The sequence below is a fragment of the Ceratotherium simum genome, chromosome 7 (genome assembly GCF_057802395.1).
Source record: "Ceratotherium simum simum isolate JZ-2026a chromosome 7, ASM5780239v1, whole genome shotgun sequence".
In the NCBI taxonomy this organism is placed as follows: domain Eukaryota; kingdom Metazoa; phylum Chordata; class Mammalia; order Perissodactyla; family Rhinocerotidae; genus Ceratotherium; species Ceratotherium simum.
In genome coordinates, this window is record NC_141906.1 from 25,749,773 (window position 1) to 25,821,861 (window position 72,089).

General features: G+C 37.7%; 4 protein-coding genes across 4 annotated transcripts; all 4 read right to left on the bottom strand.

The window, feature by feature from the left end:
- Positions 1–12,658: 12,658 nt before the first annotated feature.
- On the bottom strand, positions 12,659–13,612 carry LOC101395566 (olfactory receptor 51J1-like). Its single transcript, XM_004443744.2, has one exon. The coding sequence runs from the start codon at positions 13,610–13,612 to the stop codon at positions 12,659–12,661; it is 954 nt and encodes a 317-aa protein (XP_004443801.2).
- An 11,310-nt stretch (positions 13,613–24,922) lies between these two features.
- LOC101395825 (olfactory receptor 51I1-like) lies at positions 24,923–25,860 on the bottom strand. The gene is given in 2 exon segments (XM_004443745.2): positions 24,923–25,689; positions 25,692–25,860. Coding segments are annotated over 2 exon segments (936 nt in total).
- A 9,587-nt stretch (positions 25,861–35,447) lies between these two features.
- LOC147916604 (olfactory receptor 51L1-like) lies at positions 35,448–41,655 on the bottom strand. The gene is given in 2 exon segments (XM_087434069.1): positions 35,448–35,534; positions 40,747–41,655. Coding segments are annotated over 2 exon segments (996 nt in total).
- Positions 41,656–55,576: 13,921 nt separating this feature from the next.
- On the bottom strand, positions 55,577–56,678 carry LOC147916605 (olfactory receptor 51M1-like). The gene is given in 1 exon segment (XM_087433997.1): positions 55,577–56,678. A coding segment is annotated over 1 exon segment (993 nt). The 5' UTR covers positions 56,570–56,678.
- Positions 56,679–72,089: the final 15,411 nt, after the last annotated feature.

Genomic DNA, 72,089 nt, shown 5'->3' on the forward strand with positions numbered 1-72,089 from the left:
AGCATTATGATGATGCCTAGGTGTCTTACTCAAGCAACTATGTGGACTGTAGTGACAATTACTTTTATCTGGAGTATTATTAGAAGGAGACTCTGGGGGAATGATCACAGGTTTGGTTTGTGCATGTTGAGTTTGATATTCAAAGGAGCTATCCAAGAGAAAAGACAACTAAGTAAATGGATATGAAACCCAAGAGGACAGAGAATAAGCCTGGTAGGAGTTTTGGGTGTCGTGGCATATTGATGGTAGCTGAGAACTCTGGAGTTGATGTGATAACATAGGTGAGAATTTAGGGTGAGAAAGGAAGTAGACTGTGGACAGATCTGTAACAAAATGCAAACTTTGGCAGCTGGGTAGATGTGGAAGTAAAAGCAAAGAAAATTGTGAAAGATTGCTCAGAGAAGTGGGTGAAAAACAAGGGAAATGGGAGTCACAAAGGCCAGGAAGGTAAAGGGCATGGTCATCACAGTATAGTGCTTGCAGATGCTCAGTAAAACGAGTACTGGAAAGCATCTATTTAATTTAAGGATGTAAATGTCAGTAGTAACCTTTTGGAAAGACATTTCAGCAGAATGATAGGAGAAGAAGTCAAATTAAAATGGTTTAAGTAGTGAATTAATTTGAAGGAATGGAGACAGTTTCTGTAGATTGTGTATTCTAAAGGGGGAGTTGTACTGCCCCCTACGGGTGAATGCAGACTTTCATTCTTTAAAACAAGAACATAACTTGAATAATGAATGACTATTAATTTTTGGAGTGTTCTGAGAACGAAAGAGTGAACCTTATTGTCTGAAATACACAAAACATTTAATGGGTTTCTGGAATTCATGGAGGTTAACCGTAGTCCCCCTAAAGTTTTATAAATGCCAAAGTACAAATTCCTGCAAAATCAACTCAATAATTTAGAAAAGAATACAACATAAATTTAGGGGAAATAGGAAAAAGGAGATGAAATAAAGATAAATGTTTTAATTAAAAAAAACGATCAAATGGATTCAAAAATTATTTTTTAAAAGAATCAATGTAATTTGAAACTCTCTACCAAATTTGATCAAGAAAAAGAAATATAGGCAAATATGTAGAAATAAAATGTAATGAGAGAGCAAAGACTGAGAGAAATTATAGAGGCCAATGAGAGGTCACCAATAAAATAGTAAATAATAGGAATTTGAACGTTATTTAGTACTTAAACTATAAACCAAAAGGCAAGACGCCAGAGCAAAGGTTTTTACAACTTCCTAACACTGAGTCCTAATGGACTTGAATAATAGGTCTGAGGCATTAAAAACTTCTAAAGTATTATTAATAAAGATCATGCTAATCGGAGAGATGTTTGGTCATTTGTAGAAGCATAAAGGATGAAAATCCTAGAGACATAGGTGCCCATCCAAGCACTGTGTAGGGGGCAGGTCCTATTCATGTCACAAGAAATGGCGACTATGTGATGGCCACATGAGGCCACCTAGCTCGACACTATTCGACATTTAATAGTTGCCTGCATTCTTTCTCTGATGCAGCACTCTTGACCGTAATTTGGGTCCCTACATCATTTTTTTTTTTTTTTTTTGGATATTAGGCAGAAAAATTTTTTCACGCATGTGGTACTTCTCTTTGATTCTGTATCTCAGTTTCCTTTAGCTTGGTTAATGTGAATACTAATAGGGAGATATATTTGATTTTGACAGGATCATATTTATGAACTAACAAAGCTAAGGCAAAAAAGAATTACTCCAAAAAAAACTTACTAAGAGTTAAATAATGCCATATTCAGAAGATTATTAAGAGCCAAGACATCACGCTTTCTGTGGGACATGCAAATATTCTTTCAAACTTCAATATTTCAAACTTCAGTATGTTCTCTACAAGTCATATGTCTCAGCGCTGTGGTTGAATACAACAGATAATCCATGTGATATGCTTATTGCTGTGGATGGCAGAGAGTAGGGGACAGCAGCAGTGACAGTAGTGGAAAGGTTCACAGAGAACTTACTATGTGTCAGATACTCTTCTTAGAGCTTTACTTGTTTTAATTCACATTATAATTGCATAATTGAGGTCTATCACTTTAAATAATGAGGCACATGTGGTACTGATGAATGAGTAATTTTTTATCTTTGAAAAGCCAGGGAAGTCTTAATGGAGGAAGTGGTTTATCATTTGTTTTGTAGTTTGAATAGAAACTCAAAAAGGGGTGGAGAGTGGGGTAAGACGGGAGATAAGAGTATTTCAAACAAAGCAAATGATGATAGCACCTGACATATGCAAGAAATGATGTCCTCTAGTCCTCTGTAGGCTCTGAGTGTGGGCCCAATTGCAGAGGTGGTTGAAACTGTGTCAGAAAGATGGTGAGAACAGAGAAAGCTCTTGAGAGGATGATATTGGGGTGATCAAAGGCTTCAAGGCAGGGAAGGACATCATCATATTTTTAGTTGAGAGAGGGGATGTGGGAAGATACAAAACAAGACAGATTTAGGGGGAAATTATACTTTTCTGAATATAAGCAGGTGATAAATATATGAGTGATACATATATGATAAATATGTATTCATCATAAATATATGATAAATGTATGTGTCTGTGAGTATGTGTGAGTGTGTGAGTGTTTATGGGCATATGTGTTGGGGGGAGTGGACAAGAAAGAAGACATGATGGATGCATCATTCCAAAGTGTGTTACAGAGTAGATAATTTAAGGACATATACTTGGCCTCTTTGATCCCAGGACAGACCTAAAGCCAATGGGTATGTGTTAAAAAAAAAGTCAAAGCTTAACATCAGAAAAAGTTGATAGGGCCGGCCCTGTGGCTTGGTGGTTGAGTGCGCGCGCCGCAATGCTGGTGGCCCGGGTTCGGATCCCGGGTGCGCATCGAGGCACCACTTCTCCGTCCATCCTGAGGCCGAGTCCCACATACAGCAAATAGAAGGATGTTCAGCTATGACATACAACTATCTACTGGGGCTTTGGGGGGAATAAATAAAATCTTTAAAAAAAAAAAAAAAAAGAAAAAGTTGATAATAATTTTCTTCTACTAGAAGGCAGTTATTTCTAGTCTCTTAAGTAACCCTAACTCTCCAGGTATGTAAAATCCTTAGGGACTCTCTACCAGGTGCAGATGGTGTGGACTCCTGCATTAGGTGTGGGGGGAGTTTATTGATATCTTTAGGTTTCTTCCAGCCCTGCTTCTTTGCTTCTATGACTTATTCTTGTGTGTTAAGACATGGGTTCAGTAACTGGCAAGTACTGAGAAAATGATTTCTTTGCCTTCACATTGGCTTCTAAACTCACAAGCCCTTACTTGAGCGCAGTGTAATCCATGAGTCCCTGGCTGGTTCATGCTGGCTTCTGTTCATTCTTCATTCATATGCTTTCATGCTTCCCTTGAAACCACCGCTTTCTAAGATATTCGTTGAGCCATTTGCTGGGCAGAGAGGAGGACAAGCAAAAATAGGAACAGAGGGGAAACCACTCAGAAAAAGCCAATTCTCTGGGCAGGATTTGTTGAGAGATGATCCCTTAACAGTTAGTGACGTGCACTGAAAACTCTTCAACTTCAACAACCACAAGTTTGGTATAAGAGAATAATGGCAGCAGGGCTACTTTTTGAACTCATTTGGAGGACAACGGTAATTCTCCCAATGAACTACTTCATTTCATGTTCCCTACCTGTCACATCCCCTCTCCCAGTCCCACCTTCTGTCAATATGTCTCTGAAATGGGTTGGCTTCACTCTTGTCCTTGTCACTATGGAGTAGCTCCTGTTATCACCCTCCAGGGCATCCCCCTCTTCTTATTACTGCTCATCCATGGAGCAATCCAGCCTCACCTTTGTGCTTTCTTGTTCCTTCTATGCTCTCTGTGGCTTCTATTCTCTGCTCTGTGGCAGAGTGTCGTTATATGCTCCTCAAGAGCCCAGGTTGGAATGCAGGAGGTGGGTGGGGAATCCTCTGGAAGGATGTTATAGGAATATGAAGATTGTGCTTTGAGACCTGAGGCCCCTTGGGACAGAACCAGGAAAAATAATGGTAATAACAATAGCAGCTAACGTTTACTGAGTGCTAAACATGTACCAATAATTGAGCTAGCTGACTCATGGAAATGTGAAGATTTTGTTAGGTGACATGAAAAAGACATAGCCTGTATTCTGGCAGATATTTTCTCAGCGATCATTAGTTCTCTTCTGCTTTTTACAGTAGCTTATACGGCTTTGAGAGGGACTATTATATTGGAAAAGAGTTGCCATTTGATGTTGTCATCTTGACTATGACCAAACTCAGATTTGATATGGCTTGAAGATTTGGGGGAAGTTATCCCAGATCTCTTGATAGACTTAAAAGTCAGAAAGGCAAAATGGGATTTCCTCTCACCAGTAAAGTGGGATCTCCTCTTACCAGTAAAATGGGATTTCATCTTCCAGTGTCTTACAGATATTAGCCTCAACATACATTGTGCTTTACTTCATCCCTAGGAATCTGGACCTCTACTCAGGCAAAAAGGGGCTGTGATGAGTGTCATCTACATACAATTGGCCTAGGATCTTATATGTGACTTTATTTAGATTATAATTCTCTCTAGACGGTGGATATCTGCAGCTGTTTAGGTGTTCACCCTGAATGTCTCTTTGTTTTCTACCACCAAAGTCACAGAGTGTTTCTTGAAAATATGGCTCGTCTTTGTGATTTCGCCTGTTGTCTTGCCTACTAGGCTTTTGTATCTATTTTGACTGCAAGGAAGACCCATCTATACGCGATTCCCATTGCTTCAAAAGTGAGATTATGGTTATGGAGCAGAATATAAAGTTATAAACCCTGAAAATGTAGAAATTAAATAAAAAACAGTTTGGTTGGGAAAGAATTTGGGATGTAGTATTAAGTATACGATTACTCCACCTTTAGCAGTCAAGGCTCAAAAGACAATTTAAAATTGAAAAATAGGGGCCAGCCTAGTGGCGCAAGCGGTTAAGTGTGCGTGCTCCGCTGCAGCAGCCCAGGTTCGCCGGTTCGGATCCCAGGCGCACACCGACGCACTGCTTGGCAAGCCATGCTGTGGCGGCATCCCATAGAAAGTGGAGGAAGATGGGCACAGATGTTAGCCCAGGGCCAGTCTTCCTCAGCAAAAAAAGAAGAGGATTGGCAGATGTTAGCACAGGGCTGATCTCTTCACACACACACAAAAAAATTGAAACATAAAGTATTAAACTAAATATTATATTTATCAGTATAAAGGTAAAATTATCAAAATTGGCATAATATTTATAGTATTGATAATTCTGAAGTTGAATTTGAATGAAGAGTACATGTGAGTTCCTTATAATATTTTCTCTCTTTTTATCTATATTTGAACATTTCCCTAATAAAATGTTTTAAAAAATGAACTAGTAGGTAGAAGACGGTGGTGGACTGGGAAGTCTATTAATTTTATTATTGTTTATAGTAAGGGATAATAGATATTGCCTAAAGAAATAGAATATTAAATGTGCATGTTTTAATATGGCTCACAAGATTTGTTTTTACATTATTAAATGAATGAAAAAAAACAAAAAGCAATGATATTTTGTGACACATGAAAATTGTATTAAATTCAAAATTTAGTGTCCATATATAAAGTTTTATTGCAATACTCTCATGCTTATTTATTTATGAATTGTCTATGGCTGCCTTCATGCAACAATGGCAGAGTTGAGTATTTTTGAAAGAAGCTGTATGGCCCACAAAGCCTAAAGTATTTACTATCTGACCCTTTGCAGAAAAAATTTGCCAACCTCTGACCTAATAGGAAATGGACATAAAAGATAAGCAAATGTCAAAGAAATGGAGATAGAAATATTTTCTGATCATATAAAAAGATGTTCACTCGCACTTAGAAAGTAATTGAAATCAAATTGAGATCTTTTTCAATCATTATACTAGCAAAATCCAAATATATTAAAACACTCTGGTTGTCAGGGGTATAATGAAAGAAGCTCTTTCACAATTGCTGATGGGACAGTTAATAAGTACAACTTATATGGAGGGAAATGACAATACTGTTACTGTTATCTACCAAAATTATAAATACAGAAAATCCTTTACTTAGCAATTCGACTTCTAAAAATTTAGCTTACAAATGCATTTACATATGTGCAAATTGACATATACACAAGATTATTCACTGCAATATTATTTATAAGAGTACATAAAAGGAAAGCAAAGTAGATATTCATCAACTGGGAGATGATAAATAAGTTCTGATAACATACAATGTACCAGAATCAACACAATGAAATATTATGTCGATGTAAAAACAAATGGTGATGCTCTTCATGTACTGGTTATAAATTATCTCAAAGATATATGTGTGTTTTAAGAATCAAGTACAGGACAGTGTAAAGTTTTCACTGGGAAAAGTATAAATGTGCATAATTTCTTATTTATATATAAATACATTTCTAAAAAGAAATACAACAAACTGGAAATATTTGTTGACTTTGGGGAGGGAAATCAGAATGATTGAAATAGATACATAACGTGATATTTTCTATATATATATATATATACATCATAATAGGAAAATTCAACTGTGTGAATGTTTAACACTGTCAACAATATTTACAAAAAAAATATCCTTTTTTTGTTGTTGTTGTTTTGCTGAGGGAGATTTGCCCTGAGCTAATATCTGTTGCCAATCTTTCTCTATTTTGTATGTGAGCCACCACCACAGCATGGCCACTGACAGACGAGTGGTGTAGGTCTGCTCCCAGGAACCGAAACCAGGCCACTGGAGAGGAGCACACTGAACTTAACCACTAGGCCACTAGGGCTGGCTCTAAAATGCACATTTAATGAACTTTAAATTCTGTGAATGTCTAACATTGTCAATAATACTTACATTAAAATGTGTACAAAATTAATCATTATTGATATGAAAAATGGAATAGAAGGAATTAAATGGTAACAAAGCATGCTAAATTCTTCATTTATTTGAAGATGAAAGACATTTTGAGTAACTTTTGACTTTGTAAACTATGTGTGTTTAACTTTACCCATAAGAATAAAAATACAGTATATAACTCCAAAACAAATAGGGAAAATAATAAAAAAAATAAATCTGGTAGAAGACAGAAAAGAAAAAAAATATATGTAAATCAAAAGATAGAAACCAGATAGTTGAACACATTCAACTATATATAAATTTCAGGTATTAATAATAATACAAGTATAAACTCATAGTGATAAATATAATGAATGAAAAAACAATAACATGTGAGAAAGTTCTAAGAAATGAAAGCATAGAGATGAGTGGTAACTGATTTTGCAGAGCAAGGAGATATGGAACCTAATTGGCTACAGAGGAACAAGTGAACAAGAAGCCACACAACTCTGGTAACTCAGAAACTTATATGAACTTGAGGCATTTGGAACTTAGGATGGCAGGGAGTATAGACCTCAAAACTGGATGATCTTGTGACAATCAATGTGAGGATGAGTTAGATACAAAGATTCACTCCTCACCACACAGACAGATGATTACTACACTCTAAAAATGTCAGATTGCATTTTTATACACAGTTTTATTGGGATATAATATTCAAAGGTAAAAGTACCCACTTTATAATTGTATAGCTCAATAATTATTACATAATGAATAGATCCTGTGTCCTCAATTCAGACCAAGAAATAAAATATTACTATGCCCAAATAATCAATTTTGGTAGGTGTCCCATACGCAGTTGAAAAGAATGTGTAGTATGTAGTTGTTGATTTCTTCTTCTTTCATTCTTAATTAGATCAAGGTTTTATCTTATGTTTTTCAAGTCTTTTAAATCCATTTGATTTTTACCGTTTGGACTACTTATTATGCCAGCTATTATGAAAGGTATAATAAAATCTACAACTATGACTGTGGATTTATCTACTTTTTTTGGTGTTCTGACAACTTTTACTCTATATATTTTGTTTTCTATTTAAAATTTAGAAAGCTTTTTTTCCTATCTTGCATATTTTTATTATGTAATGTCCCTCTTTATTGATAGTAATGCTTATGCCTTGAAGCTTACTTTATCTGATTTTAGCGTAGCTATTCCTGGTTTCTTTTAGTTGGTGATTACATGGAATATCTTTTTAAACATCTTTACTTAAAATGATTCTGTGTCCTTATATTTTAAATAATTTTTAAAAGAAGCTCATATATTTTTAGTTCTATATGACAATATTTGTTTTTGTTTTTGTTTTGGTGAGAAATATTGGCCCTGAGCTGACATCTGTGCCAATCTTCCTCTATTTTGTATGTGGCACGCTACCAAATCATGCCTTGATGAGCAATGTGTAGGTCCACGCCCGGGATCCGAACCCGTGTTCCCCGGGCTGCCAAAGCAGAGCATGCAAACTTAACCACTATGCCACCATGCTGGCCCCGACAATATTTGGCTTTTAATTGGAGTATTATCCATTGATTTTTAATAAATTAAATTATTTGAATGCATTTAAATTTAGCATCTTACTATTTTAAAAAATTTTTTATACTCTTATCTCATATCCGGCTTTGTTTTAGATTATTTATTATGTTTTATCATTATATTTTTCTTTATATAAGATTTTGGTTAAATAATATTTTGCTATTCTTTTATTAATCATCATAGAGATTAAAATATGCATCTTTCACTTACCAAGTATGTGGACTGAATGTTTGTGTCCCCAAATTCGCATGTTGAAGCTCTAACCCCCAAGGCGATGGTATTTGGAAGTGGGTCTTTTGGGAGGTAACTTGAATTAGATGAAGTCATGAGGGTAAGACCCCTGTTTTCCAGTTACTGTCCTTTTGAAAAGAGGAAGAGGAATCAGACTTCTCTCTCCACTATGTGAGCACACAGCTAGAAGGTGTCTATCTGGAAGCCTTTTGGTGATAAGTATTTTATTTTTGGTAATTTAAGAATACAAAATATTATATTTCTTTTATACTGTCGATCTTTATTTATATTTACCCAAGTATTGTTCTTTATTGCTTCTTGCCATCCCATACTCTATTGAATGATTGCCCTTTAAATTTCCATTGGTGATGGATTCTGTGTTTATTTTGCCTCTATTATTGAATGATATAATTTCTGTATATAGAATACTTGCTGACATTTATTTTCTTTCAGAAGTTTGGTGACATCACTCCCTTGTCTTTTTTATTTCCATTGTTTCTTGTTAGCACATCAGAAAGAGAGTCATTATTCTTTTTACTGAAAAATTGATGGATAGATGGCAATATCTTCTCTTTTCCTCTAATTTTAACATGTTCTCTTTAATTTTTTCTTTCCGCTATATGATTTTGAACTTCCTTGGTGTGTTTTGTTTTTTGCTTTGTATTTATCCTTCTCAGATAAATCTTGAATCTTTGGCTTATGTTTTATTACATTTGGAAAATATTTATGTTATTACATTCAAATATTGCTTTTTGCTCCATGATACTCTCCTTCTGTGGCTCCAATTACACATATATTTGATCTTTCCAGCAAATATCAAATGTTCTTTAAGATATTTATTTATTTATTTATTTATTATGCTTTAGCCTTTCACCTCTCTAGAGATGAAAAGGTGAAAATTATCTACAGTCTGGATATAGCCAAAGTTATTTTTCAAATATTTTGAGTCTTTCTTCAGTTGTGTCGAATATGATTAAACCTATCCATTTAGTCTTTAATTTCAGTAATTTTTCAGTATTTCCATTTTTTTTAATAGTTTCAAATTTGTTGCTTAAATTTTATACTTCGAAATTTAAGTTCTTGGCTATATTAATCAAAATTATTTTAATGTCTGTGCATGCTAACCCCAATAGCTTGATCTTCTTTAAATATAATCCTTTTTCCTCTTTTCCTTTTTTTCTTGGTTTTTGTTCACTTCTTGTATTTTCCATTCCTGGTTAGATTTTAATGAAGGTCTTGATAAATTGTAAGGATAATTTGAGATCTTGGCTAATATCATCCTGCTGAGATGATCTCATTTTACTTCTTATTAGAGTGACCAGCCATCCTAATTTGTGGCTAAGGGGTTTCCCAGGATGGGTATTTTCTGAGATAGAGCTAAGAAAGTCCTGGAAAAACTGGGATGGTGGTCACCCTAATTCTTACAGACAGAGTAGTAAAATTAAGTAATGAGTTGATTTAAAAAACCTACGTTAGGCTAGCCTATTTCTAATCTTCCCTACCTCCAATATGTAAATTTTCTGGAATCCAAATTTATGCCTAGATATTTCCAGACCCCCTCATCTATGGGGATCCTTGTGTTTCAAGTTTTGTCCCTCCATACTCCAGCCCTTTGAGACTGCTCTAAGCTCTTCTTATTTTGTCAGCTATTACTTTTGAAGTGACAAATTTCTTAAGGGGAAAAATGGTACCAAACATCAGGCTCACTTGTCTGTGTTTTCTTTGTCTTAGGAGTCTTGGCCTTTACATCCTCATTGCATTGGATGCTGTCTGAAGTCATTTACAAAATATATCTCTAACTTTTCTAATTGTTCTTAGAAGGAGGATTGGTCTGAAGCAAACTAATATTCCTTTGACAAATGTGGAAATGCTTATAACATTTCATGCATTTTTCTCAAGTGTTCTAATTCATAATTTAGCTTCATGCCTATCTGAATATAATGATATATCATTTTGTCCTTTTGAGGACATAAAAGATCAAGATAGTTTCAAAAGGTCTAAATTTTAAGTTAGAATATTAAATATAATGGCAGAAAACAATGGAGCCAAATTTGATATTTTCCCATAGAGTCACACTGGATTCTGCTTATTGTTCAATTTCGTAGACACTCAGAGACTTCGTTTCACTGTGTGATTTTCTCGAATTTTGTCTGATCTTGAGGTTATCTCTGAGATAGGACTTCTGGAAATTAGAGTGATAAAGATTGGAAAGAATGAAGCTAGACGGTACATTATGTATGGAGTCCTTTCTAGAATGGAGCTAATAGGTATCCATTAAATAAACCACGATCTGACAAACAATACATTTATAATCTCAATGTCTTGATGGTCTTAAGTTTAGGAGTAAACATATTTAAGAAGCCTGAGGATTCATCACGCAATCTTAGAGATAAAAGAAAAGTTGGTGCCTAAGATTCTAGTTTTATGTCAAGCCACCTGACAACCTGGTAAGATTTCTTCCTGTACCTCTGTATCTATAGGATATCTTTCTCCAGACATTCTAAAGATATCCTCTCTTCTCTTTTCCTCCCAGGGAATTAACACTGTCTCATTTCCCTGGTCGACTATGGGATGGCCCTTCCTGTGGGTTTACCTACTTGGTTTCACCTGATATTTCGAAGTTATAGTTCTCTGCTGAGTTCTATCAGCTCTCATTGGGCTATAAATGCAGGGTACAATTATAGGCAACTTAAGATCCCTGGGTCAGACTCTATGGAAACTGGGTATCTGGAAACCTGGAGGTAGAGTCACAGAATTAACTTTTATAAAAATCTTTGACCACTTTGTCATCTCTGCAATGCACAATGCAAGCAAACCATTTAAAATTCACATTAAAAAGCTATATTTGCATGTGAGAGTTTCAGAAGGTTTATTTTAAAGTGGTTCTCAGCATCATTCCAGGAGGTACAAAGTAGAGTAGAGACAAAGGTAGAAAAAAAACCTGTTTTTAAGCTCCTTGAGGGAAGAGATCTTGTCTCTTTTGTAACCACTTTATCTCTAGGGCCTAGATTTGTGCCTGACCCATTGATTGTGCTCAATTAATGCTATTTGACTGACTACTTAGAGAATCCAAGGAGCTGAAGTTCTCGCTTAGTTGACAGTACAGTTTAGAGGTTAATAGCTTAGACTTTGGAGTTTGACCCAACTGGATTGCAATGCTAGCTCTTGGGTATATAGGTTTGAATAATATGTTTACTATATCTAAGCCCCAGTTTTTTATCTGAAAAAATATAATAATTGCATTAATCCTACTTCATTCATAAGTTGTGGGAAGTGATTGAAATGAGAAATATAAAGTGCCTAGAATACATTTGGATCTCAAAAGTCTTAGTTTTTTTCCCTGGAAATATAAATGTAAAATTTTTACATTATTTTAAATGTCTGCAAAGGAATATCCAATCAGTCAGAAAATATTAATGTCCACAAAGGGAATGCTTGCCTTTTCGAAAGATTCTGCATCTTGGGTGGAAGACCTTCAGAATTTTGCATAATGAACAATATTTTTAATCTTTGGATCTCCCAATGTGGAGTCTTGATGAAGTTGAGTGAATGCCACATCAGAGCTGGTACTGGAAGCCTCTTGGGAGCCAGCTAGTATGTCCTCCTGCTATTGAGGTACCAAGAACTCAAGAGAATGTAATTCATTTTAATTCCACTTCCCCTAGAACAGAAGGCTCAATAGATTTCCCAGGACACCTTTCAACTCCTGATTACGTTTACCTATGGGGAGTGCTATGTTTTCATAAACAATTCTTCCAGCTATGTAAAGTAATGGAAAACCTCATGTCACACAACATATTTTAAAATAACTTCAATTCTTTATAGTGTTCTGTCACACATAATCCATCCCCACTTGCACCCCCACTCCAGTTCACTGCTAGATTATAGAGAACTTCCTTTTAGATAACATAATTTAAGGTAACATCATTTGCATAACAGACAAGCAAGGACCACTTGTGATTACAGAACAAAGTCCTTTCCTACTTTGTCCTTTGTCTAAATTGCGGCTCTCTTCTCTGATAGCATTCGGACAATGCCATGACGGATCTCCTTGGTCTTAATGCTGTAGACAATGGGGTTGACAACAGGTGAAAAGAAGAGGTAAGCACTGGCCATCATAGCATGCAGCAAAGGGGACACATGGAGTCCAAAGCGGTACACTATAGATAAGCCAATCATAGGCACATAGTAAGCGAGCACAGCACAGATATGTGAGCCACATGTGTTGAATGCCTTCCTTTGCCCCTTCTCAGTGGCGATACACAGCACAGTGTGGAGTGTGAACCCATAGGACACCACAATGAGTAATGAATCTAGCCCAAAAGTGGAGATAACAATGAAAAGCCCATAGATATTGTTGAATGAAATGTCCCCACAAGGTAGATGGATAAGATTGGGGTGGAGGCAATAAGAATGTGAGAGGGTATTATGGCCACAGAAGGGCAGGCGCCTTAAGAGCATGGGCAATGGGGCCATGAGCATAATGCTTTTCAACCCAATGAAAGCCCCTGTGCGAAAGATACGGGGCAAGGTTAGGATGGCTGTGTAGTGCAATGGGCTGTGGATGGCTACAAATCGGTCCACAGACATAGCCAGCAACACAGCTGATTCCATAATGGAGAAAGAATGGATGAAGAACATCTGAAGAAGACATGCATCAAAACTAATCTCAGTGGTGCCAAAAAGAAAGATGCCTAGTACTGTAGGCAGAGTGGATGCAGAGACACCAACCTCAACCAGTGCCAACATAGCAAGAAAGAGGTACATGGGCTGGTGTAGGGCAGCGTCTGTTCTGATGACATGAAGAATGCTGCCATTCCCAAGGAAGATGATAATGTACATCAAGCAGAAAGGGATTGATATCCAGATGTGCTCTGCCTCCAGCCCTGGGATGCCAACCAGAATGAACGTTGTAGGTAAGAATTCCAAAGAGCTATTGGAGTTCTTCATGTTGAAACCTCATCCCGTGGAATCAGTGCTCCCTTGAAAGTTAGAAACAATCTAGTGAGATGTCATCACAATGGAAAAAGATCCCTGGACACTGAGGAAGAGGAAGAGGAAAACAAAGCTCACAGATTTAGATAGCCAAAGTCTCATGCCTGAAAATTGACAAATGACCACCATCAGGAAATTCCTGGTATTAAGGGAGTTACAGTCTCCATCAGAGGAAATTTCAAGGCTGATAGAAAATTATCACTGTAAACTGAAGTTCACCTTGGATCTGCTAAGGAAGAAATGGCTGCCTTTACTTGGTGTGGAGATGCCTGGCCCTAGAAAGCTGCTGGGGAGACAGGCATGTGTAGGCAATGTCAGCATAAGATATGAACTAAGGTCAGAAATGGGTGAGAGATAATATTGGTAAATATATGGATATAAGGCAAATAGCACACTAAATAAAAACAGCTAAATATACCTGATGAATGAGTATAGCTATATGGATAATTGAGGTCCAAAGCAAGGCTGAGAAGTGAGAGTGACCAGACCCTGGAGCAAGTGACTGGAAAATTAAACTAGAAAAGAATGTAGTTTGGACCCACACTGGGTTTAGCTGTTCTGGGCTTTGAAAAGACTAGGAAGCAACTGGAAAGATTATGTGTGAATGACAGAATGAGGCAGGAACCAAGGCTGGTGGATTTGTACGCAGACTTTAAGGCTCATGAAAATATTCTGTGATGGTGATATTTACAACCTCTTGACTCACAGTCCCAAAGACAACCTACCTGATCCACTGGGACTTCTTTCTGGCTCAGACACACCTCTGAATACACTGCAACAACAACACTGGGACCCTAAACAGACTTTCAAGGAAGGTTCTCCTGGACAGAAGAGGAAGGCAACAGAGAGGAGGAGAAAACCACGTCCATAAATTGGGTATGTTTTAAGCTGAGCACTGATTCGGCCAGCACAAGAATAACAATAAAATCTTGGACTGACAGAGTAGGAAGGACCTCTGAAGGTATTTTTCAACTCATTCACTCACACACACACACACACACACACACAAACATATGCTCATGTACTTGCACATGCACGTATTTCCTCACTTGCTGATGTCTTGTCAGCATCTTCTCTGATGAGAACTCTCAACTCAGCCAGTGCTCAACTTACAGGGGCCTCACTACCACATGCTGGTTATTATTAAGTTCTTTGCAGGTTAAGGAGATACTCATTCAATGATTCAACTCATTCAATGATTCAACTCATTCATGATTAGAAATTAACACATCAATGGTTGATTCACAATTTCGTTAGCTTACCAAGATGGTGGAGTTAACTACTACAAGCACACTAGTTATATAGTATTTTGTGGGAGAAGGACATACAGACATAGTTAAGTTTGTACAGATCCCATTAGACAACTGGATTTACAATAAATTTTTTAAATAAGAAATGGACAAAGCTAGCTTTCTTTTCAGAATCAAAAAGTAGAACAAATGGGAAAATTATGGTATTTAACCTTCGCAAGTTTGAGCCTCCACAAAGAAGGCAACCAAGTTTTACATTTTTAACAGCCTTTTTACATAAACTCTATCTTCTCTTAGTTCCAAGTTTTATCTTCATTCCCAATTATTCCAATTCTATCGTTATTTGAAAAGAAAAGCCTTCCTAGTTATTATCAGAAACTACTATTTGGCTTACCCCTCCACTACTCAGCAAACAACAGAGAGGATGCACATCTGTAACCAATCCGCCCTTCTTTATGCCGTGCACCATACACGACCCTGGCCCTACTCAGAAAATCTCTTCAATTTTCACCCACAGGTCAAAGAACACATCTACAAATATTCAAATACAGTCATCACACACCCTGGAGTCTTCTCTCTAATCTAGTTACAATTATGTTACGTGCTACAAAAGAAAAGTTCAAGACACAATGGGAGGGACCTAGGGGAAAAACCTAATTTATTCTTAAAAATCAGGAAAATTTTTCCTTGGAAAGTGATATTTAAACTGAGACCTGAGGAATTAGTAGAATTTTTCCAAGCTAAATGAAGAAGATGGGCATAATGTCATGCAGAAAATAATTACTATGCAGTGGGTATATAAGACTTCACTTTGACAAGAACTAAAAGAAAACAGGGAGAAAATGAAATTTGTTAATGGATATTACAATTGTTGATTTTTTGGTAGTTTTTACTTCCTTGAAATCATGATAGGAAAAAATGGGAAAAAAAAAAAAAAAAAGGCTATTGCCTGCCTAAATTAAATACAAGATTCCTGTGTACCTATCATAGTCTGATGCAGTTTACCTCAGCAAATATTAGCTTAGGAAAAACTTTGTGCTGGGGATTGTGCTAAAATTTAGGTAGGGAAATTTTGAGACAAATTATTGACCTTAAGGAATGATCACATACGTCAGAACTTGACATGGCTGAGAGACTTGGGGGACACTTCTGTTTCTCATTTGTTAGGGGGAACATATGTTCTTGCCTCACCTCCAAAAGCCCAACGTATCTTTCTTAACACTTTAAATGGAGCAAATATTGCCCTGCCTGTGGGTTGAGCAGTTGTTCCTCCTCTGTGTGTCCTCACCGCACCCTTGATCCTTTTGCACCCCAGTTCTTGCGTAAACCACCTACGATGACCTGATGTTGGAAGGGACAAATCTTGAGGGATACCTGAAACTCAAGTCTCCTTTCTCTATTCTCAGCAATCTCCTCTGCCTTTCTATCCTCTTTTCTGTGTTTTTTTTTTTTTTTCCCTATTCTTTTTCCTTTTTTGTATCCTTCCCATCTTCAACCTCCAATGTCTCCCCAGCCAATCAGGGCTCAGGTGTCCTTCAAAATTATCTTAAAAAGCAATCATTGCCCTGAGTTTAGGATTTGTATTACAAGAGCATTTCAGGATTGGGAAAGGAAAAAAGGGACTATTTAGTTTCTAGCCTACTGTAATAGGACACAACAAATCAGCAGAAAGAAGAGAATGTGATGCAATGTATACTCCATCCCTGGAAGTAGATGGAATTGGAGGTGAATGCTATGTGCAGTATAACCATACCTACTTAAGCTTTATGAAGCTCCGTTTCTTTGTTTTTAGATAGAGATAAGAGATAAAGATAGAGATAAAGATAGAGATGTTGATACCTATCTCAGAGAGTGGCTCTGAGTGTTTAATATGAGCCTTTAGCAACCAGTGAATACTAGTATCTCCCCACTCTTTCTGCCTCCTCTCTCAGGCATGCTCAGAAGGGGTCACTCAAAGTCAGATTGTCCTCAAATTCCTATTAGTAATGATCTTTCCTTGTCATTGCCTCACTAGCACTCAGATCACAACTGTGAGGAAAACAGGGACACAAGGACTTTTCATTTAACAGATGAGCATATAAAGAATATACAGGCACTGAATAACTAACTTAAGATGGTATGATGGAAAAACTATTTCTAGAATCCATGGCATTCTCTGATGTTTTTGTTTTGTTCTTCACCTGCCGTCAAGTTTAGGAAAATCTTCCTCTCATTCCGTCACATAGGTTCAGGAAGCTAGGGGGATGACTATTGACTAGGGATGAATCTAAAGGTCTAATTGTGGGGTAGAGTTGGGACTCCTTCTGAAAGCTGCTTCAGGAGGCAGGACTGATAGATCATGGGCTTGAACACTCACCACAAGCAGAACTGACCTTTGAGCATCAAGTGGGACTGTGGAAGCTCACTTCAGCAAGTCCCTGCCATCTTGGCATTAACATCTCCCTAGTCCTAGGGCTGGAATGCTGCCTTCCTTTTTGTAACCTGATCAGGTCAAGGAAGTGGAGGAATAGAGAGGGACTTGTCTTCGCTAAGGAGCAATTATCCAGGTAATTACATCACCCCTTCTCAATGTCCAGGGACCTATAAGGGAAAGATGCAAAGATATAGAGTCAGCATCTCTGTGCAATGAGTGTAATAATAGTGTGTACCTCCTATGAGAATGAGATAATTGATATATGTAAATTGCTTAGAAATTTTGTGGCTCATAATTAATGTACTATAGTGGTTAGCTAATATGATAGTTATTATAGGACAATTGTGTCCTGGAGAAATAATATATTAATCTACTATGTTCACCAACTATCACTTTTATAAAGAGGCATTTAACAAGTAATGAGCAGGGCACAGATTGTTGGTATCCAGAGAACATCAAGGGTGTTTAATATCAGGAGATGACAGAATCCAAGTGGTTAAGCTCCTGTGAGAAAAAAGTTAAAGACTGAATTGGGAGCAGGGGAGGGGGAGACTGATCAGAAGATATGATAACTAGGGCTTTGCAGCATAAGGTGACTAGACAGAGCTAGCAGAAAGTGAGCATTTCCAGAAACCAATGTTAAAGAGAATTTAAAATAGCTAAAACAAGCAGTTTTTATTATTTGTAAATTACCTGTTTGTTGGCTAATTTTCTGATTAATAAGAGAAATAAAAAAAGGAAAAGATTTGGCTTGAAAATCCACCATGACACATTTATAGGATTTTTTAAACTTGTTTTGAAAATATGCTTTTTTCTGCTGTTGATTTAACAAGAAAGAAGAGAGCTTTGCATAATCAGTGAGGAGATACTTTAAATAATAAGTTATGTGGGTAGATTGGATCCAGATATATGTGAAGTCATTAATGAGCTGAAAGACTTGGAGAAAATGGAGGGATTAAGTGAGAGATGGCCTTAATAAAGTAAAAAAAAATCTAGTGTGAATAAGATGGTGAGGGAACTTTGGAGAAAATATCTATGATCAGAACATGGGATACTAGAGATTAACAACAGAAGAGAAGTACTTCCGGCTGATGGGGAGATGCAGGATATGGCCATGGAGTGAGCAGCCAAAGTAAAATCAAATTAAACTTCTTCGAAATTGAAGAAGATCAGAAGCTGTGATGTTAGTAAGGTCGTTAAATGGATGACGCATATGGACACTAAGCTGAATATGGGATGTTGGTATATTTTTCCCCAGATGTCAATGTACATTTAGCAAAAATGTACAAATAAAGGAGATTGTCAGTTTCCATTATAAACTGAGATTGTGTTCTGGGAGACCTTTGGACAAATTTCCCTTCATTAATTTTCAGCACCCTTAACACTTGTTATACATTTAATGATCTTGAAAAAAATATGAAAATTAGAGTTTGTGTTTATTAACTATTGTTCTCAAGTGAGTCATACCAAGGACACCTCACACCTTTCTCAGAAAGACATAATTTATATCATTCTAACTAATGGAACAGGAAACATTTGCAATCTTTCCACGCAAAGTATTTGTCCAGAAATTTTTTTCAGCTGTGCAGCAATTTTTATATTAAACTATTGCTGAGGAAAATATACTTTATATGGGAACATTGAGATGAAATTGTGTTTTAAAAAATGAAGGATGTAATTTTCTGCTACTGAAAAAACAGGAATTATATAATTTGTACTTCAAATAAGACTAGGATACTGGAGTATCAAACATAGCATACTTTTGTAATTCCACATCTCATATGAAGTTTTTTCATAATAAATGGAAACAAGGAAAATCCCAATACACCATATATGGAAAAACACACTACATATATTTTAGTTTACTCTATCACAAATGCACTTGCACTATGTGTGTAGAACTTAATGTTACATAAATTTTATGCATTTTGAGATAAACATTTAGTTATGCATTTTCTTTCCCGGTTTAGCCAAAATAATTTATCTATCTGTCTATCTATCTATAAGATATAAGCTTCTTTAGAGAAAAATGCTGTTTAATTTTTCTTGTCTTTTTGAAAGACTGTAGTTTTACTTTTTGACAACAATGAAAATACCAGCAATGGGACTATAGTGAGATATGTCACCTAGAGGGAGAAATCACGTCTTTCATAAAGTTGACCCATGGGCTTAATGTGTGATAGATCAAAGCGAAACAAACTTAACTAAACTAAAACTAAAACAACGAGAACAACAACAAAAAAAAAAACAATTAAAAAAACCACAATGTTAGTTTCTAGTTATACGATATTTGTTTTAGGTTTAGTAGATTATTCCCACACATGAAGAATTTATGATTTCTTATTTTTTCCAGAACTCTGTATTAGTATAAATTTCCCTCAATTTTTAAAACAATTTAAACATATTTTGACATGTCATTAACATTTTCCATCCGTGTTTCATATAATGTAAAATATGTCTTAAATGCCCACAAATTTAAGTTTGTTCTTGGAGGACAGGGGAACTTGCCCTTTCAGCCTAGATCAAAAAAATTAATGAAGCTGTCGCATTGATGTCACCACTGCCAATCACCTCTGCATCAAGAGAATTATAAAAGAGATTAGAATAGCTCATTTCCCTCCCCTTTAATGTAAATACTCAGATGTGTGCCAAACTCTCTGTGCTTGTTTCTAAAAATTGAAGGATGTAGATCTGATTGAATTTACAGAGGAGGAATTTTTTTAAGTAGAGGACTGGAAATAACGTGAATGTGCAATTTTGTTTACTAGGACATTAAGTAGAGAATTAAGAGATAGGACAAAAACAACCATTTAAATGTTGTTTAGGGCTCCTGATGTACACAACTTTCTATTTATTAAAAGTTAAATTACACATTAGGTATAGCCTAGAGGGAAATCACCCCTGATTCTTAGCAAGCACTTAATGTAATACATCCTGATACCTAGTAAATGTGTCTTTGGAACAGAGAAAATGCCCTTGGTTTTCAGTCTAACTGGTAGTATAGACATGTCTTGGACTGAGAAAATGATCAAGTATGCAATGCTTGTTTAAAATCCATTGGCTTGTTGGATGTTGAGTAAATAGGCTCAATTCATATTCTCACTCATGACCACTTTGGAAACCAGCCATGATTCAAAGACAAAAACTATGCTAGACTCTTTCTGATGTCTAAATTAAAACCTATTTTAATAATAGGTTTCATCAATATTGGAAGACATTCCTCTTGTTTTGCCATCGCAATAAAAAGGTTCTCTACATATAACCCAAATATACTTGGTATGACAGTTTGCTCATCTTCTATTTTCCAAGAAGAGAAAATTTTAATATCATATAAAACTTAGTATAACAGCTTGCTCATCTTCTATTTTCCAAGAAGAGAAAATTTTAATATCATACAGAAAATTTTTCTTGCACAATTACGAAACTTTTTTTACCTATTTCTCAGTCTTTAAGGTGAGTAATAAAAAACATTTTAATAAATGTTGAATATGGATATGTAATGAGTCCAAGCAACTCCAAGAATATAGAAAGCTTAAAGTATATTATATTATATGTATCAGATTTAGATTAGAATTTTGAAGTGACCTGGTTCTTTATTTAATCAGTAGATGGATGGTATTAAAAGAAAAGTCACTTTGATTAGAAACAAAATCTAAATATAGCTTGATGCAGTAAAAAGTAATCTATATCTCTTTTTGTTGACCATTAATCTATATTAGCATTTTGGTATCACCTAGTTTGTGGGGTGGGGTAGAATATTTCAAAGAGAAAGAGATTGGCCTCAGGGTATTAGATATGAACTTATGTCGTCCCAGGAAATCCCATTAAGTAAATCTATATGTCCCAAAACCTCTTGGGACCATGCCATCCCTTCTTCAGGGATGCTTGATTTCTTTTTGAGGTATTTTATGTTAATGATACTGTTGTTTTCTCTACCCAGGAAAAACTAGCTCTATTTCTATTCCATTCTACTTTCTCTTTTGCTATAGGGCCTTCATTTTTTTCATGTGAAAGAGAACATTTTTCTCTTACTCCTCCTTCATTCACGATAGCTCATAAATCAGCAGTGGTGACAAAAGCCATGCAGGAGTATGAATACCAAATAGGCATCGCTACAGTCCGAAATGATCCAGGAATGCAAAACCCAAAGGTCCTCTCTAGTCTGATAACCCCTAGCCCTTTTTCAGTACTAAAAGCAAAATGCTATTGCATTTCTCTTGAATTTTGATGCTCTAGGTATTGGGGTGGATTGCAGATGGAGAAAGAGAAAAATGCATCAACAGTGGCATTCTACAGGAGTAGAGACGCTGCACAGATTGTCAAAAGTAGTACAACTGGAAGAAAATGATCATTGACATTAAATACAAGAGTACATAGACATGATGAGAGTCTTCTGCCCAATTGTCACAGACAAAATGTCTAGTATTGTGCAAAAAATCAATATGTAGGGATCACCATGAGCAATGAGTCCAGCCTGTAGGTAGAGGTGACTACAAACAGTAGATAACAGGTGCCAATGGAAAAGTTCATATGGATATCTTCCATAAAGGTAAGTAGGAACAGGAACATCAAATACCTGAGTCTCAAAGACAATATCCATTCAATAATGCAGGGAAATGTTGGCATAATTGAGCAGAAGAGTGGGTTAAGGAATGCCAAAAAGTGATCCACTGAAATAACCATCAGAATAACTAAGCCCTGGGAGTCAAAGAGTATCTAGAGAACCCCTAGAAGAAATGTATATCAGCACTGATCCTAGTATGCTACAGAGGAAATTATCTGGCAAGGTAAGAAGTAAGTTGGGAAAAGTATCTTGATCGCACTGAGTGGCAAAATATTCAGGATGAGGAATGTGAATTTATATACGGCATGTTCAGTCTAAGTGAGGTGAAGAAAATTATGGTGTACATCAGACAGAAGTGTCTGTAGATCCATAACGTGCTCTTCCAATACCTGGATGAATGGTTCAGGTGAGATCTCCACAAATTTATTGGGGTAAGATCATCTTGCAAGACAAGTGTACGAATGAATATTTGAAACAAATTAGAGGTATATAATGATCATTGAGTTATGAGCCGCTAATCAAAACTACATCTTCAGAGTAGAGTGTGGCACAGGAAGCCTGTAGATTGTGGAAGGGAAAGACGGGCATAGTTTTTTCTCCTACGGCTCTCTCTGAAGCTCCCTATTCTGTGCTAGGGAGGAACATATATACACCACGAAATGCTAAACTGAATACCAGTATGCTTGAGAAAGCGAGAAACGAGCCACAGTGGTAGCAGTCATCAGATTCAGTCTCTTCCCCAAAGAGAGGTACTATTGGGTGTGGCAGAGATGCAACAGCAAGAATGATGACTAGGCAGAATGGATATGTTTATGAAGGAAAAAAGTAGAATTGTGAGCAACATGGAGATACTCCCACGAGAAAAATAAAGAAACTATGTGTATGAAAGCTTCTAAAAAAATAATTTAAAAAAAAATAAGAAAAAAGAAACCCATTTTCAAAACTTCACTCCGTGTTAGTCTTCACTGCATTTTGAAGCAGATTCTCAAGGCGTTTAAGCATGAGGAATTTTAAATCATAGATATATAAGTGAATTCAACTCTATTTTCATGATCTATCATCCTTTGTATAATGTGAAAAATCCAGCTTATAGGGCTGTGAAGATTCATAAAATATATCAAAAGATTTATAACTTTGGTAATACCCTCACATATCCCCTTCTTATTTCCAAACTTCTTTCCCAAATGTAGTCTCATATTTCACATACTATATCTAAAATATTACCATAGATTTTCCATATAGGGTTAAGATTAAAACATGCGTATGTTTTCCCAAGGGTCTCCAAATGTCGCTGGGAATGTTTAACTTCAGCACATGTATGGGGCTGAGCATGTGTTTTGTATTAACACCATTAATGTTTTACTGAGAAGTTGAAGGGCTTAGTATTTGCCAAGAGCATATTCTTTTGGCTTTAGAATGAGAACCTGAAAAAAGTCAGACAGGGAAAAAAATGCAGTCAATATAGAAACAAAGGGGAGAGAAAAAGTAAATGATATACACAGTGTCATCAAATTGGGTTAATACAGAAGAAATGGGGTGAAATAAACATAAGGGCAAGGAATTATGTGTATACCTGTATTAATTCATTCAATAATTCATTTATTCACTCACCAAATATTTATTAAGTAGCTAGATTATGCTAGACTGTATAGGAGTCACTGAGTGTATGTAGTAAACAAAAGAGACACAGTCCATGCCTTCTAGAACTTAAAAAGGACTGAGCTAGAGAGAAAATAAAAAAATAAAACATACACAGACAATTACTCGATTACAATTGTTATGTGTGGTATGACAGAAATGACAAGAAGCAAAAAAGTGCTAATAGAATGCATAGTGGAATAGAGGGGGCCAGGGGACAACTAGTCTTGATAGTCACTGAAGGTTACAGCGACTATCAAGGAGAAAGGGACAATGTAAATAGAGACAATGTAAATCCAAGGAAAACAAGGCTCTCAATAAATTTGCCCCTCTCATGTCACCCTAGTAACATTCAGTCTGCAATGATTTCAACTCAGCACAACTTCTGAAACCTCACATTTCAAATTTACCAGCTGACTGAGGATATCTAGCATTAGCAAACTTATCCTCTCTGCTTTCCACTTCATCATCTCACTGTATATGAACAATAAATTCTTCCAATAAGGTCTTTATGGGAGGAATTGCTGTTATTCCTCAAAGTCAGCATTCCTCAAGAACCTTACAGAATCCTGATTAACAAAACTCTTCCCTCTGGGCTTATCATCAATGTAGTTTCTCAGTTATAGGGCTTTGCTCTTAGTACTTTGTTTGCTTCTAATTGTCACAAGTATTGAACTGGTTTTCACTATAAATATAAATATAAATATAGGTCTAACTTTATATATGTTTTTTATAATAGAATCAAGTGTTGAATGTATTATATTTGAAATTTTTTAAACAATACATATAAAATGAGAATTCCTTTTGTTCCTCTCTTCACTGTCACGGACTTCTCCAAAAGAGTCATTTTTGTTACCAATTTAGTGTGTTTTTGCACACATAAACAAATTGATATATTTATGTGTTTAAATTGTTTTACAAAAAGTGATATGTATATATATTTTTTTCTGCTATTTCTTGCTTTAGTCTTGTAAACCTATCAATCTGGATCAACTGTTTACCTACTGTGGCCAGTTAGTGGATTTTTTTTAATCTTATGTCAAGAAGTGAAAATTCTTATTCAAATTCAACTCTCTTATTCACTTCTTATTCAAGTGACCATGAACAAACATGTGAGTATAAATCTAGGGATGTGCTAAGAATTGGAGTTTCTGGGTTAAAGAGCATGTTCATTTTAAGTTGACACAAACAACAAAATAGCAGACAAAATACTATACTATACTAATACAGATTACAACGTATAGTACATGAAAATGTGTGTTCTCCATACATTCAGTAACATGCAGCATCATTGAGCATTCTAATTTTGACCAGGTGATGAGCATTCCCTCCCTCCCAGACCACCTTTGGTGATGAAACTGACTGGCTTGAGGGTAACCACTTCATAGGCCCTAATCCCCTTAACATTTACTTTGAGGAAAGAGTTGGATTATTTCCTGGGGAATCTGCTTAGTCTTAACAATGTAGATGGTGGGATTGAGCACAGGAGGCACCAGAAGATAGACATTGGCTAGGAGTAGACGGAGAGCTGGTGCAGCATGCTTCATGAAGCGGTGCACCAGAGCCATGCTAATCACGGGCACATAGAACACAAGGACTGCACAGATATGTGATACACATGTGTTGAGGGCCTTCTGCCGTCCCTCCCCAGAGGTAATGCCCAGCACTGTGTAGACGATCAGCACATAAGAGATGATGATGAGCAGCGAGTCCAGCCCAAAAGTAGAAGTAACAATGCAGAGCCCCAGAATGCTGTTGGGACGAGTGTCCCCACAGGGCAGCTGGATTAGATCTGAGTGAAAACAAAAGGAGTGGGGGAGGACGTTGTGTCCACAGAAGGGAAGATGCTTCAGGAGAAAGGGCAGTGGGAACATGAGCATCACACTCTTCAGTCCAAGTGCAGCTCCAGTACCAGCAATACAGGGAAGAGTCAGGATGGCCGTGTACCGCAGTGGGTTGTAGATGGCCACAAAGTGGTCCACAGACATGGCCAGCAGAACTCCAGACTCCATGATGGAAAATGAATGTATGGAGAACATCTGCAAAAGGCAGGCTTCAAAGTAGATCTCACTGGCACCAAAAAGGAAGATGTCCATCACAGTGGGCAGTGTAGAAGCAGAGACACCAAGCTCTGCAAAGGCCTGCAAAGCTAAGAATAGGTACATCAGTGGTGCAGAGAGGTATTTTTCTTGATCACTGTGAGGATCAAACTATTGCCCACAAGAGCGACAAGATACATGAAGCAGAACAGGAAGATAAAACAAGGGTACAGGGCCTCTAGACCAGGGACACCAGTCAGTAGAAAATATTTTGGGGTGAATTGACTGCTGTTGAACATTTTCCTCTGTGTGAAGTCTGAGGATTTCGACCTAGGCAGGTGTCAGTGATGTAACCTGGGGTGAGACACATAAAGATTGTTTAAGACAGAGGGACCTGCAAGTTTCTCTATCTAGTACTATCTGCCAACCTACGTCCCTACTCCCACCCATGACCAGTTCCATTTGGTCTTCAATGCTAAATAAAAATATGGATTCTTGACTTGCAAGAAGGTATATCTCCAGAATAAGGAAATTTGGTAGAGTGTTTTATCATTCATAATTCAAACTAATCCCCATAGTGGTTTCACTATGTATATTTGGTAGGAATTGACTGTTTCTCATGTCTCTGTCAAGAGATGGTACTGTGTAGTTTAAAGAAGGCATCATTGAAAAGACATTGACACAAAGAAAGCTGTGATCTATCAGACATTCTATTATTCCCTTTTAGAGCATGTTGGATTGTAAGTGACTGACGAGGACAGGGATTAAGAATAAAATTACTTCAATGTCAGTATAGAATTGCTCAGGAGATAAAGATTCCGAATGCCCATCCTTGCCACTCCAAGCAGCATCAAACAATGTTCTCCATTGGAGACACAGAATTATCTACCCTTACCTGGATAAAACATCTTTAAAATGGGCTCAGTTTTCCAGGTTCATCCCACAACCTCCTGGATGATTACTTTGCTTTTTACACATGGTGGTGGAGAGTGTAGAAAAAAGTCAATGTTATAAAGGTTTATGATTTTGACCACTGGAATTCCATTAATGGAAAGAATTATTCTGCTCATGGGGAAATTCCTCTCTTGTTGTCAATCCACACACTGCAGTGTGATTAATTGATGCTTATTGTGTGTATAGGCACAATGGACAAGAGTCCTAGAGTGTGGTCTCTTCAGACCATGTTTCTGAAACTTCAAAAATAATGACAATTTTAATCCATGGTGGCCCACCGCAATAGCACTCATGCCCTCTGAAACCCTGCCTGGGAAGGCAACCTGTATCTCTTTACATTATCCAAGACACATATATCTGTTAAGGTGAAAAAACAACACCTTTGCATACCAAGAAGATGTATCTATGATCAATGGGAGATAAATTAGAAAAAAAAAATGAAAGAGTAAAAATACTGATATCTCTTTTATCAGGTATAGAAAACAGATCTGAACCCCCAATTGGAAACAAACAAAAATATGATATAGGGGGAAATGTACTAGAGATGAGGAAGCTGGAGATATTAAAAGATAGAATATAGTTGAATCTGCAAACCTGATTTTAAACCCCTGATTTCCACTGTCTACTGGGGTATTCTGTGATCTTGACATTTTAAATCGGTAGAAATTAGATAATCATATATAGAATAAAAATTAAGGGGAGTAAATATAATAATGTGTGTAAAAGAGTCTTACAAACTTTGCAATAATCACAAGCTACAAGAAAGTAATATTGGCCATTGTGGAAGACATTAGAACATCACTGAAGACCCATGCCTTCTCACTGATGGATGAACTTTAGTGATGACATAAGGGGTCACTTAACTAGAAATTACTTACGTTGCTGATATTCTGAGCCTGATCTCTTTTCTAGTTAATGTTTGGGGTATATTGTCCCTTTTAATTTGACCCTCCCATGCCTCAATTTAGCATATTGATAGCCTAAGTCATTTATTTCTTGTTTATAGTGCTTAAGAATTTGATATATTTTCAGCAATTTCCTTGGATTACTTAGAGTGCACTATTCATTTATAATTGTGTACCTTATTTACGACTCCCACATTTCATGTTATGTGTTTTGGAATTTCAGAGCAGTGTGCATAAAAGGTAAGACTGCAGACCATGGAGTCAGATTGCCTCAGCTGGAATCCTGGCTCAGTCACTTTCTGTCTGGCTCTCCATGTCTCCATCTGTGAAGCAGACATAATTATAATATGCAGCCCCATAGGCTTGTTTTGAGACTTAAGTTAATGAGCATGGAGCAGTTAGTATACAACACATTTTCAATAGATGCTACTATTGTTGGTGAAATAATAATAATAATTATTATTACATCATCAATATAAATCAGGCATTTAATTTTTGTATCTTTTTTCATTCAGACCTTTCTCCATCTTTATGGATCATATAAATTCTTTGCAATTAAGCAACTTCTTAATTGCTTAAAATTTTCCAGATTGAAGATATCAACCCGGTATCTTTATCCAGACCTTATACGGAATCATTACAAGTATCTGGAATGTCTCTAAGAAACCTTTTGACACTGCTTCTTGATCCACCAAGGACACTGCATCTCACACATATTAAAAGAGCCTGCTGCTCTCCACAAGCTCCTCTGAGAATTAAAAACAAACAAGCAAAGTAACAAAAAAACGTTTGCATGACAAGTGAGCCACTGCATAGAACTGTCAGGACTGAGTATCATCTGCCACGTGAAAGGAAGCAGATGAAGTTTGAGAGAGAATATGCCTGGCCATGATTCAGGCTGTGGGGAGGGAAAAGCAGTCTGGGATGCAGACTGAACTTTGGGTTTGTCGTCATTGACTATTGGCTAGTATGTTAATTTTGGAGACAAAAAAAAAAAAAGAAGAAGAAAACTGATTGAAAGTACACGACATCCCTTGGCACTTCAGAATGGTCTGGTGTGGAGGAAGTTAGTGGAATTTGAATATCAACTGTTAGTTTGAATTAATAAAGGGAAGAGTGATTTTTGTTCCCTGTACCATTGTTTAAGATGAAAGGAAAATTCTTTGTAGCTATACATGCATGTCCTCTGAATGGCACACTTTCTAATGCCTACGAGACTCTAGTGAGGAGATTTTTCAACTTGACTCCTCCCCGTATCCTGACAGAGCCTAACTTGTCTTTTCCTCCTGGTCATTCCTGTGATTTTTTGTTTTGTTTTATTTTTGTTATTGTTGTTTTCTTTTCTTTTCTGAAGCACTCTGGCATTCAGTTCAATTAAAAATTATATTAAAAAAATACAACCTCCACCACTGTTTTATTACATGTGGCTCAGATGTCAATTCTGTGATGTCCTTCCTCACTCGTGCAGGTAGTTAGTCACTCTCTACAGCAGCCTCCCACAGCACTTCTCTCTCTCTAGCACTTGCTCCCCTGTATAGCACTTTAGTTATTTATGTGACTTTCTCCTGGTTGTCTTCCAGCTCTTCCAAAGAAGACCTAGAGCCTATTAATTTTTTTTTTTTTTTTGCTGAGAAAGATTCACCCTGAGATAACATCTGTGCCAACCTTCCTCTATTTTGTATGATGGTCGCTGCCACATCATAGCCCCTGTCAAGTGATGCATGCCTGTGCCCAGGAACTGAACCAGGGCCACCAAAGTGGTTGTCTTAAGCTCTTCCAAAGAAGACTTAGAGCCTACTTTTACAGCACATCACCAAGGCTTAGTAAATGGGAAGAGAGAGAGGGAGGGGGGACAACAGGAAAGAAGGTCCATGCTAATATACAGTGATGCTATTCTAGGCTGAGAGTTTGGTGAGAAAAGTACTTTGTATTCTTTTACCAAATGAGAGCCTCTTTGAGGACAGAAAAATAATATAATAGCCTTTACCTTCATTATATATGAGGAGCTGTTATTGTAGGAAGTCAGAGATTGATGCTAACGAATGAGGTACGAGGGTTAAGTGAGAAATATTATAAGGAGGGGTTAAAGCCTGGTGTCTGGTAGGGAAGATGGCAAGTAAGAACAATGAGAAAAGAAAAGAAAATGTCCTGATTTAAGGCTACATATCAGGTACTCTGGAAGGGTGCCCTGTGTATGTTATCTTTGTATATGTCACCTTATTTATCCTCAATATACTCAAAATGACCTAAGCATAGCCATTTTACAACTTGAGAGAGTGAGAAATTGGCATTTCAAGTGACTTGCCAAAGTCACAGGGGCAAAATGGAACTTAAATTTAGGAGAGAAGGGAAGCCTAAACCAAAGCTATAAGAGGAAGCCGGTGATAACGAGTGAGATGGGGGTGGTGTGAGGCTGGGTCAGCCCAGGAGAAAAGTGAGGGGTGGCAAAAAGTGTAGGTCATCTGAGGATTTGGGTTTAAGAGTGACCAACCCCTAGAGGTTATGTCGCTGTCTGCCTGGGACGAAGGGGACAAGGCCTATTGGTACGGAAGGTGAAGGAGAGGAGAGTAAATAGGCTTAAAAAATGAAGATAGATTTAAAAACAGAATTAAATATCTTGTATAAAAAGAATTGAATTTTGGCACAAAAATGGAGGGTCCCTGCTCCACTTTTCCTGAATTAACAGAGAACAGACGGATAAAACACACTCTAGGTGTTCCTCTGCCACAATGAGGCTTTCCGGACAAAAGTCTATGTCCTCCAGGGAGGAGTCTTCTGTGACATGAGGAAAGGGGAAATAAAGTGTGTGCTGGAAATGAGCTGCATGTCTGAACAAAAACCCCAGGTATGGCTCACCTGAACAGATTTCCCATTCTCCTGATCCAATGGGCTGGACTTCCAGGGCAAACTCCACTCTTCCTCTATGAGGGCCCACCTGCCCTTCAATATATTTGGTCTCAGGCCTGGTCTCCAGCTCACTAGCTGGAGACAGTGGCTAACTTGCCTTCTTATTTTTCATGACTCCAGACCTAGCCCTCTGCTTCCCCCAATTTTGCCAGTTTGTCCCCTGGTATACACAAGCAAACCAGCCTCAACAGAACATGCTGCCTCTGGGCCTGCAGGAAAAATGGGGCCAAGAGCAGAGGATCTCAGGAAGTGCTCTCTGAGGAACCAGAAGTCAAAATCTGAGAAAATACAGAACAAGATGATGCATGTATGTGTAGCTATGTGTGTATGTACATGTATGTGTGAGTATGCTTTTATGTTCACACGCAAGTGTGTAAACTTATGTACATGTACACGTGAACACATGCCTAGGTATGCAAATGTGTGCATGTATATGCATAACCGTGCTCCTTCATGTAGAATTTTATTTGCAAGTTTACATGAATCTATGAGCATGCATATCTTTCCCTTATATACATGTATCATTGAATGTGCATACATTCATGTCTGTGGACGTGCATGCATGTGTGTATTTAATTTCCCTATTCACATATGTATTTTTATAGTAGTATGTGTTTGTTTAAAGATCCTTAACCACTCTGGTAATTGTTTTATTTCATAAGCCTTATTGGTCAGGGACATTCGTGTGTCCTATGGGCACAGCAGAATGGCTTGTACTGAAACTGGTAAAGCATGATCTAAGGGGCCTTTTGAATTTGTATCTTATACTCAGATCTGATGGTTCTTTCCTTAGGTTAGTAACTCAGGGACATACCTCTGTCATAGCACCACCCACAGATTTGACACACTCTCAAACTCAATTTTTCTCACTCTGATTATAAACTAGGCTTTTATGTTTCTTCTGGGTAAAGTTACCCTGTTTTTTGGTCTCTGAGAAAGCAGGAACCTCATCACGTGGCCCAGTCTAAGTCCTGTTGCACCCTGCATTGGCCTTTCCTGCATCACCTGCAGAACTGAAGTAGAAGCACCTGATTTCACTGTCTGTTTTCTCTCTTTAACTTTATTTTTTCATTGTGAATGTGTGAATAGCCTCTGAACCTGTTTCCTCTCCTTAAAAAGGGAATGATTATACTTGCTTCAAAGGGCAAAAAAGAGAATTTAATAAGATAACATAATTGAATAAACCTAAATATAGTAGGCACTCAAAGTGTTATTTTCTTCATCACAAACAGAATCCCACTGTCCAAGAAATCATTCTCAGTTTCCTTTAGAATTACCCTTGGCCTTCTCTAACTTTCCTCTTCCTCTTGCCCTTGCCTCTGGGGACCACTTTTGACCTTTTGTGTTAGAGCAGGCACTGACCCTGCTAGTGGCCCCCTCAACCATCAGTCTGAGACCTACTCCTAACCACAGTCTCCACAGATGATCATCTCGCCCAGCCTCCCCTGAGGTGGAATCCCCCATATCCAGATCAGACAGGTCTTCGCAGCCAGAGTTGCCAGGATGATTTTCTCATTTTCTGCTGCTCAGTTGCTCCTGTGTTCTGAATCTTTGAAAGCTTAGTTGCATGAGACACTCATCTTCTGTCCTTAATCATGTTGTATTCTAAAAGCTCATGAGTAGGATCCCTTACCCAGTCTGGTTACAAGAGGAATTGCCCATGAATCTCCTCAGCATCAGCAACCTAGATTCATTTAGGTGTTGGAAGTGTCATACTTCTCATTGCCTTCGTACACTTTGTGTCATTTATGATCTCTTGTTCCCCAAACATAGAGGCAATGGCTAAGCAACTACATTGGAATGAGGCAGTCTTTTGGCAAAACTGAATAAAGACTGACTACGTGCTTGGCACTCAGGTTTTCCAACAAACCATATTCATGTCAGGTTTCCTGTTCCTCCTCCATAGCTACCTCAGCTTGCACCCTGAGAAGAATTCCATTCTACTTTCCCTGAAATTAAGCAGAGATTAAGGGATCTCTGTTTAATAACAGCTTATATTTGTGGATCACTTATTCTGTTCCAGCTACAGCTTAGAACCCTATATGAGTCTATCCTACTTTATGTAAAAGTAACAATCTGTCAAACAGGAATTAGAACTTATGTTTTATAAACGGGAATCAAGAGAAGATAAATATGCCATCGATGAAAGACTAAATTAGAAGATGAAGCAAATATATTTCACAATAGCAAGTTATTTTAACTTATTTCATTTCTCTGGCAGCTTTCCAATCATCATAACTCAAGACCCTGGCTGGAGGGATCCATTGTTATTTCTATATTCTTAACAATTCTTATTTAAGTGACAGCTATTAGAAATATTTAACAACCACTATTAAGTTGTTATGTACTTTATAGGCATTTTCTTCTGTAATTCTCACTATACCTCTATAAAGGATTTATAGAGATAACCACTTAATCCTGATTTTGTGGATGAGGAACTTTGGTCTTAGAGAGGATAAATGAATTTAAAACCATGCTAACTCATTCTTACAATGGTAATTAAAAGCACAATTAAGCTATTAATTTATTGTTATTGGATTAATTACACTTTCATATAAAAACTGTAGAAATTCACGGTATTGAATTATGTTATTCTGGTCTCATTCTGAATCCATTTCTATCAACATTTTTCTTGAGTATAGGTAACATGTACATAATTCTTTGCATGTTTTATAATTTTTTTGGTTGAGACTGAACATTTTAGATAAGAAATTACAGCAAATCTGGATTTTAATTTTTTTTGTCTGGACTGTTATTATTGTTTTTTGATTCTTTTTATAATAACTTGCCTGGACTAAAACTAAAGAATTTGCCCCTCTATGGTATGTTGATGTTGATGTCTCTGCTCAAATTTTATATTCTTCTTTTGATTTTTTCAGCCTGTATTCCTAGGATATCACCCTTGTGTCTGCATAGTTTAGTGGCTAGCAAATTATGATGGCATATATTGTGTTCAAAGACGTTTTCTCAGTAAGGTTTCCATCCTTGTCAATGGATCTGTGTGTGGGTTGGGAATTGCATCCAAAGATCAGGCAGTTCTCACAACTGCCCTGACTTTACTTTCTGCTGGGTCTCCTCGGTCTCTCCTGCACACGCTCGTAGTTCCCCAGTCAGCCGTGCAGGTGTGGAGAGAAGCCTTCTGTCTCTCTCAATTCCGGAATCTCTTTCTAAAATTTCTCCCTAGTTTGTTGCTTGCCCCAACCTGAACCACAATTTTGGGCTAGCAGATCCGTGGGGTTTCCCTGTTAATTTATCACCAGTTTTGCTACTTTTACTGAGAATGCTGCTGCATTTTCACCCTCTACCCCAAATCATATTTCCTCTTTGACAGTGTGGGAGATCAAAATTTGGCCACTCTGAAATATGTCTCTTTACCTTGACTATTTTCTGATGGACATTTGACCTCCCCCACTAACTGCCTAAAGGAATTTAACTCTTGGTATGGACAGATGGGCAGGGTCCTCACTAAGCCCATTCTTTTCAAAGTTCTGTTTACCAAATAGTTACATTTGTAAAGGTATCTCCCTCTGTGTAGTGGGAAGAGGGGGGGATGACCTTATCCGTGAAAACTCTTATCAGGACGGAAGAAGAAGACTTAAATGTACATACTCTTGATTACTATAATTCCAGTCTCTCCAGCCACATTCTCTATAGGTGGCCCTGTAAAGCATTGTCTGACAAACATTTACATTTTTCTCTTCATGAAAATTGTCTTCTTCCCCTCTGAAATCCCAAAACACCACCCACCCCCAACATCTTCCTCTGTCTTTAGCTGAAGATAGTATTTAAAACGAGAATCTCTGCCGTTGTGTTGAGAAACTCAGCGTCCCTGGTTTCTCCCATGTATACATGTTATTAAACTTGGTATTATTTTCTCCTGCTTACCTGTCTTGTTATTTATTTTGCCAGCCATAAGAACCTTAAGGGAAAGGGCAGAGGGGGATTCTCCATCTTCCCCCACAACAGCTAGATGTCAAAGCCCCATGCTGATAAAACTATAGTTATCACCAACCACAGTGAGCAGTGGGAATGTGGAAGCAGATCCAGACATGAATGTTATAGGATCCTACATGTCCTAGCAGTTTGTCATGACTACATATTTCTCAACTTGTCATTTGTATTTGGTCAATTTTCAGAGTCCTGAAATGGTTGCTTTCGATAATTTTTTTTTCAGTTTTATTCTTGCATTTGGGGAAGAGATTTGCTGAATTCTTTATTTTGCCATAATCGGAAGTCTCCCATCTGAGACTTTCAGAATGAATGTAGTTATAGTAATAATGCACACAGTTTGAAATTCATACACCCCACTACACTTTTATCTTTTTTTTTAATCCATTTATTGCATGACAGAATTCTTATTCTCACCATTCACAAAATATCTATGATGTCAGAAGTCATAGGCTATTTTTAGTTCCCATTTTGGACAAGTTTCTTAGCCTTGTTTGAACTCTCATATAAAGAAATCCCATTCATTGAAACATCATTTATCACACATTTAAGGCCTTGTTAGATATTAAAAGAGTAATACAGTAATCTCTAAGAAATTATACGAATACATAAGATTCAGAAAAACATGATAATTTCAGTCTTTTACAAATAGGTTACTGCTTGGTCTTAGTAAATCAAAATTCTTTTTCAAATAATGAGTAAAAACTGGGTAATATAAGAGTAGGTTATAGATTAAAAAGTATGAATAGGTTTAGAGAATAGATAGTTGATCAGATAAATAACCAGGGATTCAATTTACTCAATACTTAATTATAGAAATTAGGGGAATGAATAGGACAGAAGGAAAGTTTAGACCCAATTCAGATCCACTATACATGTACAACTAGCCAAGTTCACTTTCAAATAACACTATACCACTTCATGGGTAGTGTGAGTACCTTATAATGACAAAATAGTCCTAATTCCTTCCTCACATCCCTTGTTTCATTGCTGTCATTCATTTCACTTATATATATATATAATCATACATAAGCATTTATATATACATATAGATATATACATATGCATACATAATTGAATGCTTTGAATACTTACATACACGGTTATATATACATTGAATACATTGATAATTGAATTGAATACATACATAATTGAAAACTTTACTGCTATTATTAGTTTGAAGAACTGTTTTCTGTTAGATCAGTTAAGAATAAGAAAAATAGTTTTATTTTACCTTCACTTATTCCTTCTACAACGCACTTCATTTCTTTATGTAAATCTGAGTTTCTGACCTGTATTATTTTCCTTCTCTCTAAAGAACTTCTTTTAATACTTCTTGCAAAGCAGGTCTACTGGCAGCAAATTCCATCCATTTTTGTTTGTCTGAGAACATCTTTATTTCTCCTTCATTTTTGAAGGATGATTTCACAGGGTATAGTGTTCTAGGCTGGATTTTTTTTTTCTCTCTCAACACTAAATATTTCACTTCATTCTCTTCTTGCCTGTATGGTTTCTGAGGAGAAGTTGGATGCAATTCTTATCTTTGTTCTTCTATACGTAAGATGTTTTTATCTTCTGATTTTTTTCAAGATTTTAAAATTTATCTTTGATTTTCTGCAATTTGAAAATGATACACGTAGGTATAAATTTTTGGCATTCATCCTGCTTAGTGTTCGCTGAGCTTCCTGAATCTGTGGTTTGGTGTCTAAGATTAGTTTTGGGAAATTCTGTCATTATTGTTTCAAACATTTCTTCTTTGCCTTCTCTCTTTCTTCTCCTTCTGGTATTCTCATTATGCTTATGTTACACTTTTTGTATTTGTCCCACAGTCCTTACATATTCTGTTTTTTTTTTTTTTTCAGTCTTTGTTCTCTTTGCTTTTCCGTTTTTAAGGATTCTGTTAATTATCCTCTAGTTCACAGATTCTTTCCTCAGCCGTGTCCAGTCTACTAATAAGGCCATCAAAGACATTCTTCATGTCTATTACAGAGATTTGATCTCTAGCATTTCTTTGTGGTTCTTAGAATTCCCATCTCTCTGCTTGTTCTTACAAGCTGTCTGCTTTACCAATTACAGCCCTTAGCATATCAATCATAGTTGTTTTAAATTTGCAATCTGATAATTCCAATATCTCTGTCATGTCTGGTTCTGATGCTTGTGCTGTTTTTTCAACTATGCCTTGTAAATTTTCTTGACAGCCAGACATGATGTACAGGGTAAAAGGAAGTGCTGTAAATAGACCTTAGCAATGTATTGGTGAGGCGTGGGGGAGGGGAAGCATTCAATAGTACTATGATTAGATCTCAGTGTCTTTAGTGAGTTTGTGCCTCTGGACTGTGAACCTTACCAGTGTTTCTCAGTTTTTTTCTCTCCCCTTAGGTGGGACAGGATGGTTTGAGTGGGCTGAAGTTGGGTGTTTCCCTTCCCCCAGGTCAGTTAGGCTCTGATAATACCCCAGCTGGTTAGGCTCTGGTTAACCAGTTTCCCTCAAGGGTAGGCCTTGTTAAAAACAGAGTACTGTGACATATTTGAGCATGGTTCCTTTTCTCCTCTCCCTGCTGAAAGCCCTAGGGGATTTTTCTCAGATATTTACTGTGGGACTCAGATAGAGCTACTGGAAGTAAATTTCAAAATATTGTGAGGGCTCCCCTACGACCAAGTCCCCCTGGGATTTTAAACTCTGTTGTCAACATTGAGCCTCTAGCAATTTGCCAATTACAGTTCAGGTTTTCTTATCCTAGCAGTGGTTTCTGCTAGAGTCTCTGCTCTGAGAAGCCATGACTCCCTATAATAACCTATCTCTCCAATCTTGGGGACGACAGTTGCCCTGTGTCTTTCCTTCTTTTATTTATCCTAGAAAAGGTGTTCGTTTTTCAGTCTGTTCAGCTTTTTATGTGTTGTTAGGATAGAGTGATGACTTTCAAGCTCCTTACATGTGGAACTAGAAATCAGAAGTCCTATCCTCCATTTTTTAAATACTATCCTCTCGTGGGTTTGATGAGCCCGCATTCTTAACCATTCCTTTTATCTCATTAACTTTCCCTATAGTCTCCTTTGCTAGATTCACTCTTGTAACAGAACTATAAATTCTATGACCTTTTAGCACTCTATCAGGACCATCTCACCTTGCTTTACTTACTTTCCCTAAATGCTATTTCCATTTTCATGAATTTAAATACCAACTATATGTTGATGACTCACAAAATTACATATCTAAGCTCCAAGCTCAACCATTCAAATAAAAATTGACCTCACCCTTTGATGTCTTACAGACATTTCAAACCTAACAGGCTAATAGTACTGTTCTTAATCTTATTCACTAGTTCTCTTTCACCACAATGTCAATTTTTCGCATCTCATTAAATTGTATCCCCATCTGCTTATTCAAGCCTGAGGACTGTGCATCATCTTTCATTTGTCTTTTCCCTGTCTTCTCATATTCATATCTAATGCACCAAGCTCTCTAGTTCGATTTTTGTAATGTCTCGCGCACTTCTATCACACTCCCTCCAACTTTCAACTGAACTTCTTGAATACCTCATACTTCACCTCTCACCTCTCTTTTTTCTACCTTTAAGCCATTCTTCTTAAGTCTTCTGCCGTGATCCTTATTTTAATGTCACATTACTCAGTAAAAAAAGATCGAATCTCTTTGCATTGGCTAACAGGGCCCTGAATAGTCTGATGCCTGCTTACATTGGAACTGCTGCTTTAGGACACTTATCCTTTCTCATTGCACTATAGCTATTCTTTCAAGGTCTTTAGACATAAGGTGACATTTTTTTCTCCTGTATTCTCCCCATTCTCATTATGAGTAAATTTTTACAAATCCTACATCTCAACTAAAATAAGTGATTCCTCAGATGGTGCAATACAAAGTAATCTCCATTCCATTGTACTTATCCACTGACACTTTTGCTCAGTTCTTCTGTCTGGAAAGGGGACATACAAATACAAAGAAGCCCATATTTTGTTTGCTGACCATTGTGTCCCATACATCCTACATAGTGTCTGGCAGATAATAGTCATTCAATGAATATATGTTGAATGAATAATCTGGTCTACTCTAAAGGAGAAAACAATTTCAACTGCGTATTATTCTTTTGTTATCTTGGTGTGTAAAAGGGAGTTCTTTGTCACAATTCTCATGTTTTCATTAGAACACTCTTCTCTTCAAGAGCAAGCCATATTGAATCATCACTTAGAAGGACCCTTTCTTAGTTCAACTTACTCATATCCATGGGAGCTGTGAAAATTCTGATGGGTGACAGTGCTCTGAAGATCACCTTCCTGTGTGGCCCAATATCTTGGCATGTTTTCTCTAGATCTTCTGGTCAAGAAGTGGAACTCAGTTTCAACTCCACTTTATGGACGAGATCCTATGCTAAGCACAAGGGAATAATAATGGGAAACAAGATGGTGGTTCCTGCCCTCGTGGAGCTAATGGTCTAGTGAGCACAGCAGACACAAATCAAGCAATCATGACCCGTTTTGCTAAGGTCTTCAGTAGAAGAATAATGAGACACAGTAGGAGTAGGAGGAGGAGGATCTAAAATCATCTAGGAGTCAACAAAAGGCTTTCTTGATGAAGCCATTTTTAAGTTAGATTTTAAGACCTAAAAGATGAATATGCTTATTATTGGTTTGTTGGCATCCAGGCCCAGTTAATCTTTCTATTCTGGTTACAATTGGTGAGGCTGGAAGGCTACAAAACTATACTTCTCGTACTACTCTGACAGCTTTCTTCCTAGTAAGTTCTCTCAGTGGGAAACATTGTGGGAAATCAGGAAGTTGGTGAAGGAGAAAAGTTTCTTACTTGTGCTCTTTCAAGAATGTTGCTGACTGTAAGTCCTCGACAATTGCAACAGTGAAATCAGGCCTCTGGAGCACCTCAGCACCGAGAGGAGCTGTGGCTGGGGGTTCTTGGCAATGGCAGCACCTCTAGGAGTTTATCAGCAGGTTCATGTTTTTGGGGTCATCCCAGGGTGAGAACAGCTTTTTTTGTTTCTGAATAATACCCTTGTTTTCTCCTTACTCCTCCAACAGTCTCCCATTTCTCCTTTTTGACAACTTCCAAAACTTTTGTAAACATTCATTCTCTTAAATCTCTTTTGTTTGAAACACTCAGCATTGTCTTTCTCATTGGACTCTGACTGACACAGGTGAAGAGTGAATAATACACAAAGAAAAATGTGCAAGAGGAAGAGTTTTCCAAGAGGAAATAATTTAATACAGGAGATAAAAGAGATTTTTCCTTTTTTTATTTTTTTTACTTTCAATGAATTATAAATCCAGTATTTTGGAGGCACAGATGAACCTGAGAAAATGATCACTGGAAAAGTTTTGGAATTGCAGAAGTCTAATTCACCACTGCCTTACGACTTGCAATCAAAATATTTCCTAGCCTATCACTGAGAAAATTAAGGCCACCAAATGAGAACATCTCCAACTTCCTCCTCTGCATCCAACACATTTATATCTGAATATCACTTTGCTTCTTTTCTTCCAGGAGATATGATGTCCTTTCTCCTATCCAAAATCTTATCTACTGTCTCTTTTACGGGAGACAACACTCTCACTTCTTTACAGAACTTGACTCACCAATCTCCCCTACTCTTTCTTCTTTCTTCCTCCTCTTCTTCTCTATTTATTTGTAATTATTAGCATGTACACACTCCTCTCAGATTTATCTTGTTAAAAATATTTTTCCATAATATTATTCACTTTCTATCATCCTATACATTTTTCTTCTTTTTTCAACTAAGTATTTTGAGTGGATATTTTACACTTGTAATTATTATTTTTAAAGGTAAATTAGGAATAGTGAAGATAGGAAGGAGTAAATGTGGAGAGCAAAAATTAGTCATATTTGTACAATTAGAGAGTTAAAGAAAAATGAAGAAAAACATGGAGCGTCTTAGGACTTATTTCTGTCTCAGAGTATATTATGGACAATGAGGGTAAAAAAGCAACACTAGAAAGTTCCTCTTGAAGTTATAATAAAGTTATCCTTGATGAATGGGGATATAGTATAAATATTATATTATGAGGAATGGTGGAAACTCAGTTAATCCAAAGAATGTGAATTGATGATTTAACTTTCCGCATCATCGGTGTAATTTATCACTAAAGACATTATTATAGATTTAGAGTTCTAACAAATCAGTAGAGGAGAAAATATAAAAATGATGTTGAACTCGTAAAATTTATGCAAAAAACAATTAATCATTATTTTTTGTGTAAGAAAATGGTGACTATTTATAAGTATATACATAAGTAGTAATAAGCATCATTATTTGATTGTTAATATTAGAGTTAATTCATGATGTACAGTTGATCAAACTAAAATAAGGAGGCAGAAATTGCTTTATGGTAAGATGGCTCTAAAAAGAAGCTTTAACTCATTCCTCATTTTGAATTGCCATGGTCCATCCCCAATGTCTTATTGTGTCTTCCCCAGTGAAACCAGACCTTGCAGATCTGCTAGGTTTTGATGCTATAGATAAGAGGGTTCATCAGGGGTGGGAAGAGCACAGAGACGGTGCCCATAAGGATATACACCAGGGGCAAGGTGTGGTGCCCAAATCTGTGCATGATGGAGAGGCCTAGCACAGGCACGTAGAGGGAGAGCACAGCCAGGATGTGGGAAACACAAGTGTTAAAGGCTTTGAATCTCTTCCCTGCCGAGTCAATGGCCAGCATGGTGTGGAGGATGATAGTGTAGGAGAGCAGGATGAAAAGGACATCAGAGCCCATGGCCAGCATGATGATGCATAACCCATAGAGTCTGTTGAAATGTGTGTCAGAACAGGCCAGACAGATCATGTCCTGGTGAAGGCAGTAGGCATGGATCAGTGCCCCAGGATGACAGTAGTCAAATTTCAATAGGTGCAATGAGGGTGCAGCAGTGATGGCAGCACTCCTTATGCCCAGTATAACCCCAGCCAATGCCACGCGAGGACCCATGATTACCGATCCATAATGCAGTGGGGATTGGATGGCCACCAGCTGGTCCATAGCCATAGCAAAGAGCACAGCTGACTCCATGAAGGAGAAGGAGTGTAGGAAGTGCTGCTGCAGAACACAGGGCACCAGGCCCACCATCTGGGCATCAAACCACAGTACACCCAACACTGAGGGCAGTGTGGACATACACAGGTCCAAGTCTGTCACAGCCAGGATGGCCAGAAAGTAGTACATGGGCTGGTGCAGAGAAGAGTCAGTTCGTACCAGATGCAAAATGGTGGCATTGCCCAGGAGGGCCACAAGGTATCCTACAAAAATTGTCAGTGAGATCCAGTGGTGAGCCCATTCCAGGCCTGGGAAGCCTGTCAGCAGGAATGTAGAGAAGCTCAAGTTGGCACTTGGTAGAACAAGCATCTTTATTCTCAAGAGGCCTATTCTCTCTGGGAAAGGTGGCGGTATGTTTGAAGGTTACTAGGCCAGTAAGCATAAGCTGTCCTTTTGTCTTTGGGCACCAATCCCATCCTTGCTGGGTAAAGGTAAATTAGGAATGTCCTCTCTGCGCTCTCTGGGACTCAGTGACCTCTCAGTTAATCACCGCCCTCACAAGCAACCTGTCCTTTTCCTGCTTTCTCTGCTCTTTCTCTTATTTCCGTCTGATCCTTTACTTACCTCAATGACATTAAGTCTCAACAAGAGTTTTCTCTACTCTTGTTCTTGACCAGCCAGTGAAACATAGGTTTTTTTGTTTTGTTTGGTTTTTTTTAACTTCTCTTAGAAAAACCCATATAGCCCAACCTCAACAGAATACTCAGATTCTCAGAAATTCTGTTACTCCCAATCATCTTCTTTGTATGACCTTACCGCTTCAATCTTTCCTGTAGAAGAAATTATATCAAGCCTTTCCTGTAGAAGAAATTATCTCTAATTTTTCTAAACATATTGAAGATGCCTGTAGAGAGTTTCCTCATCCATATTCTCTCCACTTTATCTCGTTATTGCCATTATGTGATCCTCTCCACATGTCCACAGGATCAGGAGAAGAAGCATTTTGTTTCTCTTCAAACTTAACCCCTCTCAAAGAACCCATGACTCACTATCCAGTATCTCACATCTCACGCATCTTCTCAGTCTCCCTGGGAATCTCATTGTTCCTCTCATGAAGTCATACTAATTCATCCTTTGTAGTCTATATTTTTAAGGCTGCCACCTTTACCCTAACTCCTGAGATTTCTTTATTTTTGAATCTGATTTCAGAGTGTTCTGATATGCCTGTTTCCTTTTTTTCTTTTTTCTTTCTCTTTATCTTTTGAAAGATATTCCTCCTCAGACATCAAGATAGAGGCCTGACACAACTTTACTAAATCAGGTAAACTCATCACAGCAACATTTCCTAAACAGGTATTGAAAAACACATGTCAGTAAGTGTACATTTTATAATAGCAGCAACAATGACAAAGCCTATTCCTTACTCTAATTACTTTATTAAATACTAAAATCAGAGGTACCTGTAGAGATGTTTACGAGACAAGCCCTGCTATCCTGGATTTCAGTGTCTGACATAATATTTGCTTCTATATCTTCATCAGTAAAATAATGATAATGATGTTTCCTAACGTAAGAATAGACATGTTTTAATTGGCACACCATGTGTACAGAATTTCGCACAAAGTCTGGACTCTAATAAACAATAAATATATTTGTTATTGCTCCTGAACCAAAAACTGATTTTCCTGTAATTTTTCCCTACTGTTTTTACTCTTTACCTTCTCCTATTATACGGAAATAAACTCCATCTCCTCTTTAATATGAAAGTGCTTTAGATCTCAGTATAAGATGCCATGTGCCATTGAAGGATTGAGGATCTACTGAGAGACTAACGGACTGAGGAAGTAATAGAGAGACAGCAAGAGGGGCTGGCCCCGTGGCGGAGTGGTTAAGTGCGTGTGCTCCGCTGCTGGCCGCCTGGGTTCAGATCCCGGGCACGCACCAACACACCACTTGTCAGGCCGTGCTGTGGCGGTGTCCCACATAAAGTGGAGGAAGATGGGCACGGATGTTAGCTCAGAGCCAGTCTTCCTCAGCAAAAAGAGGAGGATTGGCATGGATGTTAGCTCAGGGCTGATCTTCCTCACAGAAAAAAAAAAAAGAGAGAGAGAGAGAGAGAGACAACAAGAAAAGGGAATACTAAGGAATAAATGACAGTACATACTGAGAGACAGAAAGCAAGGTTGAGGGACAGACTTAATGATGAAGGTGAGGAATGGAGGAAGGTATAAGAGGGTCAGGTAGGAGAAGGATGAGACATAGCGAAATGGTGGCCTTAATACGAATATGCTGAGGGGCAGAGTTGGGGAGAATCATGAGTCAAGATGCAGGGGAGACCGGAAGATGATGAGAAAGTGGAAGACGAAGGATGGAAGTGTGGGAAAAGTTGGTGAGAGAGATTTTGAAGGACAGGAAAAGAAAGCTGAGTGTCAGAGGGAAAGAGAGTTGTGTAATTTAGAGGGAGAAGCTGAGGAGCAGAAGATGATGGAGAGTGAGGCAGAGAAGGAAGGGAAGAAGGTCCTGGAGAATGGGCAAGCTAAGGTCCGAGAAAGGGTTGCTTAAAGTCTAAGAGGAGGGAGACTGATGGTAGAGAGACATAGAGAGAGAACTGGGGAGAAGAAAGAGATGGAGGAAGTTGATAAGAATTAATAAGAAGCTTAGAAACTGAGAGTGGATGAGGAGAGGCAGAGGAAGAAACAGAGGGATGGAGGGGCAGAGTGGGAAGTCAAATGAAAGAGAGAGAGAAGAGATTTGAGGAGAAGAGAAAGTCGCTTGTGAGACAACAGGACAGGGAGGGCTGGGCAGCAGAGAGGATGGGGTATGGGAGATGTGACCAAGCACCCAAGGACTAATTTGGGGAAGCCTCAGGAACAGAGAGAGGATGAGGCACCAAGGAGCTTGAGGTTGCTACCCTAGAGAAAGAGGCCAGAGAATCTCCCACCGTCCTTTATTCAGTGTTCTTATCTCAAGTCCACTGGACAGTGAGGAATCTATCTAGTCTTGTGTCTGTCTAGACACAGTTTCGTTAAGCAGTGTAGTGTGGTACTTAAGGAAGTAGCTCTGGAATCAGATCTGCATTCAAATCATAACTCCAATATTTATTAACTCCGTGATTGTGCAAATTACTTGCTTAATCTCAATTTCTTCATCTGAAAAATTGGGACAATTATTATACCTACTTTATAGGTTATAGAGCCATTTGTATACAATTCTAAATGTGGTACAGTTAAAACCATACACTCAATAGATATAAATCATTACTGTTTGCAGTTTCCATCATTATCTTCTTATTGAAAGTTGTCCGTAACAATTATCTACCATTTGACAGCTACAGCTCTTCTCTTCATGTCTGCACTGGGCTCTATGGGGAAGTCAGTAAGTGACCTGACAACAGTGAACAGAAGGAACTCTGTTTGGGTTGGGTGCTCTGAGCTCTTGAGCAGGGTTTTGGACAAGCCAGCCACGTGACTGGTGAAGTGACCAAACCCTTCTGCTCCTTTGCTTCTTTCTATGATGGAAGATTTTCACATATTTCCTGCCTTCTTTCCAGGGAAATTATTGGGTTAATGGGATCACGGAAAGAAGTGCTTTCAAGTACTGGAAGCCACATCAATTGGGAGGGTGGGGGATTTGTTGAGATTTAGATTCCTTGCCTCCCACAATCTTGTATTGCTCCACTCCAAAACCCAGCCCAGAAAGAAGTTCTGGTCTCTTTCCAATATAAAAGATCATGCAGAGATAATATAGAACAGCAGCTCTAATCATAGACTAGCCATCGTCATGGAAGCTGTCCTATTCCATAACCCTACTTATAGACCTGCTAGATAAGAGATATCAGAGAAGTCATTGGATTGGCTATCTCTATCCACAAACCAAAGGACCTTCAACAACTAGCTGTCCCTTGCTGTCTGCAGCTTCTTTCCTGGTCCCTACAGCACTCCTCAGTCCTCTCCCCGACTCTTCTGCTTGACTCAGGCTGCTGCTTTGCATCTGCTGCACTTGCAATTATAAGGCTATATCTGTCCTTGTGCCTTGGGTCTTGAGCCCTCAGAGGAAACTTACCAGGTGGATGCAGATCTGAAAAACACCAGAGAAGGATGAGCATCCTCTGAGAACTTAGACTTGGGTGCCCCAGTTATCTTCCATGGAAACTTAGTGAGCCATAGGTACCCCAATGAGATATTTCAGCAGACCAGAAATTCTTCATTCTCTTTTCCTAATAGTTCCTATTATTACAAGAAAGTTTAACAGTTGACCTCAAGCCTCCATTCTGCTATACTCTCTTTTCCCTAGTCAAGCCCCCCAACTTGGAGATGCTCTTTTCTACCCAGTAGTTATTTAGGCTCATTCATGCAGCAAACATGTATAGACTATAAGCTTTGGGCCCTATACTTGGATGCAAATATTAATAAGATCTGATCTCTGCTTTTGAGAAAATTATTGTCTTTTCCAGGAAATAGATATGAAAAGGACTAACTGCCCCTGAGAAAAAATAACAAAGGACTCACAGGACATACAAAGATTAAACAGGTATTCTGTACTAATGGCCACTCTCTGACTAGATGCAACATTCCAGATAGAGAGGGAAACAGACAAGGGCTCACAATTGTTAAAATATAAGACTTTATGTTAAGGATGCTCACTGATCTCGGGAGAAGAATAGATGAACTCAGTGAGAATGTCAACAAAGAAATGGAAGATATAAAAGAGAACCAATCAGAAATGAAGAATACGATACTGGAAATGAGAAATTCACTAGAGGGACTCAAAAGCAGAGTAGAGGATACCGAAGAACGAATCTGCGAGCTGGATGAATGACTAGAAGAAATTACCCAAGCTGAACAGGTAAAAGAAAAAAGAATTAAAAAGAGTGAGGACAGTCTAAGGGACCTCTGGGACAACATCAAGCACACTAACATCCGTGTTATAGGTGTTCCGGAAGGAGAAGAGCGAGACAAAGGTGCAGAGATTCTATTTCAAGAAATAATAGGTGAAAACTTCCCTAAACTAAAGAAGGAAACAGACATCCAGATACAGGAATCACAGAGAGCCCCAAACAAGATAAACCCAAAGAGGCCCACACCAAGACACATCATAATCAAAATGTCCAGAATTAAAGATAAAGAGATAATCCTAAAAGCTGCAAGAGAAAGTCAAGTTACATACAAAGGAAACCCCATAAGGCTATAGCTGACTTCTCAGCAGAAACCTTACAGGCTAGAAGAGAGTGGCATGATATATTTAAAGTGCTAAAAGGAAAAAACTTTCAACCAAGAATACTCTACCCAGCAAGGTTATCATTCAAAATGGAAGGAGAGATCATAAATTTCCCAGAAAAGCAAAAATTAAAGGAGTTTGTCACCAAGAAACCAGTGCTAAAAGAAATGTTAAAGAGACTGATTTAAGGGGAAAGGAGAAGACCACAAATAAGAAAACTTATCTATTTCCATGACAAGAGGGTAATGGATACAAATGCACAAAAAAGAAGTTAGATATGATATCAAACACATAAAATGAGTGAGGAGGGGAGTTAAAGAGTAGAGCTTTCAGACAGAGGTCAAACTAAAGAAACCATCAACTCTGTATAGAAGGAGAAAGGAACAGAGAAGGACTGCTAAAACACTGAGGAAAAAAAAAGGGAAAAATGGCAGTAAGTACATACTTATCAATAGCTACTTTAAAAGTCAACGGACTAAATGGTCCCATTAAAAGGCATAGGGTGACTGATTGGATAAACCACCAAGACCCATATATATGCTTCATTCAAGAGACACACTTCAGACCTAAAGACACTCACAAACTGAAAGTGAAGGGATGGAAAAAGATACTCCACGCAAATGGCAATGAAAAGAAAGCTGGAGTAGCAGTACTCATATCAGACAAAATAGACTTTAAAACAAAAACTGTAAAAAGAGACAAAGAAGGGCATTACATAATGATCAAGGGAACAATCCAGCAAGAGGATATAACGCTTGTAAATATCTACGCACCCAATGTAGGTTCACCTAAATATATAAAGCAATTATTAACAGACATAAAAAGAAAAATAGACAGTAACACAATAACAGTAGGGGACTTTAACACTCCACTTACACCAACTGATTGATCATCCAAACAGAAGATCGATAAGGAAACATTGGCCTTAAATGATACACAAGAACAGATGGACCTAGTAGATATAGACAGAGCATTCCATTCAAAAACCGAAGAATACACGTTCTTTTCAAATGCACATGGAACATTCTCCAGGATTGATCACATATTAGGCCACAAAACAAGTCTCCATAAATTTAAGAAAACTGAAATAATATCAAGCATCTTTTCTGACCACAGTGGTATGAAACTGGAAATCAACTATAGGAAGAAAATCAGAAAAGCCACAAATACATGGAGATTAAACAAAATGCTACTGAACAACGACTGGGTCAATGAAGAAAACAAAAAAGCAATCAAAAAATACCTGGAGACAAATGAAAATGAAAATACGACATGCCAGAATTTATGGGATACAGCAAAAGCGGTTCTAAGAGGGAAGTTTATAGCAATAAAGGCCTATCTCAACAAAAAAGAAAAATCTCAAATAAACAATCTAACAATGCACCTAAAGGAACTGGAAAAAGAACAAACAAAGCCCAAAATCAGTAGAAGAAGGGAAATAATAAAAATCAGAGCAGAAATAAATGAGAGACCAAAAAAACAATAGAAAAATTAATAAAACCAAGAGCTGGTTCTTGGAAAAGGTCAACAAAATTGACCAACCTTTAGCTAGACTCACCAAGAAAAAAAGAGAGAAGGCACAAATAAGTAAAATCGGAAATGAAAAAGGAGAAATTACAACAGACACCTCAGAAATACAAAAGATTATAAGAGAATACTATGAAAAGCTATATGTCACCTAATTTGACAATCTGGAAGAAATGGATAAATTCTTAGAACCATACAACCTTCCAAAACTGCATCAAGAAGAAGTAGAGAATTTGAATAGACCAATCACCAGTAAGGAGATCGAAAAAGTAATCAAAAACCTCCCCCAAAATAAAATTCCAGGACCACATGGCTTCCCTGGTGAATTCTACCAAACATTCAAAGAAGACTTAATACCTATCCTTCTCAAACTCTTCCAAAAAATTGAGGAGGGGGGAAGCTCCCTAACTCATTCTACGAATCTGACATTACCCTGATACCAAAAACAGACAAGGACAACACAACAAAAGAAAATTACAGGCCAATAACACTGATGAACATCGATGCAAAAATCCTCAACAATATACTAGCCAATCGCATACAGCAATAAGTTAAAAAGATTATACACCATGATCAAGTGGGATTTATTCCAGGTATGCAGGAATGGTTTAACATTCGCAAATCAATCAACGTGATACACCACATTAATAAAATGAAGAAGAAAAATCACATGATCATCTCAATAGATACAGAGAAAGCATTTGACAAGATACAGCATCCATTTATGATAAAAAATCTGAATAAAATTGGTATAGAAGGAAAGTACCTCAACATAATAAAGACCATATATGACAAACCCACAGCTAATATCATCCTCAATGGTGAAAAACTGAAAGCTATCCCTCTAAGAACAGGAACCAGACAAGGATGCCCACTGTCACCACTCCTATTTAACATAGTACTGGAAGTCCTAGCCAGAGCAATCAGGCAAGAGAAAGAAATAAAAGGGATCCAAATTGGAAAGGAAGAAGTGAAACTGTCACTATTTGCAGATGACATGATTTTATATATAGAAAACCTAAAGAATCCACCAGAAAACTTTTAGAAGTAATAAACGAATATGGTAAAGTTGCAGGACACAAAATCAACATACAAAAATCAATTGCATTTCTATACACTAACAATGAAGCAGCAGAAAGAGAAATTAAGAATACCATCCCATTTACAATTGCAACAAAAAGAATAAAATACCTAGGAATAAACTTAACCAAAGAGGTGAAAGAGCTGTACATGGAAAACTATAAAACATTGTGGAAAGAAATTGAAGAAGACACAAAGAAATGGAAAGATATTCCGTGCTCTTGGATTAGAAGAATTAACATAGTTAAGATGTCCATACTTCCTAAAGCCATCTATAGATTCAATGCAATCCCTATCAAAGTTCCAACAACATTTTTCACAGAAATAGAACAAAGAATCCTAAAATTTATATGGAACAACAAAAGACCCCGAATAGCTAAAGGAATCCTGAGAAAAAAAGAACAAAGCTAGAGGTGTCACACTCTCTGATTTCAAAATATACTACAAAGCTATAGTAACCAAAACAGCACGGTACTGGCACAAAAACAGACACACAGATCAAGGAAATAGAATCAAAAGCCCAGAAATAAACCCACACATCTATGGACGGCTAATCTTCGACAAAGGAGTCAAGAACATACAATGGGGAAAAGAAAGTCTCTTCAACAAATGATGTTGGGAAAACTGGATAGCCACATGCAAAAAAATGAAAGTAGACCCTTACCTTACACCATACACAAAAATTAACTCCAAATGGATTAAAGACTTGAATGTAAGACCTGAAACTATGAGACTTCTAGAAGAAAACATAGGCAGTACGCTCTTCCACATCGGTCTTAGCAACATCTTTTCAAACACCACATCTGACCGGGCAAGAGAAATAATAGAAAAAATAAACAAATGGGACTACATCAAACTAAAAAGCTTCTACACAGCAAAGGAAACCATCAACAAAATGAAAAGACAACCTAAGAATTGGTAGAAGATATTTGCAAACCATACATCTGATAAGGGCTTAATCTCCAAAATGTATCAAGTACACATGCATCTCAACAAGAAAAGAACTACCAACCCAATTAAAAAATGGGCAAAAGGCCTGAACAGACATTTCTCCAAAGAAGATATATAGATGGCCAACAGACACATGAAAAGATGTTCAAAATCATTAACTACCAGGGAAATGCAAATCAAAACTACAATGACATATCACCTCATGTCCGTCAGAATGGCTATAATTAACAAGACAGGAAACAACATGTGTTGGAGAGGATGTGGAGAGAAGGGAACTCTCATACACTGCTGGTAGGAGTGCAAACTGGTGCAGCCACTATGGAAAACAGTATGGAGATTTCTCAAAAAATCAAGGAGAGAGCTACCATATGATCCAGCTATTCCACTGCTGGGTATTTATCCAAAGAACTGGAAAACACCAATGCGTAAAGCTACATGCACCCCTGTGTTCATTGCAGCGTTATTCACAATAGCCAAGACTTGGAAGCAACCTAAGTGCCTATCAAGGGACGAATGGATAAAGAAGATGTGATATATATACACAATGGAATACTACTTAGCCATAAGAAACGATGAAATCCAGCCATTTGTGACAACATGGATGGACATTGAGGGTATTATGCAAAGTGAAATAAGTCAGAGGGAGAAAGTCAAATACTGTATACTTCCCTAGTTAAGTAGCAGATAATAACAACAATAAACAAACACATAGAGACAGAGATTGGATTTGTGGTTACCAGAGGGGAAGGGGGGAGGGAGGAGGGCAAAAGGGATAATTCAGCACATGTGTGTGGTGATGGGTTGTAATTAGTATTTGGGTGGTGAACACGATGTAATCTATGCAGAAATAGAAGTATAATGATGTACACCTGAAATTTATACAATGTTATAAACCAATGTTACTGCAATAAACAAAAAATAAAAAAAAATAAGAAAAAATAAGACTTTATAAAATTATGTGAATTTCGGTTACCTGAAAAATGTATGTTTTACAAACATAGTATCAGCTTCAAAGACTTAGGCATGAGGATATTAAATAACATGACGTGCTTGTAAAGAGTTCTGCATGTGGGAGCATAAGGTTGGTGATGGTAAATGGCAAGACCATGTACACAAGATACTGTCATTAGAATTAATAAATGTAGCTTTGATTAGTTTTGTTTTGTTTTGTGTTGTTGGTTTTTTTTTTTTTTTTTTTTTTTGAAGCAGTATAGTATAGTAGTTAAAAACATAGATGCTGCGGAAGCATAGAAGTTCTATGAAGTTAGAACCACAGAAGTTCACTTCTATAGCATAGAAGTTAAGGAGAAGTCTAAGTAATTGTGATTTTTTACTGGGACTTCTTTCAGCAAAACAGGCTCTTGTCCTAAACAGACTGACCACATCTGAAGAGAAGGTCTATCATAGCACTTTAAGAAAATCAGACAGACCTGGGCTTGGGGCTTGACTCTGGCGCGCATTAGAAATGCTACTAAGGAAAGTTCCTTTTCTCTGGGAACCTCAGTTTTCTCACTATAAATGTCAAAAACAATAACACCTTCTTCACAATTTTGGTGTAAGAATTAAAGAAAATATTTAACATAAAATGTACCGGGCACTCTCTGCTTTGTAACAAACGCTCAATAAATGTTCGCTTTTATTATCATCATCATCATTATTATTATCAACATAATTGCATTTAATCTTTTATACTCTTTGTAAAATTTTTTTTAGGTTATAAAACTGGAATGTGTTCTTTGGAAAATGTGGGTAGTTCAAAGATGACTAAATGCATAGATATAAAGTTATAAATAATAGCATTTTTCTATGGATGTAAATATTTTTAGAGCTTTTCCATAACAATTGCTATTTACATACAGATTTGTAATCATTTTTCATTTAATGTTATGTTTAAAATAATTCAGAAGGTATGTAAATATAATTTTTCTTATACTAATATTTTTATTTTATTATACTAATATTTTTATTATTATTATACTACTAATATTTATCAAATGAATATGCCACAATTTATGTCACATTTTCTTCCAAGATATTTAGAATGCTTATAGTTTATTATTGTTATGAATAATAACACAGTTAACTTTTATTATCCATTTATTTATTAATTCAACAAATATTTTTTGAGCACCTATATAGGTGCTAAAGTTCACTCTGTGACCAAACAGGAAAAAAAAAAACATCTTTGTCTTCAGGGAGCTTATATTTTAAAATCTTTATTTTTTATTAATAATTAACTCATTAGGATAGATTTCTAGAAGTGGTATTTCTGAGACACAGCATATGAATATGTTTAAGTCTTTTGATGCATTTTGTTCTCTATAAAAGGCAAATCAAATTATGCTCTCACACCAGTGTATGAAAATTCCTCTTTATCACATACTTATTAGCACAGATTTTGATTACTCTTTTCTTCAACATTTTTTTACTAGCAAAACAAAAATATATTAATTTCCATTTTAAATTCGGGTAAGGTAAAAATTTTCAGATACGTTACTTTCTATATGTATTTCCTAATTTTGAAAAGAGGGAAGTTAAATGTTAATGGTGTATTTGTTAATAAGTGACAAGATGGGGCCTCAACTCTATTCTAAACCAAAATCTTATGTTCTTTATACCTCATTCTACCAATGGGATCCAAAGAAAACAAATTTCCAGTCAATATGGAAAAGAACATTCTAAGTCTCAGAGTTGCCATTCAATACTATGTCCTACCATGTGGATTTCAATTCAAGTGCAGAATGGAACCTGTGTCTAAGGGAGTGCCTGCTTCTAAGACTGGAGAGACTCTGGGGTTCCTTAGGGCCTTCCAAGCCTAACCACGGAGATTCCACCATCCATTCCCTCCCTCCACCCCCATGCACACACATATGCACATACGAGACACCACACAAACACAAAAGAGTCCGTATCCATTTTTAGAATTTGGTTCCCTTTTAAATTTCACTTCGTATTTTGTTTCTTTTTTGTCAGGAAATTTTTCAATAGTAAAAATATAGAGAATATATAATAACCATCTGAGTAAATGTACATACATTGTAGATATCATCTCTTAGTCTGGTTTGTATTTGTATTGTCTGTTTGTTTTTGGTGTCTTCTGTTTTACTATATATATATATTTTTTAATTAATTAATTTATTTAGTATGTTTGTGTGTGTGTGAGGAAGATCAGCCCTGAGCTAAGATCCATGTCCATCCTCCCCCCTTTTTTTTTTTTTTTTTTTTGCTGAGGAAGTCTGGCCCTGAGCTAACATCCGTGCCCATCGTCTTCCACTTTATGTGGGATGCCACCAAAGCATGGCCTGACAAGTGATGCATCAGTGCGGGCCCGAGACCAGAACCCAGGCTGCTAGCAGCAGAGTGCACCGCTATGCCATGTGGCCGGATTCTGTTTTACTATGTTTTAATATCTATCAATCTACCTACCTACCTATCTATCTATTCTCCAGTGTTTTCCTTTAAACATTTTCAAGTTTTCCTTTTAACATTTATATCTTTAATATAATGTGTTTTTATGTGTACTGTAAGATAAAGATCAAATTCTATCTTCCTCATGAATAAAACATTTAGCTAACACTGTTTATTGAGTAATCGCACCTTTTCCAACTGTTTTTTAATATTACCCCTTTCAAGTACAATTATATTTGGAGGTCTTTGTCTGGAATGTTGTTACCACCATCTCTTCAACACCACCTGCTACCACCATCTCTTCTCTCATTTTAACCAGGCAAACAAAAAAAGGCAAAATCTGAATCAGAAACCAGTCTAGCAGATATCATCCATCGTGTACCACTCTAAGGAATTCTCTCAGATTATGTATTGACTAAAGAAAAAAATGAAGAGACGTAGGAGGCTGGGACATAGGGGCAAGAAAAGTTACCCTGTGTTGAGGCAGGGATGTGGCAATTCCTGCCCTAGGAAACTCTAAACTCCAAAGTCCAGGGTAAGAAAGAGAGAATTGAGTTTATTAAACAGATTCAGCAGATTTTCCTATGGGCCCAGATTAGGCAGACGGAGTGGTGGATTATATACAAGATTTCCCAAGGCCTAAACCTGTGAAGAATGACTCTCAGGAAGCACTTCCCGGTCATAGAAATGTTAACCTGTGGCAGAGGGGGCAGAGGGCCCAGAGGGCCAAGAGGGCCCGAGTAAAGCAGAACTAAGAAAATGATGGGGAACACTCCTTTGGATGCCATCAGAAAGGAGTCTTCTCGGGCTTCCTGGATGTGAAGAGGGAAAGCTTCCCTACAAAAGAAGTTCTCTTTCTTAGCTTTAGATTCAATTTTATGCATTTGTGTATCCAGGAATTCACTTAGGATTTAATTGTTGAGTATCTGGTAGGTGCCAATAATTGTATATATGGAGATTCACGTGAAAAATAAATGCATGATTCCTCCAAGGAGCTTAATCTAGTAATATATTCTGTAGGACAAAAAAAAAAAAAAAGAAAGGAAACAAAACTAACGCCAAAGCAGTACATTACTATGGGACAAATGTTATAATGGGAAATACAGAGTTCTGAGGAGACAGATGGAGCATCTACTCTGGTATTGGAGAGAAGGCCTGTCAGTGAAAATGTCTAAGGGAAAGCAACCTCAGAGCTGAGACTCCAACATGAATTTCATTTAGCCAATAGTAGGGGCAACCTTCTTTGCCAATTTTAGATTCACAACATCTTGAGCAATGGGATTATGATTTAGACATGTCTGTGGTTTTTCCCTTCATGGAAGCTTTGTCATATTTCATGTCATTGTGCAAGATCTCACAACTAAACTGCCCAGAAGAAAACACTGATTTTGGTTTACTCTCAGACCTGAGGTTTGGGACTCATAGGTCGATTGGAATGGTAAAATCAGAGGTAAGGAGTCAGGGGTGGGGTCAAGGGCTTCTACTCAATGAACAGGGCAAGAAGGGAGCGGGAGCACAGCCTCAGAAGGATTTGGAGGAGATCTGACTGAATTAGCCATTAGGGAAGTTCTGAATCTTCCCTCAAGAACCTTCCCTCAAGAATTTCTTCCCTCCAGAAGTCAAAAGATACTGCTTAGCCAGGATAGAAACCAAAGAGAAGTACCTTGGCCAGGTACACAAGAGGCAAGCAGTCCCAAGGAGCCATGGGAGGAAGTACATTTCCCTAGGAGAATTAGAACAACTCACATTTACCTGTTTTCTGCCAGGTTGTGTTCTGGGTGATTTTTATTTGTTATTGTTTTTTAGTTTTTGTTTAGTTTCACTTTAGTATTAGTTTTTGCACATTGATGATGACCCTCAACAGATCTTTCTTGTGAGCAGTTTAGTTTGCTACCAAAATAGCTAGGTCTTGTATATAGGCAGAGGCATTATAATTCAAGCAAGAAAAGGGCAGCATTCCTAACCCATAACTCAAGAAAGAAATTCACCATATTTTATTTACAGCAGTGGAAAAAAATCATGGGGAACATGAAATGTGATAATAGATAATCAACACAGCAAATCTTTGGCCTGGTTGGGACCTTATTCTAGGCACCCAGTGGAATTTTTAGCCCCAGGACTCAGTATTAGTCTTTCTAAGGCCCAGGAGCTTGCTAACGACACGGAGGATCTCCTTGGTCTTAATACTGTATATGATTGGATTAAGCATGGGAGGCACAAAGAGGTAGATGTTGGCCATAAGAAGGTGGACAGCAGGTGGAGCATTCTTCCCAAAGTGGTGCACCAGGGACAGCCCCATCATAGGCACAAAGAATACCAGCACAGCACAGAGGTGTGAGGTACATGTTTGGAAGCCTCGAAGCCTCTCCTCTTGAGAAGTCAGTCTTGCCACTGTGTACAGGATGACACCATAGGACAGCGCAATGAGCACCAGGTCCAGCATCACAGTGAACACCACCAGTGTCAACCCATACAAATTGTTGAAGATGGTGTCTGCACAGGCCAAATGTATCACCTCCTGGTGTAGTGAGAAAGAATGAGAGAGGACTTGAGGCCCACAGTAAGGAAAAGCCTCCAGGAGGAGGACAATGGGAACAAGGGCCACAGGTCCCCGGAGGATGACAACCAGGCCTGCCCTGACCACTCGCTGGCTAGTGATAATGACTGAGTACCTCAGGGGGTGGCAGATGGCCACAAAGCGGTCAAAGGACATGACAAGGAGCACTGAGGACTCCATGAAGGAAAATGAGTGGATGCAGAGCACCTGGATTTGACAGGCTTCAAAGTAGATACTATGAGAGTTGAACCAGAAGATTCCCATAGTAGTGGGCAAGGTGGACACTGACAGTCCCAGGTCAGTGATGGCAAGAAAGGACAGTAGATAGTACATGGGTGTGTGCAGATGACTGTTGGTCTTAATAACTGTCAGAATGAAAAAATTGCCTGAGATGGCCACCAGGTACATAAGGAAAAAGAGGATAAAAATCCAGTGTTCGATGGTTTTCAATCCAGGAAAGCCAGTGAGGTAGGACATGGGGCTAAACTGAGTGATGTTGGACTAGAGCATGAATCGAGGACTGAGGAGATATTGGGTTGGCATTCCTCAGGGACTGAGCTGAAAATAAATGGATATTTCTAGTTATTAATTCTTCAGTTTCACTAACATTCACACCATCATAAGTGGAATCATGACCATCATCATCTTTGGTTCCGTCTACTGCACTGTTATCAATTCTACCACCCTCACTACCAGATTGAAACTTTCTTTGATAGCACCACTCTCACCAGGCTTTCCTCTATATTTCTATTATTTCTATTTCTTTTCAGTCTCCTTTGTGGCTTCTCTTCATTGCTCATCCTTTAAATATAGCAGCAATTTTCTGGCCATGCTCTATTGTTTCTCCCCAGGCAATATCATCACTCTCATGAATTCGCATACCATCCATATGTTGATAAAGGTCAAATCTGTAACTCCGTAACTTCTCTTCTTTTTTGATTTCAAGACTCATATATCTAGCAACATGCTGAGTTTCTGCATACAGATATTTCATAATTATCTCAAAAACATGTCAAAAATTTAACTTATAGTCATTTCACCCAAAAGAATTTTCAGTTACCTGTTTTCCTTAACTCAGTAGAAAAATGTGGACTTATGGAAAAAGGAGGAAGAGATATAAATTCGAAGGATATTAGTCTACAGGCTGGATAAGGAAACCTCAGAAGTGAGTGTAGAGAGAAGTTGCTAGCATTGAGCCCTGGGCAAATGTGAAATTTCAAGAATGAGAAGAGAAGTCTCCACGAAAAGATACTGATTGAAAAAAATGTCAGCTAGGCAGGGAAAAAATCAGGAGAGTGTGGTCTTATGTGAGTTTCAAGAGGGATTAATCAATTATACATAATGTCGCTAAGAGGTCAATGTAATAAGGACTGAGAAGTGACCAAACAATTTAGCAATGTGGAACTCACAGCTGACCTTGAGAAGCATTGTCAGAGGAGTGGCTAGGAATAAAATCATCCCAGCCCACCCCCAGAAAGACTATGTTAATGTCAAGATTTCTGATTCTTTCTGCTGTGGCCATGGCTGCTTTTGGCCCAGAACAACCACAGTTCCCAGGTATTCTATACAAGACCACTTGAGTGTACAACCAAGCCCAATCTCACAGTGTCAATAAAGCAGTTCTTTGAAAAAATAGAGTGTATTCATGAGAGAAAGAGGAAGAGTGAACAAACAGATGGACAAAGGCAATGCAGGATTCCAGGCAGTGATGATGGTGCACTCAATGTTTATTAATTCAAAGTGGAACCAGTCAGCATTTAGGTGTGTTTCTAATCACTATATTTATCTGCTCAAATTCAGGACAGAAGTGTGTAGAGGGTCTAATTTAACCAGACTAATGTTAGGATAGGTCAGCATGACGAAAGTTAGGGGTATATGTGAAGGAATGGGTATGATGATGTACTATGGACACTAAACTGGATAAAAAGAAAAGTTAAACATGAGAGAGTGACGGACAGTAAAAAGGGATCAGAGTTCTTGAGTATGTGATGGGACTGAGCTGCTGATTCAAGGTAAAGAACACAATCCTTGATGAGAGGTGTTCAAGGAGCTGAGAGTAAGGCTGCTGATGGGATCAAAGGAGAAACTATTGAAGTCACTGAGAACTATGCCTGCATCACTAGTGGAAAGAGAAAAGTGAGTCAGTGCTAAAACCTTCAGTGAATAAAGTGGTGTGTCTGGAAAGGTGGTTGGTGGATGCAACAAGGAGGGATAGCGATGATAACTGACACCGTCATACACTGAAAAGAAGGGGGAAGGAGGTGGCAAGAATAAAAAATGTTCAGGAGGACCAGGGTCAGCCCTTCATCACTTTGACAAGGGGATGAAAGAACTATTCACATTTATCCTTTCTATTTCTTCACCCCTCAGTTCACTACTCAACCAACCACCCAACAACCTTTTTTTTTTTTTTTTTTTTTTTTTTGCCCACTTAGCTAAAGCAATGTTCTTTAAATTCTCCAGTGACTCTGTGGATGAAATTCAGTGGAGACATTTAATCATGCCTGATTTCATTGCAAAGATGGTCTTTATGGCTTTGCCTTAATTGTTCAAGTTCTCTCTTGAATTCTTGATGCCAGTACCTGCTGGTTCTCTTTTAATTGTTATCACAGTTCAAATTCAGTCTCTTTCATCCATTGCCCAAATGTTCGTGTTAGTCAGTCTTCTGACATTGGACACCTTCTCCTTCATTGTATTTTCTATTCTTCTCATTATTATTGTTATTAGTAATAGCAGTAGTAGTAGACTGATGACCCAGATGTTTATCTCTAGCCCAGACAACTCTGCTATACATCAGGCCTGAATTTCTGCTTTCCTACTTGATGGCTCCAAATGGATGCCAATTAAACCCAACATGTCTAATATTGAGCCCGTCATCTACCCTCTCCATACCTGATTCTCCTCCTATTGATGCATTTTTGATGATATCATTTACCACCGTCCAATCATACATGACAACATTTTGGATCTCGTGCTTTATTTGACACACTCCCACTTCCCACATCTAATTTTTAACCAAGTTAAAGTATTTTCTACCTCCTAAATATCCCTGTAATCTATTGCTTTGCCTCCACTCTGTGCTCACTGTCATATTTCTTAGTTTTTCTACACCTGCTTAACTGACTTTCTGTCAATTAACTTGCAAGGCTTGACACTCCTTCTCCTGATCCATTCCCCAATGCAGCCATGAGAGTTTTCCAGAAAATACTAACTCTATCAGTCACGTGTAATCAGTCCTTCAATAGCTCCCCTTTCACCAAAGTTCAAACTTGTAAAAGAGCTATATACAGTGGCAGCTCCAATTTATTGAGCCCATGCATGATTCAGACACTGTATAAAACTTAACATAATCGTGTCTATTTCTCATAACTATGAAGTATTGTATCCTCACTTCATAGAGGAGGAAGCTACAGAAAAGGTCAATAACTTTCCCAAGACCTCACGGTGACCTCACATCAGAGATGGGATTCGAGCCCCTGTCTTCCTAATTCCAAAGGATATGGTTCTAATACAATGTAATACTCTGTCTTTAGCAAGGCCCTTCCTGCTTTGGTACTTTTCCAAACTCCTGTTTTTTTTACCACAGTCAGCAAACTCATATCATCTTTCTACAACTCCCCATGTGTACTTTCCTTGTTTCTATTTCTTATATGGCATTATTTCTTGCTTTCCTAACATAAACCACCCTTGTTTTTCTGACCAGTGAACTTTTGCTGATACTTTAAGACAGCACAGATATTTGCTCTGACAAATCTTTCCTGACTTTCTTGTGTAGAGTTAGGAAAATCTTTCTCTGTAGTCACAAGGTACCCAGCCTGCAGCACTATTAAAGTATAAATGTACACACATACATCTTTTATAATTTTTATATATATAAGTATATATACTTATACTTATTTACATACAGTATCTACTAATATGTTATATATAAGTATATATATACAAATATGTATAAGTATTAATAAAATATATAGGATATTTTCTTATGTATACTTTATATAATATAGTATATATTTTTGTATACTTATATTCTTTATATACTATATAGATATTTTTTATATATAGGTATAAAAAGTATAAGTATATACAAGCAAAAAGGTATACTTAAACATATATTTATACTTATATATTCATACATATATTTATCTAATATACCATATATGCAATATACATTATTCGTATGTTACATATAGTCCTTATATGAGTGTGTGTGTGTGTTTGTAACTTATGATTTAACTCACATTTTTGTACCAACTACATGAATTCCATAAGACCCCTGGAGTGCAGAACAGTGTCTAACTTATGGTGGGCATCACTATGTGTTTTTGCATAAAAAACTAAATAAGTGAATGAGTGACTCAAGTGCTTACCTCTTGTCTTGATTAGTGCCTGGAGTTTGATGCTGAGTCTCATTTTCACTGCCGTCAGCACAAGAAGGACAGGGAGAGGGATATGATGGAAATGAGAAGTCTATAGAGAGATCATGACAGGGCTGGGATTATTCATCCTAGAATAAAATTTCCAGTGAGTTTTTCCTGTAAATGAAAGACAATTGTCCACACATTGGGAGCAAGAGATGTTTCTCCCTTTCTACTAAAAAACAACAGTCCATTTGTCAGCACATAGTCATGTATAATGAGAATGTAATTACAATATTCACAGCACGGGAGGTACAGTTGAGACCTGAAGAGGAAATTCCTGAAAAGAGATTATCACCATGCAATAAGCAATTAGCTGCCTACCTTACCTATGTGTTCTAAATATTCTTTTGTTCAATTTAATATTTGCTATTTTTTTAACTGAATTGGTGGTGGAGGCCACTGTTTCTTACGAGCAGGAGAATATGCAAATAGAGTCATGCCTAAGCAAAAGGATTTGGACCAGATAACCTCATGCTTGAACCAGGGAGAACATTCCCACAATATTCAAATGCATCTCTAAACATGCCTCTTGTGACTGGGGTGACAGAGGATTTTGGAAGAGGGGAGGGCATATCCTGGATACTGGGGAAATCAAAGAGAATTGTCTGTATTAATACACACAGATTGAGGGAAGGACCTTCCCTGCTATGTTCAGTCTTCTGGCACATAAAATGCACTGAATATATGTGTTGAATGAATGAATGGCTATTTGGTTGATAAGAGGAAAAGGCAAGGCTGAATGTCCCAGATAGCTCGACAGGGGGGAGTCTATGGAGACCAAAGGGTTTATGCTATCTTGATGCCAGTGGGAGGCTGATTTCCAGAGCCAGGAAGCGCCTGATTTGGCCATGTAGGCTCAGCTCAGGAGGACCCAGGCAGTACTTCCTCCTGGCCTTAGGAACAGAATATCGCAGATAGTCTCTCCTCTTCCCTGGGGAAAGCAGGCGCTGATCCTTTGTCTGGCTCTGTTTCTGTGCATAGACGCTAAGAGCATCAGAAGTGGAAGAGATTCTGTGGGATCCTGGATTCTAAGACTTAATTTTACAACTGAAAAAATTAAGTAAGGCCCAGTGTGGAGAATACACTTGCCTAGATTCATTTAAGCATTTTGAGGAGGAGCCAGAATTAGATTCAGACCACCTCCTTCCAGGATCACTACTTCCCTGGACCCCTGTACATCCCCCTCTTGTCGCATTTTGTCTCTTTCCTTTCATATGATCCCCTAATACCCACCCTGGAAACTGGACAGCAGTGGAAGACTCACCAGTAGCTGCTAATTTGGAAAAAGTGAAGCCCAGGTAATCTGTACTGAAGAGGGAAGAGAGCAGGTGAGGATGACACCAGGGTCAGTGAGAGGCATCAGACTGTGGTTATCCGGAAAGGATTTATCCTCCTTCATCCTCTGTGCATGTGAAACACCATGGCTCCAGCTGGGAGAAGCTGAGGACAAACAAAGAGTTCCCAGGGCTGGGAGCTGTGTGGGCAGAAGCCATCATTACTCTCCCCTCCTTGGCCCCCATCCTTCTCTCCTTCCAGGGGCTCACCTGCGGCTCAAGAGTGCTAATTTTATGGAGTTCAGTCTCCAGACTTTGGGTGCTGGCAGATATCTGCTGCAGGAAAGGTGATCCTGCCTCACTCATTTTTTCTACTTTAGGAAGAAACTGATCTCCATCACCTGTCACTTCATTTGCTTTCTCCCTTTGTTCATTAGAATGGATCCATAGTTTGTGAAGAGGCTGGATATGGTGTAAGAAGATTATCCATGCAACTTCCACAGTGGCTTCTCATTTGCTCATCCTACTTGAAGCACCACAGCTATCGCTGTTCCAAGGTCCTCTTACTCTTGCACCCATTGCCATGTCCGTTTCTGTATTTCTTTTACAAGATCATTCATTTGCTCTTCGTTTCTGCCAGTCACTGTGTCTTTGAGCCCAGAGGTCTACTATATTAAAACCTTCTGTATATACTGCCATCCCAAACACATGTCCAGACCAGTGCCTCAGGCTTTTCCACTCAACTTTGAATGTGTGGGACAATCCTACAACAAACCCTAAACAAGCAGTCCTTCCTCAACATTTCTTCTCTTCTTGCCTTCTTCAGTCTTTTGGTGGCAAATACCATCATCTTTTAGAAAAATCAATTTGCATTTCTTCCTCAGTCTATGTTAAAGAACCTGGATTGATGTGGTCAGGTCATATGCATGCTTTTCTTCCCTTTCAACATGCAGACACACACACACAAACTCACACTTGAAGATTGGCATGAACAAGGTATTATATTGTTATATCCTTCAAACTGGGGATGGTTGATCAGAGTTGTACGAGAGTGAAATCCAAATGGTGCATATAGATCCAAAGTGAGGATAGATGCCCATGAAGCTTATGACATGCCAGTGTGATCAGAACACACCTAGATAAATGTGGCACCACCTTAGACCAGGTAAATAACCAGAGGTTATGGCCAGAGTGTAGGCAGGCAGAGTCAGGCAGACAGAACAGGATACAGAGAGTGGGGCATCTTACCAAATTGTAGTTGTTGCAGAAGCTTCTGGCTGGTACACAGGGGAGAGCTGTCCATCCTCATTTAGGCTTGTTGGAGAAGAAATCCCAACCAGAGAAATTTGGGAAAATTTTGCCTTTATTGAGAACATAATTTAGTCCATGTCCTACAGGGAGCATCAATGCAAGAGTGTGCCTATACGTACATGTGCTAGTGGTTTTTAGTGTGTGTAATATTATTTTCAAATGTGCTTGTGTGTGTGTTTGTGTCCATGAAAGAGAGAGACATAGCGAGAGACAGAGAGGTATCTCTTTGCCTTTGGCTGCGTGTGTATGTGAGAACACGACTGTCTTAGCTCATTTTCTCTTCCACAAGGAGCTCAACTGAGCCTGTTCTGTATCAGAGCATGAGAAGGCCTGTGGGAGAGAGAGACAGGAGTATTTGAGTTTGGCATTCTTCTCGAGGTCTAAGTATAAGCTATATTTAGGGACCCTGTACGCAGAATCAATACCTAGCTCACTGAGCCAGGCTTGGGGGCGTATGAGTTTACTCCTAGAGCACTGAAACAACTGGTTAATATGCATCTGTGGTTTTCCAATGTAACCACCAAGAGCAACCTTCAGCCCAAAGATGGGCTTAAATTTAAGCCCTCTACCCCGATTGCCAACAGGTCAAGAAAGTGGATCTTCTCTTCCAGCACCTTCTTCCCACATGCTATGTACCTCCTACACAGCTCTGAAAACTGCTGGCCAGTTCATTCCTCCTCTGAGGATGATCCTTTCCGTGTCTCATGCACACACAAAATGGACATACTCACACCTCCGTAAACTCACATACAAACCTGAAATTGATGGAGAGAGATGACATTTTTTCTCTACTTTCTCAGATCCTAAAGATGATGATCTCATAAGACATAGATCTCACTCTGTGTCCGTTAGTCCCAGTCATATTGACGAGGCTTTGGATCCCCAATCCGACAAGACACAGACCTAAATTAAACCGTTACTCAGGGTTCTCAGTCTTTCCAGACTCACAGACTCACTTTGGGGTCTCTGTCACAGAAAAGGGATATAGATTCAGCTCACTCTTCCCCTGACCCAAGGTCCAGGCCTGTTGAATGAGGCCTTCCCTGGATGAACTACATTTTGTGGTGTGGGATTGATGTGGGTCTTTCAGGCTGGAAGGATCCTCAGAGCTTGAGCTTGCCAAAGAGAACCTCTAGCCTGGTCCAGAGCCCTTAAGAAAGCTTCATGTTGGAGTTTATTTTGTCCAATCACCTGCCTCCCTGGATGCCAGCATCTATGTGAGCATAGAGTCTGGAGTATTTCCTTAGAAGAAGGTTCTACATCTTCCCACAGCAATCCTTTCAGAAAGCTCTTTTTTCCTTATATCCTATCTCTCTCTGGTCATTCTGAGAGGAACGAATTTTCATCCTCGTTGTTGAAATTTTTCAGGGACTCCTTCTGGAAAGCCAAGGATCCACCCTCCCACCACCACCATCAACTTGGGCTACAGCCTGCCTGTCTTTCTTTACTTGTCTGTCTCTCCTCATGGCCCATCAAGCTCAGAGAACTCAAACATCTGTCGCCAAAGCAAGTCTGACGTTCCCCAGAATTTTTCCTACGCCATTCCATAGTCTCTTCCTCAAACCTTATAAAAGAGAAGGCATCTTCCCTAGATCTGTTCTTTTGTTATTCATTCACTGGCCATGAATCTGTTGTGAGCACATTGCAGCTTCACACATTCCCTGCACTGTGTGTTATAGGAAGATAAAGAACTGGATTTTGCCTACAGTGAGTAGATCTTGCAACACGTTGGATAAATGATACTAAGAGTTCAGAAAGCCTTTAAAATGCTTTATAGAGAGTAATAAAAACAGATATTGGTGTTACGGTACTAGAAGAATGGAAATGTTTGAGAAACTCTTATAATTCCAATGAGAGATGAAGAAAGTCACAGAACATAGGCAAAAAGAGGAGACTCACGAGGCACAAGTTAAGAGAGTGCAACCTACATGACTTTCAGACTATCAAGATGTGATCAAGTCTGATACACTGACACATTGACACCTCCTAACATAGCAGTCTGGACCTACTCTCCTGAAGTCAAGTAAACACATCTTCTAATTATTTTATATTTATATCTTATTGTCAAGTTCTAGCTTACCCAACTCCTGTGACCTTCCCAGTTCTTTTGTAATAATGTGTATTTTGAGCCTAGGTAGAACCATTCTGTTCTGAGATCTTTTGCTAACTTTCTCTGCCTTCTTCATCAGGCTTCTCATCTCATTTCTTTTTTTCCTTCCCATGAAAAGGATATTGTCAGCTGAGCCATGATCTGGGAGGTAGTGTTAGTTTAACAGCATCTCAGAATCAGTGTGAAATTCCCTACAGAGAAAGAATTTCTTATAAAACTTTGGTGAGAGGTAGCTGTTCTCCCCTCTTCACTCAAACAAATATTGAGCATCAGGGCCAGGCCAAGTATAGACAAGATAGGCACCTAGAGAGCAAAATGAATGGAGGCACTCGTGTTCATTGTCATGCAAGTGCAAGGTTGGCAATTGCAAGACCCTAAGAGTGAGAGCCTCCTTAAATTTGCACCTTAGATGGCCACTTGCTTCATGTTAGTCCTGCTGACTTCCTGTTATATGTTAGGAACTGAGGATACACAATGATTAAGAAGTGGTCTTCTCCTAGGAGAGACAGATAGATATTAAGTCAATTACAATGGAGTGGTATAAACACTCCCACAGAAATAAGAAATTAAACCAGACTTAAAGGCTTAGAAAAGACTTCTTAGAGCAGTAACCAGATAAACCAATATGTGTTACAGTAGTGAATTAGCCAAGAAAAGAAGAGGGGATGATATAGTTTTCTGAGCATACAACTAATCACCAGAATATTTTACAATAATGATTAATTCATCCTCTTGGAAGATGGTATGAAGAAACAGAGGTTCGCAGGACTTTGAAATTCTAAGTAAGATTATTTAGCTGAATCCCAGCCATATGATGTCAAGCAAGTGATTTAACCTTTCCCAGCTTCCCTTTTTACAGTAAAATATATTTATATTAATACATGATTCAGGCAGCTATTAAAAGGATCATGTATGACAAGGAAGTGATAATTTCTGAAAAAAAATAAACTATTTGTGTACTAAATTAACACAAACCACTCCACATATACTTTCTTAGGATGCCTGAGAAAGAGCCTAAATAGTAGCATTTTTTCTGTGCTTCCTCATTCACAGCAGTGAGGAAGCCTAAATGGTGAATTTATTTATCTATGTTGTGCAGGTGTTACGCTAAACAAACTAGTGGAATTGTTCACATGGGAAGTCTCTGCCTTACTTGTAGGTCTAAGAGAAAGGAACTGGGCTTATCAACTAGTCACTACGGACCATGGACTCGGCTGCTACTATGCCTCTATGTAAGTATAGTTATCACACTACTGTCTAACATAGGCTTTGCATTACCCCTCCTCCCACCCTTGAGGCTTAACTTCTTGGCCGACTTCAAAATAACAGTACACTGCTTATGGGGGCCCTAACTTTATCCAGGATCCTGCTGTTCCAATTTCTTCAGCCAGCCTCTGGCAGAAGCTGCACTTGACTCTGATCACAAGGACTTTACTCATCACTTGGTAACAACCATCACCGTAATCGTGTGACCCAGGGATTCTCACTTTTGGGAATGTGCCCAATAAGTGTCACAGAGCAACACTGTTAGTTAAAGTTGGGGAATGAATGTGTCTCTTTAGTCAAACTTGGGAAGTTAACAGATCACCCCCATATACCCAGAGATAAGCAGATTTACATAAGGACATTCATGGACCCCCACAGATATCCATTTATCCAACCAATATTTATTAAGCACCTACTATATGCCAATCACTGCACAAAATTCTAGGATAAAGCAGTAAACAAATGGGAAGGTCTCTACTGTCATGAGCCTCAAAGTCTACAGAAGCATTGCTTGTCACATTGCTCCTGTGTAGATAAATTGAGTACAAAGCAAAGCTATAAAAACCAGTAAAGTGGCCTTCTTTGAAATAATAGCAGACCAACAGCTCTTCTGGAATCTTCCTAGCAATAGCTGGTCAAACTGGACCTTCTCTCTTTTCTGGCCTGTCCACATCTCTCTATTAGCAGTTCCAGTATATTAAGAATATCCTCTCCTTTCAAGAACCTAGAGCAGAAGCAGGAATCAGAAGACCATTTGCAATCCATTTATTCTGTAGATACCAAATGACAATCGAGAAAAGAGATACCACAAGGTGGCCTCCCGTGGAATCTTAGAATGTTGAGCACCCACTTCTTTTCAAGTCTTGATGGGCTATCTGAAGTTGTACTCCAAACTCTAGCTTCAGCCCAGTGGGGATTCATTTTGAGTGATATCTGAAGACTGTCTCTTCGTTCTCCCATGGCCTACAACTGTTATCTCAAAAATATCTACTAAAACTTTCCCTCATCTTCCATTAAGCTAACATTGTTTGTCTTATTCTGTAACATATCACCAATTTGGATATGAGGAGATGAGGAATTTAGACACGGATGAGATTAGGAATTTCAAGAAATATTTGGAAACTGTAAAAAAGAAAAAAAATGAAATCCTAGCAGAGAAAAATAAAATACTAAAATAAAAAATTTATTGGATGGGATCCAGAGTAGATTGGACAACAGAGAAGAAAGGATAACTGAACCTGAAGATACGTCAAAATAAATCATCTAAATCAAAGCATTAAATGAAACAAAAAGATTTTTTAAAAAACTTAACAGAATTTCAGAGCCTGTGGAACAATATCAAGCTGTCTACCATATGTGCAATTAGAGTTTTAAAAGTAAAGAAAAAAAGGGGTCAAACATTTTTTTGAATAATTATTGGCTGATTTTTTCAAAATTTGAACATAAAAGATATCCATTAATTCAAATGTTCAGAAAATTTTGAGCAAGATCCATTAACAAAGAAAACAAACAAATAAATGTATATACTTCAAACTGCAGACACGAAGCACTACACACACACATGCATACACACATCTTAAGAGCAGGCATAGAAAAAGACACATTGCATACAAAGAAACTATGAGAAGAATTTTGTCTGACTTTTCATCAGAAAAAAAGGAACTCAGAAAAAACAATGAACTTCATTTGTGAAGTGGTGAAAGTAAAATCTGTCAATGCAGATTTCTAGGAAAACTTTCCTTCAAAAATTAAGGTGAATTAAGTATTTTCAGATTAAAAAATAATTCAGATTAAGACTGTTTTCTTTCTGTTATTAAATTAATCAAAAGACAATGGACTATTAAAGCAAAAATAATAACAAAATATTGTGGAATTATTATATAAGCAGAAGAAAAATATATCTCAACAGTAGAGCAAAGGACACCTTGGGACATAAATGGAATTATAATGTTATAGAAGAGTAAGAAATGTACCAACACACTGAGTCAAAACATTTTTGATTCCACAACAGGGCAAGGACATATATGAGAAAAGCAAATCAACACCCTACACTGTCCATGAACATGTTTTTTGTTTTGTTTTGTTTGGTAGGTCTTATCCAAATAATAGTAAATTAATCCAGTAATATCAAAATGGTTAAGACCTCAGAACTGGTCATTTTGGGGGAGGGAAAAAAACAACAAAATGCAGCACATATTTTTTTTCTAGAATTTCATTGGTTGATTTTAATTTTTTATAGAAATGAAAAAGATTGAGAATAGCCAACGTTGCAAATAGACAACAGTCTTTTAGAGCTCTGAATACTACCTAATTTCAAAACTTACTATAAATCTTCAGTAAACAAGATAGTACAGATGCATCATAATGAGAGATAAACGTACCAATGGAACAGATGAGCAAGTCCAGAAACAGACCTTCACATAAATCAAGTATTGATATTTGAGGAAGTCACTAACTATTTTTGCAAGATAGAATAATCTTTTCAACAAATGGTGCTGGTACAATTGGTTATCCATGCAGAAATAAAATGAGGTTTGAACTTCCTTACACCTTACACAAAAATTAATTTAAATACAAAAAAGACCTACATGTACATAATAAAAATATACCCAAACTATAAAGCATCTAGAAGAAAAAATAAGAGAAAATTTTTGTGACTTTTTTTAGTTAGAACAAAATAGTAAAAGGTATAAACAAAAATTAATTCATAAAGTTAACTTCATCAAAATTAACAAAGTCAGCTCTTCAAAAGACTGTTAAGGAAAAAAAAAAGTCAATCCAGAGATTGGAAAAAAAAAATATTTACAATATGTGTGTTTGAAAAAGCACTTGTATGAAGATTAAATAAATAACTCTTACAACTCAATAATAAGAAGACAATCCAATAAAAACAAACAATTATTTTTTATTAATAATAATGTTTATTGCTTTGTTTCCTGTGTTGTCTTTCCCCTGTACATCCAAGCACATGCACAGGAAAATCACTTTTCAAAAAAGTTTCATGCTTAAAACCAAGCAAATTTTAATCCAAAGCTTTCCACAAAAGAAGATATTCTAATGGCTAAGAGACATGTAAAAAGATAATCAAATTATTAGTTATCAAGGAAATGTAAATAAAACCACCATAAAATATCACTTTACACATGCCAGAATTGCTACAATTAAAACAGACAGTAATGCCATATGTTGTCGTAAATGTTGCACCTGGAACTCACATATGTTGCTGTGGGAGAGTAAAATTCTTCAACAACTGTGGGAAGTACTTGAAAGTTGGGATGTTGAGGCACAGTGTATTTGGATAAATATCTTAAGGTCTCATAACTGGTAAACCATAGACAGAGTTTGATTCAGGAGGTCTCCTGTCATAGTTAAAGTCTTTACCAAAATGCAAGTCAATGGCATAGTAATCAAAGTCTGTATTTTTCAGACTTTAATATTATTTATCAAGGGAAAGTATTTCACAATACTATGCATTTGAAATGCCATTAAATACATAGATCTTCTCTCTTTGTGTTCCCTCTTCCTAAGTACACAGATGATACATTGCTGCTTGCTCCCCCTATGCCTTAGTGGGTTTTCTGCTCTTTCCAGACTAAAGGCAAGGATGGTCATTTTGGTTTATGCATTCTTAAGATACAACAATGTCCCTGCATTAAATGCTTAAGCAATATAGGTTTGCTGAAATTTCTGAGAACAAAAATTAGGGTTCTCAAACCACTTTTTATGTTTCTAATGAGAATAGAGTCTTAATAATCTGATTTTTTTACTTATTGAAGACCCTGACACAGTGTCTGAGGATTAGGAAAAAAGATAGGTTGATGAAAGTGATTAAGATATACTGTACATTTGAGAATTTGGATAATAACAATAAAACAATAATAACAATTAGAATTACCAGAGTTAACAATTATTTATATCTTGGTGTATTCCAGGAAGTGTCCTAAGGACTTTCCAATCAAGATTGTTGTCCCTGAAATACTCAAAATAAGATTACGGCAAAGAAAGTTTAAGTTACCAGCCCAAAGTCACAGAATTAATGAGTACACAAGTTAGATTTGAATACAAATTTTTCTAACTCACAACCACTTAGGTAGGAAAATGCAATAGTTGTGCTTCCTTAAAAAAAAGATTACTGATCATATTGGGGAAATGGATATAAAAATTTTTGAAAAGAAAACAATTATGTGTTGTAAAGAAAAATACTAATTTTGTTCAATTATAGAATAAATAAACTAAGAGTTACCTGGTACTTAATTCCAACTTTTATCATTACACTTCTCTGAATCTGAGTTAATTTATCTTCACAACTAGTGGAAAAAACAAAGAAAAAAAAACAAACAGTAGATAATAGAGAAGAGTACTTGAAAATTCCTAGTCTAAGGTTTTAGATAATAAACACTTCATAAAGAGAACTTCCTCCTAATAATTTTTCCTTTTCAGAAGAATTCCACTTATCCTCTGTCAAAAGCATCTCTAGAGAAACTATTTATGCAAAGCTTTTGGTTTGGTTGGTTGGTTTGGTTTTAGTTTTGCTCAAGTTGTCCTTGGAAAATCACCTTGAAATCTCTATGCTCTTCTTTGTATTCCTTATCTGGACACGGTACAGAGCAATCTTTGCCACACAAATCTTCCTTGCTTCTGTCTCATGGGTTCCTGTAAACAAAGACACTGCTTCCTTCCCTGAGGACCTGTAGGAGCCCATACAACTGCTGCTACTCAGCAGGGTGAGAAATTACAGAGAAAACTGAAGACACCTGGCAAGAAGACACAGGTGAAGTACATGGTCATGGAATATCAGAAAAATTAATAGGAAGTGAGGCTAAACAGGAAGAGTTATTTCTGTGAATTGGACAAAGAGATTTCTGTGACTACAGAGCTAAGGGAAGCAGGAGCGAGGCTGAAGGAGCTTGGGAGATGTGACCTAAAACTCTAGATCATAGTCTACAGGCTCACTAGATTCTGACAAGGCACGGATTACTGAAAGAAATTTTCTAGGGGTAACGGTATTTCGAGAGGAAGGGCACCAAGGTAAGAGTCTCTCAGTGATGGGAAACTGCTGAAGGTCTGAGGCCATCAGTATAGAGGCAGGATAGTGATGGGTCAATAGGAAGGGATTCTGGTTTATATAGCCCAGTATTCCTCCTGTTCTTCTCTGCTTCTTCAATCTGCCAGCCTTCGTAGTGGTTAAGATAACACCTATGATGATCCTTGGGCTCTAGGGGACTCCTGAGTACTAATTTCCATTTTCTGGTGGAAAGCAGAAACAGCGAGATATTTTAAAGTTTTCAAGTGCAAGTTTAGAAAAAGCACAAGGAAGTTTTACCAGATCTAATGTTAAAAACAAACTGATGAAGTAGTTTATTCAAACTTTGATCAATATGAACTTAAAGATCTTCACAGAAAACTACTGGTTGATCCAAAGGGTCAAGTTGCTTTATATACCAAGAGTATTTTGACTTAATCCCACCCTGTGAGGCTGTTCCACAGAGATGCTCCTACTCGTTGTTGCAGTCTTTCCCAGATAGTGCTCCCCAGGCTGGTGATCTAACATAGATCCTTTTGACAGATATCTGGGTACCAGAGTTTTACCCATTTGGCTCATGCAAGGTCCTCTTCTGCTTCCTTTGCCAACAAATAGTCCCTGCACCACCTGGCCTCTACAAGTGCTCCTTTCTCAGGGC

Excerpts from the sequence above, each read along its gene's own strand:
- LOC101395566 (XM_004443744.2), bottom strand. The coding sequence starts at position 13,612 with ATGAAGAACTCCAATAGCTCTTTGGAATTCTTACCTACAACGTTCATT.